The 67176-nt window shown below is 41.8% G+C and overlaps 1 protein-coding gene across 1 annotated transcript; it reads right to left on the bottom strand.

Moving 5' to 3' along the window:
- Positions 1–6626: 6626 nt before the first annotated feature.
- RRAS2 (RAS related 2) lies at positions 6627–51022 on the bottom strand. Its single transcript, XM_027737813.2, has 6 exons — positions 50704–51022; positions 18712–18799; positions 17880–17982; positions 16376–16484; positions 8536–8654; positions 6627–8079 (listed from the first exon to the last, which is right to left on the bottom strand). Exons 1-6 carry the CDS (start codon positions 50806–50808, stop codon positions 7992–7994), a joined length of 612 nt encoding a protein of 203 aa, XP_027593614.1. The 5' UTR covers positions 50809–51022; the 3' UTR covers positions 6627–7991.
- Between the last annotated feature and the right edge of the window lie 16154 nt (positions 51023–67176).

The raw sequence follows: 67176 nt of genomic DNA, 5'->3' as shown, positions 1-67176 counted from the left end.
CTTTACCCACCTGGTGGTCCATCCACCCAGTCCACAACATCCCAACTTTGATACAAAAATATGTGGGGAGAAAGCCTTGCTGAGTTGAGGTAAAAACCATACACTTCTCTCCCCTTCTCCACAAATTCAGTCACTTTATCACAGAAGGCAAACCTAGTGGTCAGGTTTGAGGGACTCCAGTAAATTTGTGCATTCATGTGGACCATTCCCAACCACTTCTCTTTCATATGCCCAGAAACATGTTCCTGGAGGACTTGCTGTGTGACTTGCCAGCCACAGATGGGAGGCTGACTCTCAGCAGTTCCCCACATTGCTCTCCAGGCCTCGCTTGAAGAGGAGTGCAACACTTGCTTTCCTCCAGTCACCAGGAATTTCCCTGATCTCCATTAAAGATGGCCATGAAAGATGTCCCAGCAGCCTTGTGAGGGCAGTAGCACGTTCTCTCACCATCTTGGATAGAGCCCATCAGCTCCTGTGGTTTTGGATGGGTTGAGCCCTCAGAAGCAACCCCTGCCTTGATAGCCCATCCACTACTCCTGACTCTTCTCCTCATTCTACCTTCTCACATGGACCTGGGACACCTGGTTGGTCAAGAGGCAGTTAAGGCTCTGGGTACTGTGTCTATTGTCCCTAAATAACCCAGCAACAGTTCCCCATTTTCCTTATCCAACGAGTCATACCTAACTCTGTCTGGAAAGACAAAGAGAGAAATTGTCTGGAATAGTCTGCGGAATAGTCTGGAGGAGTAAGTCAGATCCAGTCCTAGTAATATGAAGAAGTCAAATACTAGTTCTAAGGCATTGCTCTAGTACTACACATGGGAAACAGGTGTGTATTCCCTATTTGCAAATTCAGAGCCCTTCAAAGACATTACAAGTAATACTGCCGGGAAGAAATCATCACAGAACAGCTTCTGGCAGAAGTGGTGGAGCCCAGACCTTAGAACTTGGCAGTGACAGATGCCTTCCCAGACACCTTACAAAACCAACAAAACGTGGTATTAGACCCCGGCAGATGCCAACAGCATCATGAAGCTGGCTGTTGAAATGAGGAGCTGAATGATCTCAAGCTGGTTGTTCAAGAGTAAGATAAACAGGAGAGGTCTTTTAATTTAAAAAAAAAAAAGGCAAGAAGTTAAGATGACCTGTTTTTAAAAAGGCAGCTGGAGTAGAGAAGTGAGCAACTTCACTGCACAGCTTGCACACTGGGAATCCACAAGACAAAAAAAAAGTACCAAAACATTCTGAATTCACAACGTATGCCCTTCCATTTCCCAGAAACACAAGTGGTCGAATAGATACTTTGAAAGCAGTGTTAGGGAGGAACAGAAAGTTACAGCAAACACAGGGTGCTTTACAAAGCCTTGAAACTGCAGCCCTCAGAATCGCCAAAAATCAGCCTTTTGCACGAGAGGGACGGCTCTTTAACAAGCAGCATCAGCTCACAGAGCCAGTGTGGTACTCCATGCTTGCATTAAGGCACTTCATTATTCACAAATAATAAAAATCATCTCAAGACAGAACAGCAGAGCCTCATGAGGCAAGAGATAGGAAAGAATTCCTTTTACAGTCAGACAAGCAGACATTCTTCTGAGAGGCACTGAGAGACGGGCAGATTTCAGAGCATGCAGGAGGAATTCTGGAATATACGTGAACTTCTACTCTGTTTGAAAGTCATGGCAGGTGTTGCCTGAAACCTGCAGTAGAAAAAAGAAAAGCATTACAGTGCTGATTCACTTTCAAATGGCAGCACCACAGTCAAGCAACTTCCCCACTCCTCAGAGAAATGCCAGCACTGGTGCCTAGATGAGAGGGACTACATTTGTGTCATGCTAACAGCAATCATCATGTAGATGTATTATTTAGCTGAACATGAAGTGTTTATACGTAACTTTCTGACTGCAAATTGTACATGTTACTAGTGATATACAAATATTACTCATCTTTGCTTTGCCTCCTGTATTCCTAGCACAGCCAGCAACTAAAAAAGTTTGGCAAACTATAAAGAAATTAAGAACTTGTACAATATTTTAATTAACATGCATCTAATGTTTTAGACTGCAAGCATCCTTCCTGCTTTTCACATCAATTTCTTCACAACCATTATTTATAAATCATTGGTATTTTTTCCCCAGCTACTGACCATACAGATTTTACAGAGTTCATGCACAAAAATTCCTCTGAATTAGCCCTGACACATGGCCCCGTCTAATTATAGATCAACAGCTTTGTTATGGTTCTCGTCGTTCATTCCTAGCCTGCTTGTAAAAATAGGCACTTTAACTCTGTACAGGGATTTCGGTGAAAGCAACTAACTGCACGTAGGGCTGCCCCTGGTGCCATCTCGTGGTGGCCCGTAAGAGATCCCTGGACATTCAGAGGAGTACTTGTCCTGTGCTATTGCTCTTCAATTCAGTTTAAGTGACGTGAAATCTGTCTCTAGTATGTGTTAATTCATGCCTAGCACTAAGAGACAATGAACCAAGAGGTTTTATCACTGCCTCTACTTGCATTTTTAGTGCCTGTATTCCCCTTGGTAACTTCTCTCTCTCCAATACTTTCACACCAGAAGCATTTTTTAAAAATGTAGTAACTTATGAAGTCACTACAGAGTACTGAGTACCAAATATGGTGTATCTTACTGCAGCAGGATCCAGCTGAAAAAGTAGCTGAACAGGCTAGTATTTGCTTTCCAGCAACAAGGCAATGCATTTAGTTCTACATACTACCTGCTGGTTGGCTGAGGAACATGACTAATTATATTACATGCATTAACGTAATTTAGCTTTTGTGTAGATCTGTCCTTTATATTTAATCCACAGGAGTCTCTCAAACTCTCCAAAATAACTGCAGTCTTACAAGTCTCGTACAGCAAGCAGAAAGCAAGCCTAGCACATATTCACAATGTTTCTAAGTATTAAGCTCTCCTTGTAGTTTAATCCACTGCCTGTGGATTTAAAGTTCTGTCTTCTCAGCTACAGGCTACTCCAACTACTACCCATCCTCATTCCTGCACCTGAACTGTTACATGCCAGTGTTTCCATGTTCAGAGTTCTACAAGAACATTTGAGTATCAAGAATATTCTTAAGTTTTCTGGCCTTACACTACGTGCACACAACACTGGGATTAAGACCTTGAACATATCTCTACTCGTCCCCAGGCAAAACCTAGAACCTGCTTCAAGCTTGCAGTTTTAACTTGGCTTTACAGGAGAGCCAGGTAGGCAAGGCAGAAGAAGTCACATTTAGAGAGTGGTAAGCACTGCATTTATCACCTGGGATGCTCTGAGCAAGAGCCCACCTCGACAACTTTAAGCCCTTCAGCTTTTGGCAAAGACTGCTGCCCTGCTGTAGGTCAGTGCAGCAACATGGGAAACATGACCATGCCCCCACATTTCCAGCTTGATTCTTTTCCTAAATTCTATTTGACAGGGGGTTTTTTTACCATGGTTTTGGTACATGAGGATAACCAACTTCCAAAATCCATGCTTAAATCAAGGGAACAAATGCATTCCTGTTTAGCAGACTCCTGATCCTTTCAAGGCAACAAACTTCTAAATAATAAGTGCAGATAATTTTGGGCTTGTGGTGACTGACTTCAAAAATATTCTGTTTGGAATAAGCTCATCAAAGTTTTGTAACAGATTACATGGCAAGGCCAGTCAATGACAACTACAGCTATGCCATAGGTAAAATCTTGTCACATAAATGATGTCAGAAGAGCATTAGCTAATATTTTTGTTTGAATCCAGACTTGAATTTTATCAATGATGACTAACCACAAGGCCATGCATAAAGTCAGAGTTTTCCTTGGCATTAGTGGGAGTTAACGCCTTCCAAATATATTTTGCTCTGTTAACCCTTTCACAACAGCGCATCTCATGCTCCTGCACTGGGCCAGCCAGGCTCACTTTGAGCATTTATCTGATGGCCTCTTGCCTGAGAGCCAACATGCAGCACTTCTACAGCACCAACAACGCTTGTCTGTGCAAGGAGGGGGGAGACAGTAGCTTTACTTCTGCAGAAAGAGATGGGGCACGGCCAGGGTACGTTACATCTGTACCAGCAATAACGTGGCCAGCAGGACCAGGGAAGTGATTGTCCCTCCGTACTCAGCCCTGGTGTGGCTGCACCTCGAGTCCTGTTCTAGTCCCTCACTTCAAAAAGGACATTGAGGTGCTGGAGCGAGTCCAGAGAAGGGCAACAAAGCTGGTGAAGGGGCTGCAGCACAAGTCCTATGAGGAGCAGCTGAGGGAGCTGGGGGTGTTTAGCCTGGAAAAAAAGGAGGCTCAGGGGAGACCTCACAACACTCTCAACAACTACCTGAAAGGAGGATGGAGCCAGATGGGGGTTGGTCTCTTCTCCCAGGCAACCAGCGACAAGACAAGAGGAAACGGCCTCAAGCTGCACCAGGGCAAAACAACTTTTGGTAGAAAGATCATCCACCTCATGTACCCGCACAACCCTGCAGTTTTACCACACTGGGTTAGTTCTAACCCGCAGCAGAAAGAATGACCAGCAGCAGACAGCTCAGGCAGATGCCCAGTGCAACTGGCTCGAAACAGACTGAACAACTCGTTGCACTTTATTTATCTCCTTTCTGCACAAAGTCAAATTTATAATTATCAGCACTATCACTGGCTCTACTACCCCTGGTCAGGCCATGTCACAAAAAAAGAGCAGGTTTTAGAGGAGGTGATGTAATACTTCTGGAAATGCTCTTCTTCACTTGAATGGTAGTTCACATGTGAGTACTGATAGAGAAGAGTTGCCAGGTCAGAGAAAGCAAATACATTAACCACAACAAGCATAAGGAACTAGAGTACTCACATGGAAGTAATTCTTCCATAAAACTTGTCCAAATGCATAAATAAAGGCTTTTGCCTGTGAGTAGGACAATCCACCTCAGCCAGTGGAGTAGCAGCTTCAGCAGTGTGAGATTCCAGAAAGAGTCATTTTGTGCTTTGAAACACAGATCCCAACCGTTGTCTGTGTTTTAAGAAGAGCAGGAGGTCATTTCTGGGTACATTTTAAGCATTCCAGATTCCTGAACTGTAACTTGAAAGGATTTATGGATGTGGCCTTGAACTGAAGTAACTTCAAACATAAGTGACAAATCTTTAAGCACTGCTTCTGCCAGGTAAAGGCACAAGAAGCTCTCTCTTGGGTTGTCAGCTAAACTCTATCCTACAGCAATGTGGCAATGTTGTAAATTCATAACTAATCCAAGGCATGTGGACAGGGGCTACTACTTTTAGAAAGACTGACAAGATCCCCACTGTATTTTTCAAGCTCCACACTAGGGCCAGAAGTGTCATTTTTCACCATTACCTTCAGGTACAACAATCAGAAAAGCGAATCATTGAAATACCTAAGCTGTTTCGAACTCACGACCACCTAGATCACCATTACTGGCCAAAAATCTGTATTACTTTTCTAAATATTTGCTTCAAGTCTAAAGAGTAGGATCAAAATGCCTACATTTACATCTCCTTAGTGTGCCACATACAAATCAGTCTCAAAAAGAGACGACAACATTACAGAGAGAATTTTCTGTACGTTCTCTCCAACAGAAGCCTTAAAAAGCACATGCACGTCTTAGTTAATAAACTTAGAACAGACTTCCACAGCAGCTGCTGGTGGTTCCACTTTTGTTTAACTTGTTTGTGAAGCTCACCATGTTTACAATGTGGCTTAGCAGGAGTAGGTTGCTTAGCATCAACCACCTCAAAGCTCTGCAGGAGGAAAAGCAAAGGTGTGGGGCGCTACCACCTCCTCTATCAATTACAAGGTGCATGTTAAAAAAGACTTATCTATATAAATCTATTACTTAAAACCATTCTACCATGAGTGAACAGTTTAAAAAAAAAAAAAAAGGGAAAAAACTGATAAAACCTAAAGATATTTGCACCTCAGAAGTTCAGTCCCAACACGCATGCTTGTAATTTGTTGTCTTAACTCATTCTAACGCCACACATTCAGTGACTTAACTCCAGAGAGGCTTTACATAGTTGAGAAAACACGTGGTGTTTGCTACAGGCTGTAATTTCTTACATTTGACTTGAAAAATGCAATACATCTCCCAAATGTGCTCCCACTGTAACTTCTTTTTTGAATCTTCTACACACTCCTCCTAAGCAGCCTTTCATCAACCAATAAATCCATCGGAGGGGAGGAAGCTACCCACTCTCTCAAAACTGCATTACACAAGCTAATCTAAATTATATTAAAAAACCCTTAAATTCCTCTGCAATGCCTGGCACCAGCACTACTTCAAGGTTTAATTCTTTTCTGTTGTAAATGTAACAGAACTTGTTTAAGTCTTGTTTCCTCAGGAGACATGTACAGATTTATGGCAGAGCACCTGACAGTGAGCATAACCTGAATATACAAGAATTGTTGATTGGACCACTGACTACATACTCCAAGCCAAAACAAACATCAGCTTTTATCATCTGTCATGACTTAAATTGAAATGGCTTTTCTTTACTTCCAAGCTTGAAGAAAAGGTTGTGCAGACATGCATATCTATCCCCTAGCCGGGTTCCATCACGTCCCTCCCCCCCAAAAAAAAAAAATTCAGGTTTTGGAAGAGAGTCAGAAAGAGGCAGTGTGCTTACCCCCCAGTAATGGTTAGATCATCTTTAATTCTAGCACCTGAAGTTATACAAGGGTTTGCTTAATAATCAAGTTTCAAAGAACTGTTGGACACATTCAGTAAGGTGACAACTGTGCAATACCACTCAGTATTTCAATATCAGGGACCATACTCTTGAATTGTTTAAACACAATCCACAGAACTCAAAATTAAACAACCATCCACAGTTTAACTAAACAATCAGTTAAAAGTCTTACAGTTTAATAATTCACATAATGGTCAGTCTTTAGTAAGGGATACTGAAATTCATTAAAAGACAACACTAGATTTTACTCTATGGGTGTGCTGGGCAGGCACATAATTGGCCATTCTTGGGTATAACCGGAAAGGTAAGGAGTAGTTTACCACAGTTTGGCAAATCCCACATTTTGTCAGTTAAAAGTGAACTGTGAGAATTAAATACTCATCTTTACATATACACAAGTTATGCTGTGAAAGCATATTTGCTTACAAACATATAAAAATACTTGTTAACTAGTTTGATAAGAAAATAATGTATAAAAGTATATAGCAAAAACATTTAATCATCTCTGACAATGGAAAGATCAAATTCAATTTTATATCACATGAAACAAAAACAGCTACAATTTAGTTTTCCTTAATCCCTTACCCAGAAATACAAAGGAAGACACAATTTGTTTTCAAACATAATGTGAAATTTCTTAAGCTGAAATGCCTCAATCCAGAATGAGCTCAGGTATTTGGCCATATCCTAATAGTAGCAGTAATCATCCTGTAGCTGTTCTGGATTCATAAAATAAATACAGTAGACTGTTTTGGCCACCAAAATAAAACTGCAGCATAAACGAGAGATGAAAATTTTAGCTGACAATGAAATTCAGTGTAGGTTTCTTAAGGCTAGCTGAATACTCAAGTCTAATTTAACTGAGGGAAAAAAAAAAAAGCCAATCCACCCCCTTTTTAAAAAGTATTCTCTGTACTTCAATATAGGTCTCTGTAATAGCTAATGAAATGTCAGAAGTAAAAATAAATTAATTCACAAGAGACAACTTATGCATCACTTCAACACCTTGTCCTACACGGTTTTGTTTCATCTCCTTTGCGAATAAAACTCCACAAGGCGCAAGCTCTGAAGGGAGAGAAGGAAGGAACTGTGGTATTAGAGAAGCAGCCTTAGTGTTTTGGTTTGAAGTCTGCCCCAGGATGACCGAGTCTTCTTCAAGAACTATTCTGCCAGCTTCTTGGACTAAGGCTATTCTGGTGACCACTTTTAGGACATGCACATAATAAGGCTAGACCAATACCAGAAGTGATGTAAAATGATGGAAAGAAAAAAAATAATCTGGCAGTTGATAGCTTGGTTCTTGGGATTCTCAGAAAATAACACAATGGCAGCCTTTCTTGTCTTTTTCTTTCCGTGTTGGCTCTGGTGAAGGAGGGCACTCTTGTTCCTGAAATTTCCTGGAAACAGGTATTTCAAATTAAATTCACAGAATCATTTTCAGGTAAATAAACATAACTACTGTATTTAACACTTTCTTTTCACACTTTTTTAGGGAATGGACTTCCTTTTTACACACAAATTACTGATTAAATGAGTGATAGTTTTTGAATTCACCTTTTGGATTTTTTTTTTAAGAGAAGTTTTTACAGAGGGTCAATCTCCGATTTAGTTTATTACATTTACTGACTGGGTGATCAATAAAATCTGAGAGATTAAGGTGACAAAATTATCTTTCGCATATATATTAGATTCATGTAAACATTTTTCCCAATACACAGGAATATTTTATACTGGAGAGCATTGGTCAAAACTTACAGGTAACAGCAGGCAGATTTCCCACTGCATTTTGATACATTTCCTGTAGCTATCCGTTAATATAGGGACATTAATTATCTTGTCTCAAGTTATCATACCTTATAACTCTGACAAGTTCATGAAAAGCTTGGTCTACATTCAATCTGATTTTTGCTGAGGCTTCCATGTAGGTTACTTTAAGTTGCCGTGCTAGCTGCTGGCCTTCCTCTTGTGTCACCTGTAACAGACATCAAGCTTTAAGTTCAAGGGTTCTACAAGCACGTTTGTACCAGCAGACACTCCACACACATGTCAAGGATCCATTTCCCTGGAACAATAATGCTTATTTGGCCACAGCTTAGTTTCCACCCTGTCCACATAATACGACTGGGAAACAAATCAACATAACGCATCTTTTCAAGAGCAAGGGAAGACTTTTTTTTTTAAAGAAGTTTCTGCAACAGACAAAGGCTGACCCTCCAAGACATTTCGCTCACTCCAGCTGCCTCATCTTCAGTTTTGCACAAGATCGAGTTTTCCTTCACAGGCAGACAAGAGTTCCTTGCTTTTCCTTAAAGCAAGTACTTCAGTCAACATCTGCTGGATTACTAATAAATATGAATACCACTGCTAAATTTACTTTCTCATTGTCCCACCTAAATTAGAGAAATAAATAAAAAAAAAAGACTACTTTTAAAACAACAACTGCTGTTTAGCTTCTAAATCTTTATAAAAAGTCCTTTAAAAAAATCTATTTATGACATAGCAAAATACTAATACAGCCAGTTTTAAACATAGCTTAAATTATCAGAGCTCTAAAAATCCATGAAGCTTCCAGGTAATCCAGAAATATTAAAGAAATCCTGTCTACATATTGCCTCCTTGGGACAACAAAGGAAATAATAAGCATCATAAGAAGTTGGTATAAAATTTAAAGCGATGAAGCAGAAGACAGGAAGCGAGTGGACCATTGTAGAAAGGAGGAATAAGTCGGTCATAGGGCAAAACCAAAGGAGATCACTGTGTATTTTTGGATGAAGTGGAAAGCAGAGAGGTCAGAGAACAGAAGGCCACCCTGAGTGGCGCAAGGCACGTGAGGCTTCAACGGGAAGGTCACTCACAGGGCCGGGGAGGAAAGGGCAGCTTTTGGTGATAAAAGGAAGTACAACAGATCTTGCCAAGACAATGCCAAGTGGAAGAAATGTCAAAGATTACACTGCTTTCACAGAAAAACATTAAACCAGCACGTAGAGGACTGATATAAGAACAAAAATAATGAGGGTTTATTTTTAAATGAGTTTTGAAAGGGCACTCAGAGTATTCACTTATATTAAGAAGCTACTCAGAAATGGAAATAGAAGGGACTAGAAGAGCAATGGCAGCATTCACCACAGTGCAAGACCTAGAAGTACATTTTAGCTTGCAAAATAATTTCCTAACAGCTACACAATGGTTTGACAGCCTTCATGCTTCATCTCCACATGTCTGATTCCATCCCCACTGGTACTATATTCATACATTTCCTGCTGAACTGAGGGCTGCTCTCTCCAAACCCTTATGGAGCTCTACAAGGAGCCCCCAGCACCCTGTGCCATTAGCTGGAGTAATTCAGGATACATCTGCTTATCTCAAACACTCACAGAAACTATGTTTCTGTGTTATTATCATCTGCTGAAGCCAAAAAACAAACCCTCAAAACCAACTGAACCCTAAGATCAACTACACTGGAGCTGCCTTTTAAACTGCAGGACACATAAGGAGAACAACTGGAATTCTTCAATCCTCCACTGCTGTTTGAAAACTGAATCATAAGACTTGTGCTCCCCTAGTTAGAACAATTCCACTTCAACCCTCCACTCTAACCCCAGATGTTGAAATATCCCAATTCCAAAGCTTATGAAGGCTGCACTTTGACAAACATTCATAGTTGTTTTCTGGCACATCACTGACACTGTAGAATGTCCCAAAGTTTGCATCAGAGCTTCCAGAACCTTCTATATATCTCTGCCTCACTCAGACAAATAAGTTTAAGTATGGATATAACTGGTTTTGCAGAACTAACTCCTTTTACTTTTCTTCATCCCTGCATAGTTTATCGTAGCCCCAGAAAGCGAGAGGCTGAAGTCTAATAAAAATAAATAATTGGCAAGGAATGTACAGTCCTGAGGAGAAACTGAACTCAGTCTTTAAACATATGTGGTTACCAATTTCTTCACTGTTGTATCTAACGCACATAATAGGTACAAGTCAAACTGACACTGCAATAAAGTCAAGCTACACTTCCACAATATTCTGCATTTAAAATATTATAAATACATTAAAGTCCTTGCTGTATTTACTAGAATAGCAGTAACTGCTTAATTTGAAAACAATCTTTTTGTCAATCTTACAAGTATATTGTCAAGTAGCTTGTGGTCAATTTTTGTGACCTCAAAGTCAGTTTAAAAAAATATTTGGTTTGGAAACACTACAGAAATATTTGCAGTGCCCAAGCTGTAAATTAGAGGCCTGAAGATACCAGTTCCATCTTCAAAGCTGAGGGAAATGTAAGTACAAACAAAGAAATGCTTGAAAATAAAATCATGAATTTTAGTCTTTTTGTTGTCCCTTCTCAAGTACAACAATCCTGTAACATGACATGTTTTTCAGTAAGTGTGATGGGACAGCTTAATTAACATCACCAGTAAAATAAAAACTAAATCCTTTTTCCTCCAAGAGGGCTGTATGTTATTTTGACAGAAGTAAAGAGAACCACAGATTTTATGGTAGTAACTGTGTGTACATCTGTGTGTCTTGGTTCTGCAGTTTTAGCAAGCTTAAGGCTGAATACGAATGAGAATCACTCAATGCTTATCCTTTTTGCTATAACATATTTTATTGTTTGTTTTTTAGGTATCACTCACAATGTTCAGTCATTTAGTAAAAGTCTCTCAAATTAAAACCCATTACAGAAGATGTGAGCAAGTCAAACATGGAAAAGCCTATTCTTCACTTCTCTAAGTTATCATTCCTCTTTCTGAAACAGTTTCCTTTTGAGTATCTGCACAAGAATCCTGTGAACATATGGCCATCTCTCTTCACTATTATATCTGATATCTGTCAGAAATACGGAAATTAATTTCTGAAGTTTCTATGTTACCTCCACCTAAAGCAACTCTACAAGGCTGCCTAACCTAACACTGCATCTGTCTTTTGTTTGGGCACTTACACAAGACTAAGGGACACGTCATACCCCTGTCAGCAGGCAGCAGCTAAGTGTTTCCTCAAGTCTGAAAGGAATCCATCCCTACCACCTTGTGTTCACCCTACCGTGTTCTCGGCACAGAAACATTGCCCATTCCTGCTCCATTGCTCCTGAAGAGTGTATTTGCCATCCTGATTTTCTGCCTCACCAGCCCACCCACGGGCGCTGTTGGTTCATGCTTACAGTGGGCTGCCGTAACATTTTCCTGCAGGGGTAGCTCACTATCCACTAATTCCGGTTTGCCCACATTCTCCTAACAAAGGTCACTCTGGCACATGCAAAACTGTGGTTATGAAGCACTGACACACACTCAGACTCCCTGCTGTGTTCGGATACTAAATCAGATGCCCAGCTGCTCATTATCTATAAAGCTCAAATCACACAAGCCATGGGACGACCCGAAGGTCTGATCCATCTGTGAGCACAGAGGTGTCGCTATGCACGACCTAAGGTCCCACCACTGGCAAGAAGGTATCGTCACACTTTCATATAAGAAAACAATAGATAAGAGAAAGGCCAAAACAAAATGTTTTGAATAGGCTACCACCCAGGTCCCTGTACTGGTCCACTCCCTGAAATAAGCCACCTCAGGCCAAGCTATTTGTGAAGCAGTGAGTTTGCAAACCCAACACATTAAACTGCCGGTTTGCCAGCACTTAGGCTGCTGCCAGTCAAGGTCAAGGCATGAGGCTGCTTGCCTGGGATCACCACATTTGCTCATCATCTCTCCACGCATAAACTGAAGACCCATGGACCTCTCTTTAAAACCTTGCTTTAAAAGAATCTAGCAGCAGAGATGATCTCAGCACTGGGTCACTGTGTTAGTTCAGTCATGATGCAAAAGCAAGAACTAACATTTAATGAAACCCAAGCACTTTCCTGTTGCAACTTGGATTTTTCTTGAAACCCTGCCATCTGGGGAATGATCAGACTTGACCCAGTTTAAGCTAGCAGTTATCTAAAAAATAAATATATATCCTGCACTGACAAGTCTACTCCTCCAACAGTAGTGGTTATTATTAAAACATCTGGTGCTCTACTGAATTATCTTACTGTAGAAACATCCAGTGTCAAGTTGTACAGAATTAACCCATTTAAGAGAAAGACTGCTACACAGTGTGAGCAATGAGAGATGGTGTTTCAATTCTGGTTTCACAGTCAGCAATCTGTGACTGACTGGGGAATTTGGAAACACTAGCAGCTTCATTCCTTATCATACATTCTATAGAATTATGTTTGCTTGTCCTCTAATGACTCATTTTTCTTTGTCACCCTAACCTGTGGACATTGAGAGACAAAAATCACAAGAAGGATGCTTAACTCCATTTATCTATGCAGTTATTACCATAATTAAATCACTATTTCAAACTTATTCTTTCACGTCTCTTCTTCCAAAAACACTTGTGAGTTTGCCTATGGTATATAAGAGCCACCACTATTTTGGACTATATCTTTGGTAAGCCCCAACAATTCATCAAGATCACACAATTGTTTGTGCACTTCTGCTGTACAACCCAGTTCATGTATTTCCTGAGAAACAGCTGCCACCACACAAGGATGATTAGTTACGCCTCATTAGCTTCCAGATTTATGGTGTCACAAAGACAGTACTCTGTTCAACCTCAACACACAGTTACTTGGATAAAGGTGTGGTCAGACCCTTGAGACATTCAGAACTATTGTATATGTTTAACTCTTCTGGGCTCTGGGAAGATCTGTTGGTTCTATTGAGTATCATCTGCCAATCCAAACACACATTAAATTACTTTCTTGAACTTAGTTTTAGTCTCTCTGAGGTAGCATGTGTTTCACTAGTCTACCTCCTGTCTTCCACAGAGAGCAGGCAGATGCTCAGTACAAGCAGTTTTGATACCCAGTTTCCTGAATTTCTAAAAATGCTACTTAAATTCTGAAGCTGAAAAATGTACATCTAGGATTAAATGAGTTCAGAGAGAAGGACAGCATCCTGTAGAATCAGATGAGTAAAAGGAGCACAGTGTAACGCCAGCCTGGCTGAACAGGTTTTTGATGTAACCCAAGTGAGGCCTCAAAGACCACCAGACTGAAAACGCAAAGGACTAGTCTTTCTCCTGGTTTTGCCTACAAGTTGCAGCCTGGGGACATCCCACACTTCCCACTCACCCCAGAACTCCTAGGCAAGCCTTTGCTCCAAGACCTCCCATCGCAGCTGCCTGCACAGCAAAGAGAAGTATGACCTTGCTTGTCAAGCTGAAGTTTCACCTTACTTGGGGAGACACGGTGGCAGGACTAATTTTCAGTCAGATCAGCGAGCTGGTCCCACTCACTGACTGGATTCCTGCGTCGAGAGTTCACATGATGGAGCAGAAACAACCCCACAGATGAAATGGAGACTCTGGCTGCATTTAACATTCAGCTGATAACATCTAACTGCTTGGTGCTGCCAAAAGGCGAGGTCTCACTTTCTTACCCCCACCCCAACTCCTCCCTGCTTTGCTGCAAGCCACAGTCCCACCCCTTCCCATGCTTACAGCGCTGGCACTCAATTCTTTCTGCAAGCTGATTTAGCTCACATAGGTCCCAGGAAGTCATTCCTGCTCATCTGTTTTACTCCCCTTCCAGAGAGATGATTCAACTCAAAGCGCTTCAAGTGAGAGCTAAGGCCAGCAAAGGAAGGAATGGGAATGTGAAGTCAAGAGGGAGGGGAGCCTCTCCCTTTTGGAGAACAATTATGTCAGCTCAGCATCCCCAAACCATTCCTTCACACTGACTTCAGCCCAGCTGAAACACACCAAGTGATGGGGAAGGGGCAGAGAAGAGTTAAGAACATATAAGGAGTTGTTCCAGTGAGTGATAGCCCCAAAAGCTATGCTCATCAGCATCTAATCAATTAAGGTAATTATTATAGCCATAAAAAGCAAAAGGAGATTTTGGTGACATACGCTTTTGTGTTCAGATATAAGCAGCAAAACTGCAAAGTTAAGCAATTTGAAAACAGCTGCTTAGAGCTTGAATGTGTACCAGCCCACTGCCAACTGAAAAATCAGCAGGAACCAGGGAGAGAGGGATAGTAGAACAGGTGATGGGCACCTTTCTGCCTTCAAGGGAGAAACAGAAGTGGTTTAAAAACATTAGGAGGGTGGAAGACAGAGAACAAAGTTTGTAACTGTTTCTAGAAAGGGATCTACAGGATTACCAACTACATTTGCAGGTATCCTCTGAGAACTGGGGCTGACAGCAATGATGTTATTTCCCTCCCAAAGCATCTGTTCTTCAGCAATTACAATTAGCAGATAGTTCAGTTTCACCTACATGGTCTCCATGCCAACGTTTGTGCATGAGATAAAGTACATATGTTTCAGGACTTGGGTTAAATCTGGGAATTTTGATGGGGGCATGATGGTAACTGAAGAATGAAAGTTTCACTTCTGCCTCAGGGACAGGCTGATAGTTCAGTGCACGTGTGAGTACGTGAAGTTACTTCTGATGAATTTGTGAGCTACTTCTGCGAAAACTTTTTTCAAGTCAGTATCTTTCAGCATAGGTTTTAATTTCATCATGATGTTTCCACACCGGTTTTGGGATAAAGAGGCTGTGACAGTCAAGGAGCTATACTCAAAAGGAATTTTTTTTGTGCTAAATGTTTTATGTAGTATTCAAGAAATTCGTTCAACAATGTACTAACTCACTGAACTCGTTAACATTATTTGATGTAAGTCTATTTTGTAACTGCTTTTCGACAGAGAAAAGATTTTATTCAGCAAAGAACAAGAATCTGTGTGAGCACTTGTGGGCAGAAACTAAGCCACGTCCAGGTATACAACTCTAAGAATATCTGATTGTTTGAAACTATGTTTTCCTTGTGTAACTTTTAAAATAATTACAGCAATTTTAGTAATATTTAGTTTGCTCTCAGGAAAAAAAAAATCATGCTGTTTGCTAACAAGCTTTAGATGTCATCTTACTGTCTCAGGAGAAAATATTAAGCTTCTCAAATAAACTGCTGAAGAAAATAGAAGTTTGACATCTGTTCCTTTCCTGCTGCTATAGTAAGATTATTTTCATTTCAGCTCAAATTCGTTTGATCCATTAAAAATCAATAGCAAATAGAGAACACACATTTAAAGATCCTTCTTTAAATAATTCTAAACTAAATCTTTTCAGCTGTCTTACAACTAGAGGTGAGGATGAAATCTACTAGTTTCAAAACTTTAATTTGAAGGCACATAAGTACAAGAAGTAACTGCGTTGCTGTACTTCCAACTTTTAAAGCATTAAGTCAGTTACACAGAAGACAAGTGGCCAAAGAGAAAACAGTGAACAGCTACTACTTTATCCATAACAGCAGTGAAAGGTAAAAGCAAGGGCACTGAAGTCCAAGGATTGCTGGAGCTAGTGCTGGAACACATTCTGCTTGGCACAGCGCGGTGGTGAGTAACAGAACGGAGGAATTAGACACGTTCATGCCTGAGTAATCAAGTCATGACAGAAAACTCTCAACTCCGTGAATATATTTGGTCTCAACATAACCCCACTGAGTCAGAGAGAAGATGTGCTGTATGTAGAATGCCATCATGCTTTTAAGATTCTTCAAGTACAAAACCCGAGTGTAATTTCTTGCATTGGAGTTAGTTTGTATGATATGACTTTTTTCATTTGTTTGTTCCCATTCTGGCTTTGGGAGGAAAACTGTAGAGTTTCTGGAAAAAAGTGAGTAGTAATAGCAAATGAATTACCTGTCTTTGGTGGTCCAAATCTGCTTTATTGCCAACTAGAATCATAGGAAACTCATCACGATCTTTCACTCTAAGGATTTGTCTCTGAAACTTATAAATTTCTTCAAAACTGTAAAAGAATAAAAGTAGAGCATCAGTGTACTAATTCACAGATTCCCAGGTTCTGCAAAAGTTCAGAAATGATGAGTCACCTATTTGGACTTGCCCTGCCATGACACACAAGCACAGACAGCTGCAGGCACTCCAGGGTCTGCTGTCACAGCATGACCAGTTAGAGAACCATTCAACACTCAAACTAAAAAAATCCTCAAGTTAAAAGCCTGCTATGCACTGGGCTTAGGTGTGGCTGCAGGGTGAGCAGAACGCTTACTGTGCCCCTCTACCCAGAGACCAGAGAATCAAGCAACCACAGTCCATTCTACAAATACTGACTTCGGAGTTCAACTCTAGCTAGAATATTCAAACTACAGCCTAGAGACCCTGCTGAGCGATATTTCAGCTGGAAACATCCATAGCTACTTCTAGGAATTTGGGGGGATCAAAGATGGAAAGTTTTATTTCTTCAAAAACAGAAAAATGGCAGGGCTAAATGATCAGAAAGCTTTCTGGTTATCGACTAAGTTATACCAGGTACTGATGCTGTTCAAGCAGTAATGAATACTCCAGAAGTGTTTAAGGAAAGGGCAGCAAAGCAGAAAGCTTCTTCCAGGACAGTATATTAAACAAGCTAATTTTGGCCTAAACAAGGATTTTTGGAGACTAAAGAAAGAAATCACTGCTTTCAAGTGAACACTGTGAAAGCTACATAGCTACATAAGGAGCTTCAGCACAGATGCTTGCAGACAATCACATCCCTTTGGAGCCTTCCCAGGCACTATATTTAATGCCAGGCATATGATCTGAAGACATTTACACTTAGATTTGCCAATTAAAATTTAAAAGCAAGATGATCATCAGTAAGAAAGTCGCATTAAAAAAAATGAGGTAGCCAGACACTTCATCCAAAGGTGAATTAGAAGGAAGGTGTGCCACTAAGCATAGCTCCCCATAAACTTCTAAGAAGATAGGTTTCATTTCCACTCTGCAGCCATTCAGTCAATTCATGGGAGCAAGCAGAGTGAGCACTGCCTGCAGAGGAGTGCAGAGACATACCCTAAACTGGATACACCCATCCAGAAACCCAGAGCCAGGTACTTGATTTTGCACATGGCAAGGGGATGAATACCACAAATACCAGTCAATCCCAGAAAACTTTATATTCTGGACTGTAATAAAGTTCTTGAATAGAGCTGTCATTTTTTTGTGCTTGTTTCCAAATCCACTGTTGAAAGAGAGACACTTTCAATAAGTGATTGGTTCAAAACTGGCTGTCATAAGTGCTGAAAGACTGTCACACCTAGCACCTAAGAGTGAATGCATACTTAATGCTTCTATTTATTTCAATTAGGGATAATTTGAGAATAATTATGAATTGTTTGTCTTAACAACTTGACATCAGGCTTACCTTCCTCTATCTGTGACTGAGAAAACAAGCAGAAAACCCTCCCCTGTCCTCATGTACTGTTCACGCATCGCTCCAAATTCTTCTTGTCCTGCTGTATCCAGAACTGAACATAAGAAAAATATGGATTACTACATTTCATGTTCTTATAGACTGAGAAGAAAAAAAACCTCCTAATAAGCCATTATTTAGAACCCCTCCTGTACATCATAGTTAAACAGAAACCGCTTTTCATAGATACTCTGGATTTTTTGCTAATATTCCCAACAAGTTTTTGCACTGATTGAACAATTCAAGACGTACCAAACACACTGAACAACAAAAAATTTGAGGACTTCTGCTAATTCATGACCAGCTGAAACATCTGAAAACTGCTTAAAGACACAGCAGATGAGGTTTGGGATGGTTGTTGGTTTGTCCTTAAAGAAATCACTGACAAGGGAGAACTGAAACTTTTAAAGCAAAGCGCTCATATTGCACTTGGGAGACACAGCACACAACAGCCCAGAGATGTGTTTTTTCACTCCACCATGTCACCCAGGTAACTACCAGGCGTTATATAAACTCTCCTAGTTTTGTGGGCACTATGGCTTCAAACAATATCAAATTCAAAGAGTGATCCTTACACATAGGGCAGAAGCACTTCAAACCCTGGGTGTCTCATCAATAAAACAAAGCCAGGCAGCTTTTATCAGCCACACACTTACATAAAAAAAAAAAACAAAACACGTGCTGAGCAGTTGTTGAGTTGTAATTTCATTTGATGCCTGCAGATATAAACACAGGCATCAATAGCTCCAGGTTGTTTAGACTGAACTTTAGTTGGGCTACTTACTGTCCAAGCGTGCAGCTCTCTCGTCTATCACACATTGCTTGGTGTAGGAGTCTTCAATCGTTGGGTCATAATCCGTAACAAAGTAGGACTGCAGAAAAGAAAACAAGTTTGTGTGTTAGACAAGCACATAAAAGGACACTTACCAAGGAAGATGCTAAAACTCTACGCTTGACAGCTTAGGGAAAATTTGCGTGTTTATTCGCGTACAACCATTTGACACTTTATCCAAAGATAGCTGGTAATGACTTTCCTATTCCTAGTAAACGCTCGTAAATCATAGAAATTACTAGCAGAGTCACTGAGTTTACTGGATTCCCACAGGATTTCTAGCATTTTCTAGACATTAGTGGTAGCTCCTGGAATTTCTCCGCAGGAATCCCTAGAAACTTAGTTACGAGAAACCTTAGAGCCCCTAGAAACTGAAAGTCTCTCGTAACTAAGTTTCTCTGAACTTCTGGTAGGGTTTAGAAGTTCTTTGGAATTCTCAAAAGTTTCCAGGATTTCTTCCCCCTGTTTCCAGAGACAGTAATTTCTAGGAAGTGCCAGGATTTTCCCAGCTGTTTCTAGACCTCTCTAGCAGTCTTATAACAATTTTTAGCAACAGCTCCACGCAGCACAAGTGACACCTAGTTTGTTAGCTGAATAAAGTTTGTTGGATCATTCTTGTTCCCAGGATTTCTCTCCTGGTTTCAAATGACTTTAAGTCCACAAAGCCTCCAGAAAGACAACCCCTGAAAGCAGAATAAGGCACAAAATGCCTGTGTTACCCACTGCCTAAGCACAAGGCTCCACCAGATACTGCCAACCTGTTGCTTATCACCCAAACTGCAGAGCAAAGCGCATTCTGGTACATCTCTCTAGAGACTGAGTGACCTGGTATCAAATACTAGGGTAACAATGCCATCTGAAGACAAGTTTAGATTTCAAAGGATGAATTTTTAGCTTGCATGCAGTCATAGTTAAGTTATCTTCACCTAAAACTAAAGCACATTGGCGTAACAAATCTGAACCCTGATCAAATTCCTTCCCCTCTGTGCTCCCAGCAGGCACTAAGGATGTGCACTACCCCGACTGTGCAGAACTGAAGGAGTACTACTTACAAACATTATTCAGTTCTGTAAGCCAGTAAGGAATTAGGAATGTTTTGAAACTACATGATGGTTTGTAGGAACAAAAAAAAGAGGACTTTGTTCTTGCATTAAGAAGATAGCATCAAACCCAAGCTGCATTTCCTTATTCATGTCAAAATTCATAGTTCTCACTGAAGCATCTTTCCCATTGCACAAATTTGAAGATACCAACAAGACACCACTCTGTTCCTCCAAACTTACCAAAGTCAAGTTAACAGATGTCATGGTAGGGAAAACAAAAAGGGGGAAAAATAAGGAAGAACTGAAATCACAGCACCAGCCCACCAACCTTCTCCAGAACATCACTGTCAGTGCAGAATACAATTAACTCTGTTCTTTGCAGATGGTTTATTAACGTGGCTGTCTTTGTTCTTGTCCACTTTCAGTTTGGAGCTGCCCATGAGGGCTGACTGCAGTACGCTGTCCTGACTGCACCCTGTTGACCCCAACATTTGGACATGTCCACACTAAGGTTTCCAGTTTAACAGCATGGACCTGGGTTCCCCAGCAGAGCTCATCAACTGAGTTGCAGCTGCCTTACTGGGACAAACACATCACCAGTTGTAGCACACTCGGCCAGCTGTGTATACTATATATAACCTATGCTCACGTACCACAACCCTCATGCAGTTGGCCACAGGAAGAGTATGTACAGGTTGCTGTTCATCTATTCATTTAGATCTGGTACCACGCTGAAAAACTGCTGACCCCCACAGCAGAGACACTGAACAGCTCCTTTGCATTTTAGGTAGACACCAGTAAACTGTCCTCTCAGGATACACCTACACAGCAGTCTCAGTCGCTTTGCACCCAGACTAAGCAATCTCCCACAACACCACCCACACAAAACCAACCAACCAAACAAAAAAACCCAAACAACCCTCTACCCTGCCAAAAAAAATTCAAACAAGCCAACAGGCATGGGATCCTAAACACACCACCCAAACTTCAGGACTCCCAGGAAAAGTGCCTATCTGTAGACAGCAGAACATCTCATCACAGAATAAGCCACCAGAAGATGCTCTTCCAACTACAAGTCATCCCTTTACCTTGCTTCCGTGAAGACTGAAAGAGGAAAAAAGCTCAGCCTTCAAAACTGTTCTTTTCTTTTGCCTGTATTCTTGGCTCAAAGCATGCTACCAAGGAGCTTAAGAACAGACTTTCTGAGGAATGAATTTACGCAAACTATAAATTAGGTCTCAATTCTGTGGCCTTTAACAATCTTCGAAAGATGGATGAGAAACTTATGTGAATATATAGTTGTATAAATAAAATTATTTACAGAATCTGACTGTAGAAGGGACGATCATAAGGAAGGGAACTTAAGTCCTATGTTTGATTAAGAAAACAGAAAGCAATATTTATAAAAAAGTATTAGGTGACTAAAACATGGTGTCACTCTCAGTACATCTGGAAATTCAGGGTTCTGATTTGGAAGATAAAGCATGTACTCTGAAGTTACTCCCTGTCCCCCTTCGGCTTCAGCTTTCATTTCTCTATCATGCAGAATTCAAAGTTACTATCTGAACCTTTACATCTATAAAACAGTAAAGTATGCCAGGTTTTAAATAACAGGGAGAATTTGGAATCAATTTTTTTTTACTCTCACAAACCAGTATTAGTAGAACATCTAAAGCAGCAAGTTTATATCCAACAAGAGCAATGTTTTTCACTAAGAGAGTTCAGAAAAAGAAAACCATAATAATCTCAGCGGAATGCTTCTTATTTTCCTCATTATCTGTCCAAGGGCCAAGAACTACAGCATATTCTGTAATCTCCAGGGCATTTCTATGATTTCCTCCGCCCCTTTTAGTTTGCTGGGTTTTTTTTTTAAATAAAAAAACCCAAATCACTACACACAAAGCAAGAATGCCAGACTAGGTACAGAGACATGGAATGTGGTTCCTCCCTCAAAAAAGGAAACAAGATTAAGTTGCCCTGATCCAGCATCAGCCACATCTCAAATTCAGAATGAGCAGATGCCAGAGCTCCCCCATTTAACAACTGCTCTTACAAGCATTTTCTTCCCTCCCATGGAGCTGCATTGCCAAATCTGCTGTCACAGTCACTACAGGAGAGGTTTGCAACGCAATTAGTGTTGTGGTTTACCTCCAGGCACTGGACAAGACTCATATGCCTGAAACAGCTGCTAGTTTTGAAAGAGTTGCATTGGGACCATGTGCCACAGGACACATGACAACCACAGCTTGCAGGCCTTGTGCAGTCAGGGTTGATTTACAAAAGTTAGATGTAGCAGACACAGTATTTATCAATTTGAGCAGAATGGACCTTACTGCTGCTGTTCAAGCCGTGTTTAAAAAATTAAGGAATGGTAGAGCATATCCCGAAACATTCCATGAGGCCATACATTTACTCCTGACTGCCACCCTGCAGCAGTGGCAAGGTGCCTGCACACCCAACAAGCCCAACACCAGCATAAGTAGCTTTGAAGAGGTCAAGGAGTTTGTGGCAGAACCGCTTAAAAGACTAACGGGAGCACAATTCCAGCAGACACAAACCACTGACAACCTACTGGTTTTAAACTGACGCCAAGTCTAGACAAACTAGAGGAGCAAGCACACACCAGAGTGTTGGATTACTCGGGCCTGCCTACTGCTGTCTCCTCTATGAAGGCTGTGTGTGCAAGTCTTAACACCTCAGAGCATTGCCCTGCTAAACTACAGCAATACTGGAAGGCTGCAGCAGGTGTCTGGGATGGCAGCTGGTACAGAACACACCACACCACCCTTACAGACCAGGTTGTCAGATCTACTCTTCTAGGAGCAGTTGAGTCTCTATACGAGACGGAGGAGCCACGACTCATTCAGCTGGCTCCACTGCAGTTGGCCACTGCCTGCAGGAAATAATTAGAAGTAGCTAAATTTCTTCAAAGAAGATAGTAACTTGAACACACTCCTCTGTTACACCACTCCCTTAATCACTAGCAAAAATCAAGGCTCTTTCCACCCATCTCCTAGAAGGGAAACGAGAAGTCAAACCCAGTAGTCTCATCAACCATTCAATTTACCCAAAATATTACGCAACAGGTTTTCTAGGTTTTCTCTTTCTATGACTGCTGAGGCAATCAAGTCCAGAGATGGGAAAGCCTGCTGCCAAGGACACAAGTCCTTTTGCAGAGGGAAAAAAAACCAGAACAAAACTCCATCCCTACACTACCTACATCACTTATAGCTGGGCAACCCATCACCAAAATCCCTTCCTATACACACATTTGTCATCTTAAAATGCTTTTCACACAATCTCCTGGCCTTTGCAGGAGTTTCTACTTGCAGTGCATAGAAGCAATGACACTACTGTACAGATTACCGCTCTAGCAGTCTTTCTCCATTTAAGGCAATAGCAATCTCTAAATCATTGTTTCAATCACTCAAGTCTTTTGGTAAGGAGAACATGTGAAAACCTGCTCTCAGTTTATCATCTTCCCCCTTTTTATGCTGCCTTTAATGCACATAGAGAAATTCCCCCATTAGCTGGACTTGCTTACGAGCTCAAGTCCTGCTCCATACATTAAGAAAAACAACTAAGTAAAGACACCCCAGTGCTGATTTACAGCTCTTATGCACCTTTTCTTATTTACTCTTCATAAAGTAATCAACAGTCCACAAACCAAAAAGCCACAGGACTACTTTCTTTTGCACTTTTATGTTTTAAGGGGGGAGAGAAGTAGGATGCCATCAATGGGAGGCTGCTCTAAGCTGCAGTCCAGAGGTTGGCTGCATAACATTCTTCCCTTTATCTTTACACAAAGCTTGAAGGACACACAATGAAGGACAGCCTAGCAGTGAAAGCTAAAGGAGTGGTACGTGCCAAAATATATATTCATCCTTGCTCTCTCTATAATCTCCAACTGTATTTACTAAACACACAAATAATGTTTCAAAGAGCCACTGGTTGCTTATTTAAATTTTTTCCACATGTTTAAGGTTTTGATTCCAACCCAGTGAAGGCAAGGAAATAGAAGGGTTTCCACCCTCCAGCTGAAGTTACAGACCAGCTCTGGATTTAAATAAGCATCTACAATTTGAGCATTGCAAATAGCCCAGAAATCCTTCCTACCTATAATTTGTATGCTAGAACTTAAAACAAACATGTTGGTCAATGCTACACACCAAAGCTTCAACTTTAGACTTGAGTACATTCCCAAATAACCGAAATATAGGATCCCAAGACATCTCCTAGGCCGTGCTACTTGACAGTGTTTCTTTTGGCGGTCTCTCCTGTGACTACCTTTTGCAATATCATCTCTTCTCTAGGTTTTACCTCATTTCCCCTGCACTTCGCCAAGAACATGTCTGCACTTGACCCACTCACCCAAGCTGAAGCTCAATTCACTATCTGCAGTGGCACATCTTCACCATGGGTGTAGAACAAATAACAGTATCAGCTACAGCCCTATCACACACCACGCTGATAACATCAGAAATACTTAACCCAGAAAAAGACAAGAACCCGACCAAGTTCCCTTCATTTAAGTGGCTATTGCTGGCTATCATTCCAATTGATGAAGTCAGCGCTATAGTTTAAGACCAGAACTCTTGTGCTCTGGCCAGTTAGTAGGGCCATAAATGAACATCTTTTTGGTTGGGGTACTTGGCTACACTGCAACAGCTTTCTCAGCCATGAATTAAGATCTGACTGCATATATCAGTTTGCAATCTTCACCGTTTTGCCACCCATGAAATCTTCAGCCTCTGCCTTCAACCCTTCCACCCAGGAGGAGTGGCACAGCAGCCAAGTCTATACTAATGTGACCCGTGTCACACTGTGCCCTCCCCTCCAGGCTGCAGAGGAGGTGACTGTTTCTAGGAGTTTTAATCTACATTCCTGTCCCAAAGGAGCAAACAAGACAGGTTCTATGTCACCACAGACACGTTCCTAGAGGAAGGGTGGCAGTAACCTGCCACCTTGCTTAAGCACTACACTGGCCCTGGTCCAGAGCTAACCTGCCCAGCAGAAGGGGTAATTAGGCAAAGCAGTGGCTCAGGCCTCAGCACCTCAAAAGATTAAAAGAACCACCTCCTTTCACAGCACAAAAGAGGTTCTTTAAATCATTTCTTCAGAATATTTGAGTTGGCTGGCTAGAAAACAAGGAAAACACACAGGAAAAAACTTTAATGGACTTCTGGAAGCAAACATAAACCCAGACTGCATTCCAGAACAAGGGAACAGACACAGCAAAACACACAAATTTAGCATTTTGCAGAGCCCCATGTACTTGGGTCACAGAAAAAAATAAACAAACTAAGAGTACACCACTGATCAGAGAGCCTCTGACAAGCCTGTTCCAATACTTAACACACACCTCTCCAAGGGCAGGTGGTTCACTAGGACTCGATATTTCTAGACAGGTCTAACTGGTTGGTGCTGGGGGAGCAGGAGGTGGATGCTGTTGGGGTTGATGACTGGAAGTGCCACCTCTGCAAAGGTTTTGTGCAGTGCCCAAGCCAGTACCAGAAGAAGACTGCAGGAGCTACCCACAGCAACACAGCACGATTTCAAGCAGAAGCACTCAAGATGGCATTTAGGTTGCTTTCCTGCCATAAACAGTCACACTTTATAGAATGAGATGAAGTATTTTGGCGTTGAACATTGAGGAGAATAGCAGACCAAATGTCTAGAATTATGCTGATAAAGACCAGACTGAAGAAATAATGATTAAACCACTGGCTCATACTACAGAAGGCCAGGTGTATCATGCTCCAATCATCCCACATTCCTACAAATCTTAAAGAGTTTTTTTTCTTTTAATTATACAAACAGTAAGAATATCCATTCCTTTCTTCCAAAAAATATAAATTGAAAGATAGTCAGCTTGCAAGTAACCAGTGATGCTTCCCTCCATTTACACTACTTCCCACTGTTCTAATGTATACTGCTAGTGTTGTTATGGCTATCCAGGGAAACAGATGTCATTTGTCACTACAATTACTGCCATTATCCAGTGATGTGAAGCACTTAATTTCATGAACAGTGAAAACTGAGACACAAAGAGAGAAGAGCATTAAACTGAAGAAAGTTATAGTGAAAGACAGATGACATGAGCCATGTACATTTGGAAATTCATACACAGGTTGAAAAGTGTTTATTTGTTTCTGAAGAACTAGCAATACATATACATGTAATACTGAACTTGATGATTAAGTACATGCTTAATCAAATCTTAATGGTTCTGTTAAAGAACAAAAGCATAATAGAAAATGCAAAGTTCTTGAATAATCCATGGCAGAGTGTATCCATTAAATTGCCCCCCTGCCAGCATACAGTTCAAAGACAGAAGAGATAGTAGAATACAAAAATAAACACCTGCCTCGGTTAAGTATAGGTAAGTCTTCTCCTTAGCTTTTGACAATCCTTGCATTGCATGAAAAAGTTGTGCTTGGTCTGGAAACACTAAAAGTGTGAGTTAGGCAGATTATATGGCCACATACTCTTCTGTCTCTCCCTCTCCCCTTCCCTGTCCTTCCACAGACACTGATCATGGAGTGAGCACATCAGAAAAAGAAAACTACCAAGAAAACTGTGTTCAGTGTATGGGCACATTTAATGCATTTAGCTAAATATAACACAGCTCTTTTCTTTATGGACTTTGTTTTGTGCACTACTCAAAGTACCTAAAAACAAAACTTCCCCATCCCTCACAGGTGTGGGGAAACACGAGCTAGAACGGGGGGAGCAAGAGGAGAAAAGATATGGAGGGTAAAGTGTCTTCAAGCTGAAGACTAACACAGATATCTAATTCTGTCTATGCACCTGTAATTTTTACATTTCCTAAATGAACACTTGAATTCTGTATCCATAAATGCACTCATTTCCAATGCTGTTTCTCCAGACAGCCATATGCTAGGAAGTTTCAGATTTCGTCCCTGGTTCAGCAGGACTGACTTGTGTTACAGATTTAAGAGCCCTGCTGGTTCTGGATCATCAACTTATTCTGCAGGAGTAAGTCTGCAGTGGACCAAGACTCCTCAATATGAAAGACTAAAATCAAGCTGACTTTTGTGCACTGACAGGGAACATTCACCAACTCTTACATCTTTCAACATGCCTAAAAAACTGTCTGCTAAGTTTTGCCATTCCCCTAATTGCTACTTAAAATAAAGAAGCTTTACCTCACTTAGGGTGCAGAAGCACAGGAAACAATTTCTCTTTCTCTCCCTCAAAACTGGGACCCCAGGCATGGCTGGCAAAACAACTTGGGTTTTATAGATTGAAATCTGGAGAGTGTGACTCCTAAACAGACAATTACAAGATTCAGTGAAAAAAAAACAAACCCTAAGAATAAACCCAGAGAGAGCCGACTCGCTTGGGGAAAAGAAAGTATGTTTGAAACAACTAAGGCAGCCTCTCAGTGCGTGTTCAAATCATAGAGGTTTAAAGAATACTCATTAAATCTACTTTGCTGAAAAGTTACATGCCTTTTTGCTAACATCCTGCCAAGCTTAAACACACCATTAGGGTAACCCTTTTAAAGAGATAATACACATCAATTTGATGACCTTAAATGTCTTTTCCAATCTAAAGGATTCTGTGATTCCAATTATGGGCAGAGTGGGTACTGGTTACATGCACATAACATGAATACTGATGAGAGTAGGTTTTCTTTTAATATATATTTTGCAATGCATGTGAACACCTTTTAAAATATTAACTTCCTAAAAAACCATCAGATTGACACTTTTTTAAAACAGCTTTCACCTTTTAAACTGAATCTGTACTTTTGCTTACGTCTCCTTTCAGTTCCTAGCTTACAGCTCTCCCCATGGTACAGCAATTCAGTATTAGCAGCTCACCCAGCCTGTGAACATTTCCCTCCAATTAATAATTCTCAAATGTCTCAAAAATCAAACCACACCAAACGCCAAGTACACTCACACAGAGACCTGTTTTAGGCAATACACGCACTAAACTTTGACCTCTTGAATACTTCCTGGTGGTGCAGTTTTCATGACTCAAGATCAGAGAATGTACACTTTCACTGTCTGTGAAGACTTCTTTGTAATGCCTTGAATTAATGTCTTTTAATGCCAGTAAGCACCTACAAAATTCTTTGAAGGCGGCTATGCAATTTCTCAAGTCGAAACACGTCTGACTGTAAAACATTCTATACTGCAAGCATAGATGAGTCTTGATTTAATTTAATTTCATTTTTACTTCACAGTAAGTATGTGCAGGAACTATGAACACACCAAGTACTTCATCCTCCTGATCTTAGCCACTTGTAATTCAAGGAATGTTTAAAATATTTGTGACATGTTATCTTTTCATCCATAAGGCTTTATCAGGTTTAGGCAGTTTTCAACCTAGCAGTTCACACAAGCTCTTCACAACGAAGTCAAGTTTTTATCTCAAGAAGCTAGTGATATTTTTGAAAAAGCACATGTCCGATTTTAGGACTTTGTATTACCAGCTAATGGGGACTTTAGCTGTAGGAGAAAAGAAGGTAAGGTTGCTCAAAAAAATCTCCTGGTGAGGCAGAAGTTATAGAACACCTTTTCTCCTACACATGAAATCATGAGGGTGCCTCAAGATATACAGTGTAACGCAAGAGATTTTGGTTTATAAACTTTAGTACCTTAACAGGAGAAGATGACTTACAGTTAATTAAAATAGCTCTTCAGTAACTTAGACCTAACTTATAACAGTCAGCAACAGCCTTCAGGTGAGCAGCTCTGAGGAGATCCATATTTAGGGCATTTACAGGCTACTAAGAAAGAAGCCACTTCATAACTCCTTGAGTAACACACAAAAACCTGAAATGCACATCAAGAAAGCTCATTCCGTGGCAAAAAAACCTCTTGAGGAGAGTGCAAGTATTCACATCAACTCAGAACCTTTTAAACAGGTTCAAGTCGCAAACAAATTGCGTGTTAATTAGACTTTTCAGATTGTCTAGCTTAGGTTATGGACATTTGGAGTCATACAATTACATTAATGTAGTAACAAGTTCTTCTAGCCCAACAAGCCAGTAAAACAAAGCTGCACTCCAGCAACTCTTAACTCTTATTTCACATTTTAAGTAGCTGAAAATGTTTGATCTCTGGGACTCCACAGCAAGCTCAGATCAAAAAGTTAATATCTTAAGTTAATATCTTTCCTATTCTGAAAGTAGGAACTAAAGATCCGTTCTAGATAGTAAGAGCATTTTCCTACCCTTCTATTACATCTCAGATCTCTACAAAGCCAGGTGCCGCTGTCAGTTGTGTAGGTTTGTAACAGCTCGGAAACAGATGTGGGCTTGGACCACAGTTCATCAGAAAGAGTCAGGTAGGAAGCTTGAGGAAGGCAAATTCTCAACATTCTTCATCTTAAAACATTTTTTTCACATGGTGATACAGTCAGGTTAACTGGCCCATTACACCCAGAGCCCACGGTTTTCTAGAATGAGTCAAGTTAGGATTAAATATTTCTATGCTAGGATTTTACTGTACGTTTAAACTACAGCAACTTCCTGCTAATGGAAGAGGAAGGTTTTATCATCGCCAGTTCTGGCATTCCACAATTACTCCCTGCTGCCTTCAGGACTATCAAGAGACCAGACAGTTCAAATTACCAGCCAAAAATTAAAGAAATCTCTCTCCTAAATACTAGCCATACAAACTACTTTTATATGTCCAGGCACTTCAATAAAGTTCATATCACTAGAAGATGCCTTTTCACCCAACTCTAATATATATAACTTTTTTAATATATAATTTGTGCACATATATATATATCTACATATATCTATATATAAAGTGCTAAACAGGGACTGAACTGAAAGAGTGAAAGCTTACATAAGTTTTAATCATACCACTTATTCTGCTAAAAAGAAAAAGAGACATAGAATCTATTAGCACATAGGCAATCAAAAGTTGAGATGACTCCTTCAGAGACAGTAACAGATCTTATTTCCACTGCCAGATTATAGTAGGCATCGATAGCAATGCACTAGTTCCTGTCCTATAGGGGGTTTTTTCAATTACCAGTAAATTCCATGGAATTTCTGAACACCAGCTTGGACAATATCCAACTTAAAAACATTCAATTTCATTAGCAAAGTCTGGAGTGCTTTATTTTTCCAAGATTTGTTGACTGATCATTAGAGGCTAATTATTTAGGAAAAGGCTATAAAATAGCACTTGTATCTAATAAGAACTATTGCGTCAAGAAGATAAGCACAGTTCTAATAGCTTTATTTGCCCAAATTACATATTTATTCAACTCCAACCTTTTGGCCTTAGATTAGACTGTCTAGACTAAATTTGCAGACTACAGACAATTACTATTATCTTTAAGTTTTGAAAGTGTCATAAGCAGAAGCATCAGGAACGCTGAAACGACAGCTGTGTTATTTAGCCATCTATTTTCATTAGCAAGGCTAATAATTACTAGCCTTCCCCGTAAATCCTCACCCAACTAAGTAAAACATATAGCAGTTATCCCGGAGCATGACAATTTCAAATGATAATTAAATAATTGGTTGCCAACCCACAAAATAATGGACTTCTTGAAAGTGTGTTAATCATTCAGGAGTGCCAGCATCTCAAGCTGCACGATGCACATATTATAATGGTAAAATGTGCAGCAAAACCAATTAAAATGAAAACATACTGGGTAACTTCCCCTTCGAAAAGGGTGTCTGAACAGCTTGTAGGTGGCAAGCTATCAACAAGAAGTTCACACTAAGAAACTACAACAGCAATAACATACTAAACGCACACTTCTAACACGGCAGTTTCTTAAGTTTTCCACACACCACAATGACAGGGCATGAAAGCCACAGCAAACCAGTCTGACCAACTCAAGCACAGAAGTCCCACGCTGCAGTCCCACACGCCGTGGCAGCTCAGCAGCCAGGAGTACCCAGGTATTTTCGCACATCCATATCAGTCACCACACTCTATTCTAAGATGAAAATGTGCTTTCCACCTCCTGAAACTATTTCTCAGAAGTTTGTGACTAAGCAGTAAAACCTCTGAAAGAAGGAGAATTTGTACTGGTCAGTAAGTGGGTTTTTTTCCATGTGATCTGTACTTTCAGATTTGGCTGCTCTGAGCAGGGCCAGCACACAGGCTTCCACAGGGACCAGGAAGGAGAACAGAGCACCTACATGCCACTCACTCCCAAGTGCAGCAACAAGCTCTGTAACCTTAATGTCCCCTCCACACAGTGAAGTTTTTCAAGAGATTCACATTTCAGCATCAGATTTTTAACCCAGACACATCAAGGAGAAGCACTCATAACCTTAATTTGGGATTTAGAGCCAAACAACGAAAAGCTTGAGAGTATTTTTTACCTTGTGTCTAACCTAAGGTGTCAGGTTAACCCACCTAATTGTGAGAGTGAAAAGGAAGGAAGGGGATCTCTTCCAAGGTATTGCAGGCTGCGTCAGCCTTTCCACGCTAGGGACAGTGTGTTCAGACCTTCCTGGCACACAAGCAGCCCCTTTGTTTTGTTCAACTGTTCGGGCGCAGTGTTTGACAGATCTGATTCTGACAGATGGGAAGAAAAAGAGCCCAGACTTGGTCCTTGTCAACTGAACTTAGCAGAGCAATGTGGTGAGTTACTTTATCCGTGGAGCAAGATTGAGAAATCCTAGCCCATCTCAGCACAGAGTTACTAAACACAGATATTTCAGTGGTGCAGGCTGACCTGAAATCATGGGGAGGCACGATGGTCATCAGAAAGAAAGCACAAGCATTTTAAACAGAGGCTGTTCTCACAAATGTGGATGCTATCGCTTCGTAAGTAATGGTTCAAATAAATACCACTGTTTTCAAAATTCCAGGTTTCTGTAAGAACAAATATCAGAAGTCAAATACATGGAGTGCAAAGAACCTGCAGTGTGGACTTGTTTAACTGAAACGAAGCTTCAGCTGGACAAAACGCTTTGAAAAAAGTAATACTGGGTATTTTCCATCACAGATACCAGCAGAGTACAATGCTTTCCTTTCCAGATTAATCAGTGCTTGCAGGGAAGTTAAATCTTAATGTTCTTGAAGAATGTCTTCATAGACTCTCTCGCACTACCACCAGCAGCAGATTTCAAGATCAAAGGTTATTACTCCTTCCCATCTGACAACAGTGTAATTCAGCCTGGTTTTCTCATCAAGGGGTACAGCGCATCAGGACTGTTTACAATAGGATATGTAGCACTTCATTTCTGACTTTTCAGAAGCAAAGCCATGTATATTGGAACTCCTACATTACAGACAGACAGCTGCAGTTCCTAGAAGAAATACATGAGATAACAGAGAATGTTTTATCCTAAACAGAAATAAAACCAAGAAATACCAAACAATCAGACTCATGGTTGGGAATGCTTAGAAATTACTGCTCTGTTTTTTGCATCAGTGTCCCACGAGTCAACCCAAATGTACTGTCCTGCGGTATCTCCAGCACCTGCGTTTTATTTCCCTTTGAGGTCCATGCCCACGCCTGTGCTACACTGACATCCACAGCTCATGGTACAAGGTTGCTCACAATCAGTGAACTTGCTTTTAAATCAGCAAATCTGCAAACTACTACATGAAGTTTATGTGCAACCTAACATTTTCTGTGTGCCTCCCCCAGAATCCATACTCACGCTTAGCTGAAGAGTATCAAATTGGGCAGTACCTATTTTACCCAAATTATTTTTACAGCCTGCATGAAGTCACATCAACATCAGAATTGCACAACAACCAAGAGGAAGATGCCCGGATGGCCCTCCCTTTTGCACCACCAAGCAAGTGGCTACACACAGGCACACCCCAGCAGCGTGGCAGTCATGAAGCCAAGTCATTCACAACAGGAATATTTACTAGGGAGATTGACAGAAGCAAGTTCTTGAGTGGCATTATCCTCTCATTTAATCAAGACTTGAAAAGCACAATGTGACCAATATGGTTGCAACTCACATATGAGGAAATGTGCACACAGTCAAATTCCAGGAACCAGAAACTACCAAGTGGTTTTACAGTTGCTAATCCTGACGTGTAAGTAAGATTTCATTGCACAAAACTGGTAATAAGCACTATCTTGCTAAAATTAGCTTGTTAGTTTATCTACAGGGAATAGGAAGAGATCCTAAGGCCCTAGTAAGCACAATTAAATGCTCTTAAGCAGAGCCAGAATTTTCAGCCTCAGCAACTTCAGACTTTAAAGTCAAAAAGAGTGTCAAATGGAAATACATTTATGTTCTCAAATTTTAATAAAAATGCTTTTATCTTCAGTAGTCAGTCAACATATTTAAGCAAGCAACAATTTCCAACTAAAAAAAGCATATTTACCAGCAAAACATTTGGTTGTACTAAAACCAACCACAGTGTTTCTTCCCCTTCGCCTCTGCACCTGCGGGTGTAGTACCACTCTTAGTCAGCATCACCCCAAATCACAGGGCAGGGAAACACGTAGGAAACTCAGAGGGAGTTTATTAATTTTTTTTGAATTATCATAGACATCACATGGAAAAGAAAATGTTAGAGACAACTAACATTACTTAACGTCTACGGCATTAACAAAGTTAATGTTAAGAATGTTCATGAAAAGACTGGACATGGCACTTAATGCCATGGTCTAGTTGACAAGGTAGTCATCAGTCAAAGGTTGGGCTTGATGATCTCTGAGGTCTTTTCCAACCTAAGTGATTTTCTGATTCCGTTAGATGAATATTTCACACGACCTTTGAGATGGAAGACCTAAGCAGTTAGGTCTTAATCATGGCTTTTGTACTTTCAGAGACCGTATTATCTTAATAGCAAGGATTGTTTTACCCCAGTGAGAATATAATTACTCCCAAACCATGCGCTGCTGTAACTAAAGCAAGAAAACCAAATGCATCTGCGGTGAGGGAGCATCCTCGTCCGATTAAAACCCAGAGACACAGCACGCCAAAGATGCACGTTAGCAGACTTCTTCTCATGCCAAGACCTACTTCATACTACACGGTGCCACAAACTAGTTTTATGTGCAAATACCTACTTTCACATTTCAAAAAGCCACATCTATGACGAACCACATCAAGAAACTGCAAGCAAACATTCAGCTGAGGTGCTACATAATCAGACACCACACGCAGTCAACAAGTGTTTTTACAGTATGGCCATTTATGGTAGCAGTAAAGAAAGCAAATGAAAGATTGGAGCAGTCTTACATCAAGTATCATCACTTCCCATGGTGGAGCTGATTCTAAGTAACAGATAAAACCCCACGATTTGTATTAAACATCACATCCACAGGCAATCCCTCATTGTTTAGGGAATTCACAGCTTGATCTAGAAGTATTTTCTAAAGTCACACAGACCTTAGGATCACTGCAAAGCAAGGTTTAGTATTTTATTCTCCAATATCCTACTTAGCACTGTGTTAGAGCGGGTTCCAGAATAGTTCTCTACCCACCATTTGTGAGGGAAGTTCCTCCATGGGGAAGGAGACCTTAAATTGAGACCAAACACTTACTCTCATTCAGAAGCACAAACTGCTGACAGTAAACAGTGCCTAATTTCCTTGAAGAGCTGGATGCTCAGGCAGAACCTGAGCTCTCCATTGAAGACCTTTTCTCATGAAACAATGGGTATCGTAATTTGTTGTTTGAAGCACAAAAGCTCCATATACTAACCCAGCCACACATGCTGTGATAGCACGGCCCTGAGACAGCCATTCTCCACTTGTGGTTCTGTCATCTAAAGCTTGTAAATACACCTTTGCTTAAGTAATTGGCAAGCAAATTAATACAGCAAACAGGGCTTTAACAGCTAAGTGCTCTTCCTTCAGTATAGCAGCAAACTCTCTGGAAACTATTCAATGCATCTACAGAACTTGAGACCATCACAAGCATGCAGACCTCCACTGGATCTAAAAAAATGCATCCTTTTTGCACTCTTCCCTTGCTCCTTACCTGACCCACATATTAAGAACCTCAGGGGGACCATCTGCACTGCAGGTACACAAACCTGCAGGTACACAAATGTATTGTTACTATGGCCTTTGCTGGTATCCCAAAGCTTAGTAGACTCACCATCAACAGAAAGAAAAAACCTTTGGTTGAGGGATCTTACTCTTTCACATGCTTTGCTCTAGGGAAATGCCCCAGCCCAGCTAGAAGCTAGCAGAAGCACAACCGGTCTACATACAACGGATCTCAGCTCAACTCAGTTAAACAAAGTATTTTTCTCATCCTTTTGCAAAACTGTAACTTTCTGTGCTTATTTAAACACATTTAAGCTGAGTTTTCTGTTGCCACTTCTTAGGAGGAGCACAGCTAACTCTTCAGAGCCACCCATATATTCCACGCAAACCTTCAAGGACAGCTCTTTACCACAGTTCACTTGAAGAGAAAAAATTCTTCTCTCCCTCTCCTGCTACTCCTGCTCTGAATAAAACATAATCTAGTATTTTAGCAGGCTTTCAAGTTTTAAAGGAAAATAAGGAAGGCACACCACTAAAAATGTAAAGAATTTGTTTTTCTCCTACACCATACTCATGTTGACCAGTTTATCCTCCCCTCCTCAAGATGACTAGCAGGCTTTTTGATTTTTAGCTTGTTAAAAGTGTGAACTTAAAAACTAAGGGTTCAAATTCAAATACTTCAGTTCAGTAGCAGCATATAGTCAAGATCAGCTCCGGGGGTTTCCAGCAAGGTGATTTCCCTTCTGTCCCCTGTGTGCACTCATTCTTACAAGGAATTTACATAAATTCTCAAATAAACTTGTTTTCTAAACTTGCAAGCTGCTGCCAGCCTGCACAGAGCAGCCAGATCACATGATTTTTTTACTTCATTTGCATTAGAAGATACATGCCGACTTCTCTATATATTATTCTTTTGCAGACATCAGTTGAGGAGAAAGGGATCATTATCTGGAAAACAGAGGTACACATCAGATGAATATAGGTCATGAAAAGCACTGGTAAACATATTGTCTAAACCACATACAAGGATGATCAAAGTGAAGAAGGACAAGGACTGATGAAAAAGAACTCAATCATGCTAGTTTTATTTCTCCACTTCAGACAAGTTGGTTCCACTCCCTGTTGCTATTTCTCTCTGCTTTTATGATTACTAACTTGTAACAAATCTCTAATGAAGTAAGTTACATTCTTCAGGACAAATCCTGTAAAGAGCCACAAAAGCAACTCAGTAATTTGTTCATTACGAAGATGTTTTGCCCATAAAAACCCAGAGTTTGAATTCCACAAACAACACAGAAGGTACTAGATTTCTATACAGGCTAGTACCAACTTACAAGGAAGATCCTTTTTGTTTATCATAACATGCCAAATTAAACTTACATGCCACAATCAGCTGCACTATGCTAGTTTACAGTCTTTCAACTTGACAGGTCCCGTAAGACTTTCCAGGAGAGAAGTCATTACTCCGGAAATGTAACCTTGCTGCTCTTACTTGCTTTCTCATCCCCTCCAAAGCAATCCAGCCATTCCCCCCTTCATTTCTGGAGGCCATAATCCTTCAGAGGCTGATTCTACAGTGCAGAAGGCACAGCACCAGAAGAACTACCTATCCCATGCAAAGAGCAAGAAGAAAAAAAGGCAACCCAGGAGTTTCTATAGCATGAAATACAGCAATTATAAAATCCACAAACAAAAACATTAGAAGCAAACAAAATTCCAAGTTGTTCTCTCTCCAAGTAAGTTCACATTGACAGGAACTGAGCAGCTAACAAATAAGTAACCTGACCCCAATTCAGAATACATACAGAAGGAACTCATACCAAACTAGCCAAATTCACTACATGCCAAGTCCTCCACTACTGTTACTAACTCTGTAACTCTACTCTGGTAACCTGTTACTAACAGGTTAGCAGCACTTGAAAAAGTGGCTTTACCATACATCTAGTAGGGAATACAATTTAAAACATCTTGCCCCGAAGGAAAGAACATACTCCATCACCTAAACACACTCATTTTCATTATAAAATTAATCTACAGAGAAACATCTAAATTCAAACTGCAGTGTGCAAAATTCTTCCCTGACAGGTCTGACAGGCATATGTAATAACGTATCATCTCAAATAAATAGGGAACATCATTATTTGATTGCTTTCTTGAGCAAAGGACTCCTGCAAATGTTTAATTTAAATCTATAAAGAGGTAAGTAAAGTAATGGCCAGTCTTCGCGAGCGAAGATTTTGGGAAAGGTCATTAACCCTTCCAGCCTGCGCAGTGGATTTTTAGGTGAGACACAGCGTGCGCTGAACTGAGCCCACCCTTTAGTCCTGAGGTTCATCTGCCGGGGCCGAGCAAAGCTTGGACAGTGGCAGTGAGGTCCCCAGGATGTAGGTTTGTTTAGAGTGACCTTCTCTTAGGTGGATTGCCTTCCACGGCTGACGAGCTCCACCTGCCCAGGGGGCCGGGAATCGAACCCGGGTCGCAGAGGTGAGAGTCAGACACTCTAACCACTAGACCACCAAGAGGTAGCAGTACAGTAAATGCCATCTTAAGATGTGAGTGGTGTGCAAAGACCTTCAATTTGTTTACTTTCAGAAGGCAGCTTTAGAATGCACAGGGTTTGATCAGAAGGGTTTTTGTTGGTTTTTGTTGTTTTTTTTTTCTTTTAAAAAAAACCCCTACTGCTATTTCCGCTCCCGTATTCTACCAAGTAGAGATCTTGCGGTTAAGGCATTCAGTGAAGAGAAAACAGAGCGTGGAATGCACAGGCAGCCAGCCTTCTGCACCAAAACCACAGGAAAGCACATTAGTTTCTCTCATTTTTATAGATTAGAAACAGGTTCTTCAACTTCATCATACTTAGAATAATGGACTATTCAGAGTTCCAGTAATCATAGGTGAAGTCTCCGGACAGGCAGTACATCAGTTTGACAAGCAGAAAACCTTCAGAATACCTTATGTTCTTGTTGGTTAACTCGTATGTAGCCAAGTGTGAACGTACCTCTAACACAGGATTAGCACCACACAGCTCTGCCAGCTTTTAACATGCAGCAAAGCTGGTGTTATTTACACGGACCGGGTGGATGCTACCAACTAAAGGCAAGTAGTTTCTCTCTTAAGCTTTCTTCCAGCATTAGAAAGTATTTTAATCTAAATCATAAGTCTTCTAAGTCTCATTTCCTGGGCATGTGTTAAACTCAACCTTTCATAATGACCAAAACTCAAAACTGCTTAGAGGGACCATATGTGTTACAAACTTGCAGAACAGAATCAAGACCCAGTAAGGCACTGCTGGTTTTTTGCTTGAAGTTTTTTCATTGGTTTTGGTTTGTTTTTTGTTGTTTTTTTTTTTTTTTTAAGAAAGTAAGCAGACTTACAACAAAGCTCTCCTCAAATATGTTTTGGCATTGACAGCCTACATGCTTCGGGTTTAGGAAATGACCGGCAGATCCCGAAGACTCAAAAGCAAATCAGGGGCTATCTTCCCATGACTCGCTATGATAGCCCACTGCCAGGAGAGCAGGCAGCCATTCATTTGCAACAGCACACACTCAGAAACACTACACTTCCACAGCAACTGTGGAAGCTGACAGTCAGTGTTCCAACTCAAGAGATTTTTATTCAGCAGTAACAGTACTACCACACACATGGGGTTTTGCTTAGGAGAATCAAGTAGCATGAGCCCCTTTGCCTACATACATCATTGAGGAGAGACCAGAGGCATCATAACCCATTCATGGAAGAAGCTATAGAAAGATGATAAATACCTGGGTGAACAGTGTTAGGCCATCACAGTAGCATCTCATAGTAACTCCTAGCACAGGGGAAAAGCTGAGATACTCTTAAATTTCTCAACCTACTCATTTACCATGGGATTACTCATGTACAAAACAGCTACCTAGAGTACATGCACCGCAGGGAATTTTTTAAGTTTTTAACATAAGCTGTTCAGCTGTTAGAAAACCCAGTCTCAATTATCTAGTCTGAAGCAAGTGGCTGCAGTTTAAATTATTCATCTTCTGAAATCACCCTGAACAAATTCTTCCAGATCACCACCTTCCCTCACGCAGACAGGCAGCCAGTGTCTTTTTCAGGAGATCAACTCACGAGATGGAGGGCTTTTGTTTATTTTCTCTCACAATATTTGTAAATTGAAGAAAGACATAGAAGACGATGGATTTTTTTTTTAATAGTTTAAGACCTAAAATTGTACCTTGAAATTCTAAAACTGTTAAACCTTGAGCAAAATCCCCAACTCAGTTGGATTTTAAAACCCCTGATCACAATTCCACTAAATAGACACTCAGATCAGCACAGATCAGATTATTTTCAAATTCCGCTCTAAATGAACAATTTTATTATCAGTTTCCTTTTTTGGGAGAAGACCTCTGGTGTCTGAGTTGAAATATTCAAGTTCTCCCACAAAACAAGTCAAAGCAGCTAAGGAGGAGGAGAAGCCACTATTAAAAATGTGTGGAATGTAACCTACTTGGCAGAAGGCAGATAATATTGGGACAAGGAAGTCAACTACTTCAGATCTGAGGCTTTTTTCTCCATATAGTCCCACCAACAAAGATATTGGGCAATTTTAAATTTACAAATATTAGTGAATTTTAATCAACTTTTGTAGAATACACATGACTAAAAATAGTTTAACAGACAAAAATAATTTATCAAATCCTTCAATTACCTGATACACACTATATCCATTCTAATGGGTGCAAAAACTTCTAGACAACAAAAGGAAAAAGTGTCTTCAGATACCTCAAAAGCTGAGATTTCAAGTATCTTTTTTAAAATCAAAGAAGTTGAGCTATATGCATCAACATATTTGGGTGTACTGCTCCAGTAAGATAGAAACAAAGCAGGAACTGTACGAGCCAAAACAATTTCTCTAGTTAGTAGATTTAGGTCACAGATACAGGAATTCAGAAATGTTGAAAACCTGAAGCATCCTTGATAAAACTACAGCACTCAATTTAAAACGTCTCTTTGCACTAAGTAATGCTCTCAGAACAAATACCCGGGGATCAAAGAGCGGATCCACTGACAGGCAGTGACCTCACTTCCAGCCTCAATGGTCTCAGAGATGCACAGGCACCCGCAGCAGCTGGGCCAGACAGAAGACCACAACAGCTTGAAGACTCAGTTGCCCTAACTTCCAGCTGAACCTGAAAGAAATGAAACCTCTGGCTCCATTAGTTGATCTGACACAGTCTAAACTCTGTAGGACTTCAGCGGAACACCCTCTTATCAGATAACAGGACTCACTTATCAGGATTACACACAGGAGGCATTTCGCAACTCTTCTTGCACCCCATGCAATAAGAGCAACCACTCTTGAGTCTCAGTCTCCATCTTGAGCAGAGCTGGAAGAGGCTAACTTCCCCCCATTGCACAAGGCTTCACCCAGTTGTACGCACATCATCATCTTCAGTGGTTAATCTGCTGCCTGTCCCATCCCTCCCTCACTCTCTCTGCCTGCAGAAGGGTCTCACTAACTGCTAATGTTGGTTCACATCAGCTACAGAGAATTTTACCTGGATGTTTGTACAGCAACCTTTCTACAGCATCACCCCCGAGGCTGAAGCAATATGACAGAGCAAGTTACAAATCACACAACTGCTAGAAACAGAAGCATCTCAAATTACTTTACTGCTGAAGACCTGTTTTTATCTAACATTTAATCCTAAAATCATGCTCAAGAAGTTTCACTGAGCAGCTCGATTCCCTTCTGGTGGTTTCTTGATGATTCTGGAGTGCCCCCAGTTGATTAAACCTCCCATAATCCAGGCACGGTATTGCACCTTAAACGTTTAGTTACTGTAGCAATCAAACAAGATAAGAGCTTCAAGGTTTAGTACTTCTTCAGTTGGTAGCATCACTCGTACAACATAAAATTTTGCCCTAACTGCTAGAGAAGTAACTAATTCATAAGAGCTAGAAGCACAAGCCTCCAAACCAAAGGTAAGTAGTCAACAGCACTGTTGGTTGATAACAACAACCTAAAAGCCAGCATTAAAAGTAGCAAGGCAGGATATTCAAAGTGGTTGGTCCACTGGATGCCACAGGCAGAACACTTCATTTCTAGAAACAAAAAGAAATTCCACCACACACCCCCCTCTTAGGCTTACAGAGACAGAAATAAGATTATCTGCACAGTTTAAAACTTTTCATTTAAATACTCACAGATGGTAAGACAAAGATCATTGGCTTAACTTGGCTGATGTGCTAAGAAAGGTCTTGGTCTCACAGGTTTACTTTCAAACTTGAGGGTCTGGAAAATGTTTATCATGGATACAACCATCAAATAAAGTCTTCAGAATTCACTGCAACACTAAAGGCGTGCTACTGAGCACACGAGGATATTGCCTCCATAAGACCCCAAAAGCAGGATCTCAAGTTGGTAATGAATTTCCAGCAGGGTGAGAACTTGCTCCATGGGGAGGGCGAACATCAGTTAAAGGGAAGTCAAAGTATAGGAAATCAAAGTGATACAGCACCTACATGTGCATCTTGGAAATCTCACTCAGGTCACGTAGTCAAAGGTTCAGGTACTATTGTTTTGGGTCTGAGGGGAGGCAGGAGAACTCGATGCAAAGGTAAGGATACTATGCTTCTGGAGGACTTCAAAGACAGACTGCTAGGAAAAAAATCCCGAGCAGTAACTGAAATTGCAAAATACACTCGTAATTGCATTCTTAGTAATACTGGGTCATGAAAAGCCAGAATCCATTTAAATACATCACCATTACTTTATTTGGTTTTGCTAAGGAAGGCCTCTTAGTGTGAGCTAGTAGAGGAAAACACTGTATGCTTTTTTAGCAGAGTTGGTATCACATACACAAGTATATTATCAACAACTACTTTTTACACGTGATTACAAAACACCTTCATAAAAGGAGAGAAACACAGAAATATTATTATGAACACACAATTTAGAAACACCCTACCTCAGGCAGCACATATTACTGTAATCCCACTTATTTTTCTTATATAGAACAAGTCTAATAACAGAATAAATTTAGCAGATCACTCTTCTACCCAAAGATGCCAGATTTTTCACGTAGATTTATCAGCAGCATCCTACCATTTCATGGTCTACTTACCACAAATGAAGTAAAATATTCAGATTTGCTTGCAGGTTTATGGATTAATGTTTTCTTAAATGAGGAATGCTGAAGATGCTCTGTAATATGAGCTGAGCATGTTAGTTTTGTCAGAAAAACTCAACACAGTAACTGCAGTGATATTAAAATTTCTTTTCCTAGCAAAATGTAACTAGTGACTCAACATATTACAATATCACTACAGTTACAGAATGCTCTGAAGAGGACTGGAAAAATAATTTGCTTTTAAGTTGTGTAGAAGCTCAAGTTTACTTTCCGGCTTAGAAGACTTGAGGAAAGTGACACAGTTGATAGTTATTAATGTGCGTACCTACAGTTAATCTGCTGAGAAATAATGCTTCTCATAGGACCTCTGAATAAAGATATTTGCAGAGTACTTTTGCTTATGAATGTTACACTAATTTTTTTCTTCAACTGTAGTATTTTTATGTGTCAGTGCTAACATCTGGTTAATTATTAAGGCACGCTGGTGCTAGCAGCTAGTACTTTACGCTATCTTTAATAGTGCCCTTCTGCATACATTCCTGCTGCCTGAACTCACTCCTATCTGGATTCACCAAAAACTACAGTTCGCTTTCTGGTCGCAGCTGAGAAGCTGGTGCAGGTCTGGTTAAATGAGCCCGACTGCCAGATGAAGCTGTTTGCAAAGCTGCACAGTGAACCAGACAGGGTAACTGATCCCGGGTAAAAACATTCCCTGGTTATTTTTAACTCCGATGGCTTGTGGAGTTTCAGCAAACTAGAGGGAGTAAATAGCTATAGTGGCAAACTGCTGTGGCAGCACGGGGACCTTTTCAACATTTTTTCCTTACTGGTAGTACTAGCTTATCAAATTAAACCTTCAATTACAACAAAGCCCTGTTTCTTCAGGCTTGCAGAGTAAAAATATTTCCCTGGCTTTGTGCCTCCCCACTGTCAGTACCTTCTAAAAAGCAAGCGACCAACTTGCCCTCACTTTCAAGGCCCTTCAGTTCCTCCACCTGCACCACCACACCACTCCTATTGCTTCAGCACAGCCCTTGTGGTCACAAATGCAGCTCTCACTTGCCAATTGCAGTTCTGGAGAGCTCCACGCAAGCCTCTTCCAGAGGTTTCTCCTTTTTAGTCCTTTATGGGATTTCGTGTGAGTACATTTGTACATTACAAAAATTCACAAAATTAACTCCATCATCCAACAGGATATCCAAGTTTATGGCACTTCTCCACCTAACTAGAGAAGTGCACACAGTCCCCCCCAGTAACCCTCATCCAGGGTTTGAGGCTCTGTGTGTGCTTAAGGGCAGCTTAAGTGCAAGTTCTCCAGCTTTTCCCATTCCAGCAGCAGATTAGAACCCCTGACCTCGCTGTAATGACAGCCCTTGCACACAATGCTTGATTAGTCGCAAGATCAACCACTTAAACGTAAATACATGACCTTCTTTAACTTAACCCAGAACAGCCCATGCACTGCAATCCAGCCAGCCCTCTTAAAAACAGCCTAATAAAAGCAAGCAATCCATAAAAAAGTAATTTCAACTTCATGGAAGTTCCACCTAGAAGCACCACTGCACATCGGGCACTTTAGAGGCTGGGATGTGACCAGCTTAAGTATACGTATGGTGTGTCATTGGAGGAGAAAAAGTAAGAAAAGCAAACAGACTAGGTAAACATCCCTTGTCTGCTATCTACTACAAGTAATTAAGTTATAAAGAGAGGAGAGAAATATTTTGTTTTGTATTACCTGTTCCCACGAAGTGCCCTACAGGCTATCCAAAACCTAAGCTGCAACCACACTTAAGCCGTGAGACAGAACATAAAAAGTAGCAAAGAACAGAAGATAAAAAGATACAAGAAAAAAAAGTTGTTCACAGTCACAGATCATACCTTAGTAATGAAGGATACAGTTCAAGACAAACAGAAAGGGCCTCTCACTCACTGCTCAGATAGAAATAATTCATCTGGGAACTAACTCTAGAAATTTGTAGTAGCAGGCTACCATTGCTGTCCCACAGAATTTCAAAACCAAACTCCACCAACTTGATAAGGCAAGCCACTTGCAGGCAAACATTGCCTAATGGCATCATTTGCAATTAAACTTTTCAATCTAGTTCCCATTCACTCTTACTCCTTACAGTAAGAGTTTGTCTTGGATGTTCAAAGTTGCATCCAGAAATCTTTGGAAGTTATATGGAGAGGAACAAGGAAAAGTTCTAAAGAAGAATAAAAAAGGAAAGTATCAATTATAGGTGTGATTTCAGTTTTAATGATGCTTTTACACATTTGTTGAACTCAAACACATTCACAGAAGTGATGCATTTATCTGGTTGTTAGATGTTCCTTTAACAGTTGCCTTATGAACATAACTGAAGACAAGAATACCAAACCCATGGAGTTAAAGCCACCTGAACTGTCTGAACCAACAGAGAAGTTCTCCACTCGTGTCACGCCAGTGTAGACCTGAAGAGTGACTCATTTGGGAAGGTCTGCAGAAAACCCAGCTTCCTACCAGCTAGCCAGAAGACTGCTATGCTACACTTCACGAAGCTGGTATTTATCTTCGGATTTATCAAGGAGCTCAGTCACAACATTTTCAGTGCTGGGAATGCTTTCGGTAAGTGCGAACAGGTTGCACAAGGTATACAAATACGAGTCATTCGGGTCCTTCAAAACTCTCCGGAATATAAGGGCTCTACTTATGAGAGCCACCCTCTACCACCACTACTGAACACTGGAATTCAGAGCTCCAGCCAAAACCAGAAGCAGGAGCCTCTCCCTCTAGTACGGGAAGGAGGAACAGGGCTACAGGCCAGCGGCTGCCTATTCATCCCTCAGAGTGCAAAGGGCATGCCGGCCAGTAATCTGGGAAGCTGTGCCAGTACTCCTTGTGCAAGTGGCAGTAGAAGACAACCTGATAACCAAAAGGTACGTCAATATTTACTTGCTATATAAGCAACCGCTGCCAGGAGTGAACACACAGAAAGGTGCTTTCTGACTGCGACGCGCGTTAGGTTATCCCAAAGGAATTTCAACTTTGGGAAAGAACTGTAAATTGCTCAAAACCAGAATGAGTATCTCAAAACTGCCACACTGCTACAAATTTATGCCAGCTTTTGAACCCAGCTCAGTCCTACCCTGTATGTGCCATTTAGCACATGGCATCCGTGCTGAGTAGCTTAGGATGTATTATGCCACTGCTGGCTATACTGGAACACTCACAGGTAACTTAAGGTTTCCTTCTTGCCTGCAAGGCAAGCCTGAAGTCATCTACCACATTCCCAAGCTGTAAATCTACAACTCATCGGAGCGAGTCCAACCTTTTACGTGGTAGCAGTGCTCCAGGAAACAAGAAGCTGAACGGTTCAAGTTTCACAAGAAGGGCAACAAGCAGCCCTTATTATTCCAAGTGACTGCATCACAAGTGCTTTGTTTTGATTAGGATTTTTATTTCCCACCTTTAACCCCAACAGATGTCAACAATCAGTTGCTCGCTCTCCCGGACTGTATTTTGTCACCTTGAGTTACACTGCACGACTTACGGTAAGAAGGCCCCACGCTTTATCACAATATAAGCATACCAGTCCCAGCATAGCCCTGCGTGAATCTGCAGCCTGGAATTCGTGGCATCTGACTCCTTTGATTTCCTTACGCGCTTACTTGAAGAGCATTTTTTTGGACGGTCAGCGAGGGTTAGTCAGAACACCCAGAAACTCTGGAGGGATTTGCACATCCCGAGTCCAGCATACAGAAGTGGTACACTAAGACATCAGGGTCTGTCAAACATCCAGCACGCTGGCTCCAGCACCAGCTGCATGTTCAGTTGTTGCTTTTCAATCTACTTTACTACTCTATTTTAGAGCTTGAAATTCATATTTAGAGCATAAAATTCAGAACAAGCTATTTTGTTGCCCAACAGCTATTTCAGAGATAAAAGACCCTTTGAGATAACCCACCTTTAGCTTTATTTCTAGCTAAGGAGAACTAACAGTCTTGTGAAAGTAGTAGCTTGGAAAAGTAAAGGAAAAAGAGGAAAAAAAGCCTGAACAACTGCTTGCCATCCATCTGCAAGTCATATGCTTGCTTTCAGACAAGTGTCTGATATTAACATTCAAGAGTCAAAAATCTACATCCAACTCATTTTACTCACTAGTTAGTGGAAACTAACTAGTTCAGCTCCAATCAGAGCTTGGAGCACAGTTTAAGAGCAGTAGGAAAAATACTTTCTTTTACAAATTTGGCAGTAAGATTTGAGCTTGTAAATACAGCATGAAATCAGTAAACAAACAAAAAAAACCCAAACACTGAACCTCTACATGCCTTTTGTATCACATTAACTGTTTTAGCAGTTTCAAACATGTTCATGCATTACCACAGGTAACATCAGGCTGACTGACAAACTAAGTTGAACTCAGTCACACTTAATTATGTCCAGTCAATACCATCTCAAGGATCTAGGGACATTTATTAACTAATACATTCATGGGGGCCACTAGAGTCTGCTCAGTATGTAAAACTATACATGTCACTGTCACAAAACAAAAGCTATACTTTTATGAAGAGGAAAAAACCGTAGGACAAATAATTTTATCAATTCTGATCAGAAACATCCACTATTTTGCAGAGCAGATTTGAAAGAATAAAACATTGGAGACTTTCTTGCTGTATACTGCTAAAACTAGCTATACGTTGTTCAGATTTGAAAAAAAAAAAAAGCATGAAGTAAATGGCAACTGCGGGATAAAAAAAAATTCAGAGGGTGATTAGGTAGTTGCTAGGCTGTATTCCCTTTGAGCAAGGAAACCTGAATATTACAAAGGACTGAGTTACAGGGGAATGTGGGGTATTTTGTGACAGACCTCTGCATGACAGCTGGAGAAAAGCTATTGTGGCAACAGCTGTGTGCTCTGCACAGCTCATACTCCCAAATACCTCAGCCTGCTAAGAGGCCAGTTAACTGACTGCAATGCATTTTAAAAGTTTTCTGCCTCTTGGGATGTAAGGATGATGGATTATTTGTGTATGTTTTCAATAAGAGAAGGAATGCTTGGTTCTACCACTTAAGAGTTTTACAAAATGCTGCGGTGAATGCTGAGCTATCCTTCACTGCTGCTTTCCTAGAGTTTATGGCTTCAACATCCCATCAACTCTCCTCCTCAATTAAAACATCTTCACTTCCTGTCTTAACAGTGCACAGACTCAACAGCAGTAAGTTCATCTATCATATCCTGATTTAAAGGAAATGACCTGATATTTCCAGGATGAAATCCTGGCCCACCAACAGCAATATTGAGCTGTGTTTATCTCCCTAGAGGAAGAATTTTGAGGAACACACTATAGTCATCTAACCACCGAAAGCTTTGATCTGCTAATTTGTACTCTAAAGTTCCTCCAAATTGCTAGATGAACATCTGAGAAGTGAACCCAGGACCACAAGCAGCTGTACACAAGTGACCAACTACACCTCGTGCACCCACTCCTCCTGCACTACTAATTAGCACAGTGATGCTGGACCCAGTAAGTGAAAGAGCTTTCATTGTATGAGATGGGTTTGCTCACTCAGCCTCCTTATAAAAACGTTGTTGTTTCAGCTCAGACTGAGCACAACAATCATGGGGAACTGATACTCTCACACAGGAGCGCTTCACATGCTGATCCCTACCATAACCTCAGCCATTACTACTCCTGTAGGAAAGAATGCTCTCTGCTTCCCCACCAACACCTAAACAAGGCAGGAAAGGATGAGCTGTGCAGGATCCCAGAAAGCTGGCAAAAGAAAGCAGATTCATTAGTTCTTCTTACATCCTCCACTCCTCATGTTTTCACTTGTTTTATCTGAAATCAAGGAAGACTTTTCCCATTTTCAAATATGAATCCCCTGTTGTCTTTCAAAGATACAACGTAAATCACAGCACATGCTTCCCCATGATATCCTGTCACCACAATAGTCTTATTTACCAGAAAATAATCAGTAGCACTGAAGTAAAAGCAAGAACAACTGTACTTGAGTACTGATTTACTGAAAATTAAATAAAGAATTATAGGAGAGCAAAGTCAAGCGTAGAAATATTTGCCATTATCAGTAAGGAGAAAACACTTTCCTTTTTAAGCTTCAAAACTGAGTTGCTGACAGCCATATTTTAAACACAAGGAATAAAAAAGCAAAATAGAATTTAAATCTTTCACTGACATCACGATCTGTCATGTGGCAAGAGCTAGTACTGATCCATGTTTTAGTGAAGGCCACACTACACGTTTGTCACTTAATCCTAAGAAATTCCAAAAATGAAGCACGTGACTTGCTTGTAATCAATTTTAAAACAACTTGGAGCAGTTTCTGTGCAGCCTTAAAAGACAAACAATGTATCTGGCAATACACTTCCCATACAGAAACTACCTAAGTGCTTGCACGGGCTTTGCACACGCTTGATAACATCACAGCTTTAAGAGCTCAGGAAGACACTGAGGGATATAAATAATACAGCAAGCCTCATCTCTCATTGTCCGTAACCACATGGCAAGCGTGGAAACAACACGAAACTCTTCTCTAAGGTACCCGAGGTACTGTTCTGGAGGTACTGGCTCAGCTATTTCTCTTTGGGTCTGGTATTTTTTAAGGTTGAATGTTCTGCTAAACTTCACTTTGCGGTGGCAAGATTTTATCTCAAGATAAAGCTGCGGAGAGGGCAGGAGATGAAGATAAATTAATGCAAACTGACAATAAGTTGTTTTGAAATCTCACCCTAAACGTGTCAGCTTAACACCACAGTGCTGTTCCCTCAACTGTCTCACCTAAAAATCCACTGCGCAGGCTGGAAGGGTTAATGACCTTTCCCAAAATCTTCGCTCGCGAAGACTGGCCATTATTATTTCAAAGTGAACTATTTCTTTTCCTGCTGTTATTTGAAGAGATACTTATATGTGACAAAGCAGACACAGGTTCCTCTTTTGCATAGATTTGCTGGAAGACAAGTGTCAGTCACAGCACTTGACCCAAAACTTTTATTTACATTTTATATAAGCTCAAATTTTAAAGAATTAATTTCTACCAGTGCTCAATTATTGAAGCTATCCAGTACCCAGCAGAACCTTACTGCTCTTAATATAAATGGATGTGCCCAGACATCAAGTGTGAAGTTCACTTTTTTCCTCCTTCTGCCTTTAATAGAAATTACAGCATTTTTGTTGTGAAGTTAGTTATCCAAAAGCCTTTGATTCTGCCAAGGAATCCAGAAATCCATTCAGCAACATTTCCTGAGACAGCAGCATCTCAGAACTGAAGCCACGTCCAGCTGCACGCATTACTGTTACAGCCAGCTTAGATGTTCACAGCAAGATACAGGCAACACCAGCTAAGGCAGCAGGATCATGTTCGAGTGAACGGCACCCTAAACCAAGTTCAGACAACCTAGGTACTCAATTATCTCCATACACAAGCAATGAAGAATTCAATCCACACACTGAGAGGACTGCAGTTATTCCAGCCTCATCACCTTCAAACAGACCAACAACTCAGTATTCCACCGGTATCTGATCAGCCATCTATGCATCTGAGAAAAGGCACTGTACAACACATTTCAATCTCAAATACACCATTCAAACTAACTTCTAAAGAGCTAATTCTCCCAAAGTGTCTGTTCTGATCCTGGATTTTATAAACATTCAGTTATCCAGTACTTACCCAAAATTTCAAAGCGCTGTTTCTTGTGTAGTTAGTTAGTCTATTCTGCAGAGCTTAAATTCTAATCAGAGTACTACAACTAATGAACACATGGACATATGTGTTAGTGACAAAAATCTGAAATAAAGAAATAGTCTATTTGCTATCAGATCACCTGTTGTAACAAAATATTAGGTGAGAACACCATTGCCCCAAGCATTAAAAGACAACTTTGCCCCGCTGTCAAGCAGCGTATCTTAGGGGTTGGTAGAGCATTATGGCCTCTCCTCAGTGGAATAAAAGAAAACAAACAAAAAGCCACACTCTCCAGATTTGCTGATCTGCCGTCAGCTACACCAACAAGCAGAACGCAAGTGGTTGTCTCCTCCTCCCACCATAAACAGGCAGAGGTAGAAACGCGAAGCAACAGGGCAGAGGATGAAAATAAATAAAGGGGCTACGGCTGAATTAGTGGTGAAACAGTAAAAAGGGCTCTTCCTCGTGAGACTGAGACGCACGCTTTGCAGCACCTATTCTGTCATGTTTTTTACTGAAAGCGAATAAAAGAAAAAGTTCAATTGTCTAGAAGTTGAAGGATCAACAGCAGCTCAGAGAGGCGGTGGAGGGTGGCTGCTCACAGCTAGCACAGTGTGCCCATTGCAAACCCTCCTCCTCTCTCGCGGGGAGCCGCAGGAGCTTCCTGGCCCCTCGCCGGGCCGGCACAAGGTGCTCAGCCCGGGGCAGCTATTTCGGAGCCGGACGCCGAGTGTCACCGCTCCCCGGCCGCGGCTGCCGACCGCGCCTGCCGCTTCCCGGGCGGAGCGCGGGGCCAGACCCCGCCCGCGACACCGGAGCCGCCGGTCCCAGCGCCGCGGCGGCCCCGGCGCTGAGCGCGCCCGGCCCCGGCGAACCCCACCCCGGCGGCGGCGCCCGGCGGGCCGGGGGCGGCGTCCGCCCCTTCCCGCCCTCCAGAACCTTCCCGGGGGCTCGCACCACCTCGGCCACCGCCGCCGCCCCGGGCCCCTCAAGGTCACGCCGCCGCCGCCTCCCCACCCCTGGCTTCCCGCTGCCCCGCCGGCAGCATCCCGCGGCGCCGCCAGGAGCTGCCGCCCCGCCGCGCCGGCTCCAGCTCCGGCCCCCCCGCGCTGCGCGCCGGGCAGCGCCCAGGCCCCGCCGGGCGGAGCGGTTTCCCCCCGGCGCCGCGGCCCCTCACCTGGATGAACTGGATGGTGAGCGCCGACTTGCCCACGCCGCCGCCGCCCACCACCACCAGCCGGTACTTCTCCTGCCCCGGGCCGTCCCTGCAGCCCGCGGCCATGGGGGAGCCGAGCGCAGCCGATCGCGGCAGCGCCGCCGCCGCCGCGGGGTCCGGCGCCTGCCTCTCTCCCCGCCGCTCTCCTTCTCCTCCTCCTGGGGCTGAGCAGCCGCAGGCCCCGCCGCCCCGAGCAGCGGCAGCAGCAGAGGAGTAGCGGCCGCCCCGCCGAGCGGAGCAGCGGCAGCGCCGAGCCGAGCGGAGCAGAGCGCACAGCACCGCCCGCCCCCGCAGCCACGGCGCCGCGCCACTAATGGCCGCCGGGGGCGGGGCCCGCTCATCGCCATGCTAATGAGGCCCGGGGTATGCATGAGGGGGCGGGGCCAGCCCGGTGCCGCCGTGCGAACGGCCGGGGGCGGGTCATCGCCATGCTAATGAGCTCTTGCATATGCATGAGGGGGCCCGGCCCCGCCTCTGCGTTGGCACCGCGCGGGATGTGCCAGCCCCGGGTGTCGCCCCTGCCCCGCTCTCCCGCCCCCAGACACGGCGCGGCGGAGGTAATTAGCGGTGTCCTCCTGGGCTTTGCTGGGGCGCCCGTCTGAGTGCCTCATCAACATTAATGAGCCGCTCTGGGTACCCACGGGGTGGGGAGGGAGGTCTCAGTGACCCTGCGTGCAGATGCCGAGCCAAGGCACAGGGGGGTTTAAAGCCAAAGCGTCGCTAATGTCGCTTCCCACCCAGAGGGAAAAAAAATCATAGAGACTATATTCTTTCACCGCTCTCCATCAGGTTTTCTTGTGTCCATGCCCACATGAATAGGTTTCCCACTCATTTAGGCCATTCAGATCAAGGCCACCCTCTCCTCCAAGTGTCACCCACCGCTGGGTGTCACAGCCCCATATTCATCCTTTTTAGTACCCGGTCAGAGCACTCTGTTTGCAGTGTGTGATAAATTCACCCTGGTCCTTTGCATCTCCACCACCTCGGCTGGAGGCAGGCTGCTGCTTCCAGTGGTAACCTGCCTCTTCGGGTAATAACTTACTGCCCAGTGTGTTTCTGGACATCCAAAACACTAGGCAGATGGCCATACTACAAAGAAGCAGAACTTTTACTGTTAGACCTACTTTGAGGTAATCCTCCTTCCCTTCCTCTCCCCTTTTCTTAAGGGTATATCACAATGAGATCGTGTATGCATCGTTTTACATACTTGCATACACACACATACGTCCTTTTGCCAACAAAGAAGACAGATAGCTGTTATCATGTTCCCAAATGGCATAACCACATCAACAACTTCTTAAGGCAGACACGCTCCTCCTACCTAGGAAAAAAAAAAATAAAAAGACCAAAACAAGTAGTGGCCATGCATGAAATCTTTGCTGAAGGGACTTGCCCTGTACAACACTGGAGCTGTGTGGGGAGGCCAGGACAGCAACCCAGGCAACCTCCTGCTTATTCACCCAGAAAACGCAGACTTTCTGCATTTGACACACATTTTGGCTCATCATGGAGGGGAGGGTCCCACAGGCAGGATCCTCCTTCCCACCACAGACCCAGTTGGAGAGCACTGACTGCTTGGCACAGTGACTAACAGAGATCCACAGAGAAGTAACAGGTTGTGGAGCTAATTAAGAACTAACATCATACCGTATATATACGTGGGGGCAAGTCAATGATGCTTAATTCCACCATTTCCCAATTTGTCATGCTGATCTTTGCAATGCTTTCACCAGATTTCTCTGCTTAAAACCCAAAAGCTTTAAATGCAAGAACAACATAAGGAATAACATCCTTCAGCACCCGTTCTGTCTCACTGGAGGGGAAGACTGTTAAACGCATAGGAAACAAATTGATACTTTGTGAGTTAATAGTGTAATTGTATGAGAAGGAGACCCTTTGTCCCTGGGATTCACAACATTATTTTGGAAGAGGAATGCCAGCACTCAGTCTCCACTGGCTTTGTATTCTCCTGTAGTGATAAGCTGTTTTTTCACATCCGTTTCCTTATTGCCCTGCCTGATCAGAAATAAGGAACAACTCACACAGGAGAGAATACATAGCCTAATATTTTCCAGTTCGGAAAAAAAGATAAGTGAGAGGGAGATAAACCAGAGGTCTGTAAATTCCTAAGCAGCGCAGGGAAGTTGAACAGAGAAAGTCTCAAAATAGAAGAACTCAGGGACACCCAGTGATACTATGAAGAAAGGAGTTTAAACAAACAAACAAACAAAAAGATACTATTTTCCACAGACACAATCAATGGAACTGTGGAAGTCGCTGCCACAAGGGGCTTTGGAAAACGAAACTGCATCTGAGTAACAAAAGGTTAGACAAAGTCACAGAGCATAAAACAACCACTAAGCACAGCGATCAGGAACACAGTTTTGACTCGGGAAGTTTCTAAGCACGGGCAGCCCGAAGGCAGGTTTCTTCCCACGTGTCCCGATTCTGATGTTCTCTCGCCTACAAATCAATTACTGGTCGCTGTCAGGATCAGGGACTCGTGTGAGTATTAAGCCATCAAGATAAGTCTCGTAATTCTTCATTGTGTTCTCTAGTTTAAGAAAAATCAAAAGTACAGACTATGATGAAGCTGCTGCTAGTTTATCAAGTATTTAGTGTTTTTTATTAAAAATACAGCTACAATCTCATTAGTACAGTAATCAGTAAACTCCAGTGCCAGGAATGGCAGTGACATGAAAAGCAGACTTTAAGTGAATTTTAAGAACACTGATCTCTATGCAACCTATTGGAAAAGGATATCTGATTTCTTGGTTTAAAGTTACATAGAAAACCAAACATTTTATTTCCCCTTATCTATTTTTTTAGGTTTCAGTTTCATTATACATAATTTTAAATAACTATTCTCACTGATGTAGCTACCCAATCTTGTGAATTTTGCAAGAAAATCTTGTTCTTTAAACAACACTGATAGATATGTCAAAGGATTAAAACAATTAACACAATCATCCGTTATGTTCAAAAGATTCTATTAAAAAAATATTACTGTTATTTCCTTGCATTTGTAAATTTTTAAATTGAGTTTCATAAGTAGAGTGGCAAAGCACAAGGTAGTGATCACAGAAAAAACAGATGGATGGCAATTAACGAGCTGCGGTGTTTTTTGTAGTTTTATAGGTACATCCGAAGATCCCAATAAGAAATTTTTTCTCTTTGTTGTATAAACACAGGTAGAGGAAGAAAGCCTCAAGTATAAAGATATGATGGTCTAAAACCTTGAGTGTTCAAACATCTCTGCATAACAGTAATTTTATACATGGAAATGGTTGGCTTGTACTTCCTGTGCTGTCAGTGGACAGAAACTGGGCCCTGCAGAGGAGGGTACCAGGGCAGCCAGAGCAGATCCAGCCCTGGAAGTGACAGTCTCTACTCCCTGCACTCTGAGCCCTGGCAGAGTCAGCATCTTGTCTTCCCTCCCTTGCTATGAGCCCTGGTTTCAGGAGACAAGGATTATTCATGTAAGTAAAGACATGGAGATGAGGATACTACACCCTCCAGGATTCATTTCAAGATCAGCTAAACTGGGAAAGACTGAGTGGTGAGGCACTTCACCTTGCAGATAAAGACAAGAAACTTGTGACTGATAGGAGGCCACAGGGGAAGATGTTTCAAAAGGGGGGTTGTATGGTCCGTGCAGGCAGGAAAATAATTTTTGCAGCACCAGTTTTCATATCCCTACAGAGGTAGAAAATGCAGGGTTTCATAACAGAGAAGAAAAACTTCAAATACCAAGACCTGAGATGATGAAGCCATAACCAAAGTTTTGATGAAGCAGCTGGGAAAGAAAACAGAGCTTTTAGAACCGTTACATAGAAAGAAGCTGCGTCATTTCAGGTCTAGCCTGAATATGCATATTTAAAAAGAGACAAAATCAAGAATGACATCCAGATGGCAAGCTTAAAAGAAAGAGCACCATAGTGCTTTATATAATGACAGGGGGAAAAAAAGACTTCAGGAAGTGCTTGGAGGAAAGATCCAGAACTTTATTTTACATTGGCAGCCTGGCAAAGATGTGGGTTTGGAAGGTTAGAAGACGTGTATGCAGTAAGTGACATATTGAAAGCTAAAAAGCGCTCTGTGAGAACATAAAGGCTTAATTAAAAGAAAACTTGTTCACAGGCTTATCACAGAAAAAAAGTTACAAAAATCTTCAGGACATGAGTCAGCGCGGTACGTAACTTTAACCCTGAGTTATTCCACTAATTTAGGATTATATGTGTACCTATCATTGGCACTTGTTTATTGACCTTGCTCAAACAGGCCTTAAACATCACCCCTCCTACCTACCATGTGGAGAGTGTCACCTAAAGGAGATCCATGTGCTGCAATTCCCACCAAGAACTCCACTGCTGACCACAAGAATGTGCGAGGAAAGTGGCTTTCTCAAAGCCATAAGACAAGAAGAGAAAAGTTATAAACAATTATAGAAGAAAAGTTATAAACAATTTGGTTTTCCTTGGAATAAGAATGTAAGACCTAATTCAGAAGAAAACAGGCAATAATTTTTCCTGTCTGTTAAAAAAATCTGAACTACCTGATGAGCAATGAGCACCCAGAAACTAGGAGAAAAGCTGTTTCTCCTCAGACACACTTATTAGTTTCTATCTGAGTAAAAAGCAAAACTATTTTCAGCCAAGTAGCTACAGCTTTTTATAAATCTTCATCTATTTTTGCATCTACCTATTCCAGTAGAGTAGTCTGTAGTAAACACTTCAAAATATGTCATTTTCTCTGAGGTTTGAAACTGATCTACAAAGGAAAAGTACTGATTATTTTTTTTAGCTGTAATTTGTAAGATGGGCTTGTCAGGGTTTTTTTAATTATTATGATTACTTTAGCAATTCAGATGTGTTTATACCCGGTAATAATTACAGAACAATAAAATCCCCAGAGAAAACAGTAAAATAAACCTTGTAGGAATAGGATTTTAAGACAAGATTGTTTAAGTTCGTGATGTTATATACTTTCCCTAACATTTACATAATTACACTGAGCAATTAACATATGGGCCAACTTATGGGGGGTCTTTTAGAGAATGCACCAACATCACTTCTTTAGTGAGCAGCTCAGGTTTTGCATACCCAGGCATTCAGGCTGTTCTTTACCAAATCGAGCAATCCTGTCTTGATTGATTTGATATATATGATTTCATGTCATGTTATGCATTTATCTATTTTACATATATATTTATTTATCTATCTATTTATTTCATTATATTGCTAGGATAAAAAAGAGGCAAGAAAGAAACCCAAACTAGTACCTTCTAGGCCTTTCCCATAGACCTTAAAAATGTGAAATCAAGCCCAAAAGAAGACTTTTCCATGAATCACCTCTAAAATATTACTTGAAAGGAGGCTCTTGCTCTGTTGGAGACTGTACCTTTCCTGGTCTCTTCCAAGATGAAGTCAGTGACTAGGGGAATAAACACTGGCCATGATATACCACAGAAGCAAGCTCAGGGCAGATGGCATTCCATCCAGGGCAGAGTGGCCATGTCCATGTTGCACTGGGGAGTGCAATGCCTTCAACCCCTCGCACTGCAAACTTCTTTACATGTTGTGTGGTCACCACTGACTCATCTTCCTCACAGGAGCATTCCCCAGAGCCTCGTGAGCTCCCTTGGTCACTGTCTGTGCTCCTTGCAGAGAGCTGCCCAAGACCACCATAGGGGTCTCCATAGCATCTTCTGAGAGCTGTCTCTGGGCCAGAGGGATAGGGCAAGGCCAGACCTGTCTGGCTAGGGATCTCCCAACATCCCAGGGGAAGTTGTGCTATGGCGCCTGTGCCTTGATGGATAACTGCATCCACCATTTCCCAATGCAAGGGCAGGTTGAGTGCTGTCTCTCAGGAGCAGGCAGCTGCCATGTGGCACCACAACATGCCCCCAATGAGAGTGCAGAGCCCTGCAGTTCCTGACTTGCTGCAGCGAACCCGTGGGTGGCAAGTTCAGAGTTGAGTGCTGAGGTAACACCTGCAGCTCTCTGTCCCCGTGCTCGTCTCGGTGCACATCCCCAAAGGCAGCACGTGCCACCTGCCTGAAGGCAGTTTGGGGTATTTGTGACCTGCCAGGTTCACACTCACACTCCAGAGAGCTGCCCCTCTCTCCTGTCACACTGCAGGAGGGCCCCCTCCAACCTGATGGTGCTCAGCAGCCAAGTTCTCTGCACCTCACAATGTGGGGGGCTTCAGAGGGGAATGAACCGGCCGTGCTGTGAAAGGCAATCCCACAAGCCACAGCTGGATTTCCTTGGCCAGAAAATGAACTACTTTAACCAGTGCACACAACCAGTCCATGTACCACAGTACGACTGGAGCCTCTGCCCCCACAAGACCCAGAAACTGGGTTTTTTTCCTTCACTGCCAAAAGGTTAAACACTGCTTGTTTCCATTCACCTCATACAGGATGTAGGAAACTTCTTATTACCCCCTAACACTCATAAGCCTGTTTGCTTTCTTACATTTATGATGTTTCCTCAGCTACAAGAGGCGGCATAATAAAAAAGTTGTTCTTGTGTAGGAAACACCTGGATATCCAAGCCAGCCTCTGAATCTCAGCCTTGGGAACAGCCAGATTTTCACACAACTTTCTGTCATTCATGATCCTGCTACCCCAAAATGAAGAGGGGCAGTTAGCTTTTATCACCTGTCCCGAGAAACCTGTGCTACTCACCTCATAAAAACCTGAGGGTTTGTGGGCACATCTTAGTAGGCTTCTGCCAAGAGACCACATTTCCACTTCTCACTAAAGCCCCCACACCAGTACTGTTCTAGATGCTCTTAAGTGATAGTTAAGTTTGATTAGAGAAAGAAAGAGTGAGAAATTACTCAGGTAGGTTGTACTACATCATCTGAACCTGACAACATTTGCTGTAAAGTACATGGTTAGCAGTCTCAGAGGCATTGGTGGTTACCTTCAGCACTTTATAGAAAACAGGTGAGAAGTCCAGGAGTCTGAACAGGATAAATATGCTAAAAAGGGAGACAAGGAAGAGTAGAAAATTATGTATCAGTCGTTCTAATCTCATTTTCTGGGGAAAAAAACTATTTAAACAAATAATTAAACTATTTTTAAATACCTGGAAGAAAACAAGGAGGCAACTGACAACCAATATGTTCTTCTCCAAGAACAAATTGTGTAAAATCAAAATATTTTTCTTCTATGATCCATTAACAGGCACTTGAGTGGGAGGAAGCAGTGTGCATCCTATATCTTGATTTTAGTAAAGCTTCTGATGCTGTCTTTCATGATTATGTTTGTTCAGCCTGGAAAAGAGAAGGATTTGGAATGACCTAATTGCAGCCTTCCAGTACCTGAAGAGAGCCTACAAGAAAGCTGGAGCAGGACTTTTTACAAGCACATGTAGTGACAGCACAAGGGGTGATGGCTTCAAACTGAAAGAGAGTAGGTTTAGATCGGATATTTGGAAAAAATTCTTTACTGATGGCTTCAAATTGAAAGAGAGTAGGTTTAGATTGGATATTTGTAAAAAAATCTTTACTCACCACTGAGAGTAGTGAGGCACTGAAACAGGTGAAGCTGTGGATGCCCCCATACCTGGCAGTGTTTTAAGGCTGGGTTGGCTGGAGTTCTGAACAACCTGATATTAGTGGAAGGTATACCTGCCCATGACAGGGGGTTGGAACTAGATGATCCTTAAGATCCCTTCCAACCCCAGCTATTCTATGACTCCATGGTTCTCTGTGTTTATAACTAGGCTGGTCCTCTGTATTATGTTAGATGGCAGCGCTAAAGCTGGAGCAGGGCAGTGGCATAACTGGGCTTGGTGATTTTCAGTGGTTCATTGACAAAATTGAGGATAGCATCACACAGCTATCCAGAAGATCTGACATGATCTAGTATTATTAAATATTTAGTAATAACCTAGATTATGAAACAAGAAAGCACATGTCCTACATTTTCAGAAGCTGCTTGCTAGGGGAGAAAGCAAGACTTGTGAATAACCACAAGAATTAAAGAAAAGTTCTAAAAAGAGAGAATGCAATTCAGAAACAATACAAATATTGTTCTGTATGTAGACAAGAACTTGTTGGTTATTTGATTGCAGTTAATAGATAAGAAATGGAAAAAAATTACTTTCCCCTTCCCTGGTGCTTTCCCTCGCTTCTTGGAATTGTACAACACCTGAGCTTGAACTCCCTCCTTTTACTTATATACCTTCAGAAATATCCTTGCTTGCATTTTATTTCTCTTGCTAACTTACAGTGTAATTTCCACGATAAAGGCTCGTATTACCATTTTAGTACGACTCTTCAATATGATGACCTACATTTCCTTTTCTGCATATTTCCTTCTTATGCTGAGATCAAAGGAGAGCTAATGATTGAGGCACGCTGGTCTTGCTGAAATTCCTGCCCTCCTTTCGCACTGAGGTGGTGTGAGCTTGTGCTTCATAGCATTTATTTAGCAAACTGCCTACTCTGCTGTTTCCTATAAACTCACTTTTTGTAAGGCCACTCACTTCCAGCCTCATTTCTACTTCTCTTTACCCTTCATGACCCATTCCCACGGATTAATGTTCTGATGCGATTTTTCTAGAATTCATTGTCCCAGTATTTCTGTACCTCAGCTGGATGCAGAGAGCTGTCTGGTTAATTCTGAGAACTCTAAATCCACACAGGAGCAAAATGCAGTAGGAATCATTTACTGAAATGCATGACCTTGAAATAGCATAGTTCCATAGCACAGATGGAGTTTACCAGATGTCTGAGACTATGAAATTATGAGATTTAAAAGAGTCAGTACTTAGGAATTGTTTAAAAAACCTGAGATTACTGCAAAGGATAGAGATACTGGAAGTATATTTAAACAAGCACATTTATATGTGGATCCATTACTTTGGTTCCCAAACTAGTTTACCCACCCTGCCTCTACAGTGTGTGCTCACCTGTCCAATGCAGGTACATTCTGAGGACATTGGAAGGTTTTCTCTTCATTGATATGAAATGTGGGGTTCTTCCTTGAGCCATCAGAATTGGTCTGGTGGTGATAAACCCTCTGCTGTTGGTTGTCCAATGTTTGGCTCTTCAAGATGTCATGTTCTGATCTCCTGGTGATGACTGAAATGACTGAAAATCCACAAAATGTGGCATCACCATTTGGACAGAAGAGCTGTTCTTCAAAACAGTCACATCATCTTTTAAATTTCCTGTGCTAAAAATAGGGCAGTAAGGATTCTTCACCTAGTAATGTCTTAAAAGAGTGCTGTTGTTAGCAATGGGTTTTGCCCTGTCTGTAGAGTTTCACGGATACATTAACATTATTCTTTCTCAGTCTAAAAGCTGCCTGGGGACATGAATTTCTTTTAAGGAGACACTTTTCCCGTCCCCATTCTCTTTTTCATGCATTCTATCACCAAAATGCCACATTTCTTTGTACCTTCAAGATGCCCCTACAGTTGAAGCTTCCCTTACCATTTGGGTCAGCTCAGGTACTGACCGTAGTTGACTATGGAACATAACAGGGCATCTCCACTGCTAGGGAATAAAGGACAGGTTAGTCTGTCTGTGTTTTCAAATGTCACAGTTTGCTGAAATCACTGCTATTGCTTAGGGAAACTGTTTTCTCAGCTTACGACACTGTCATTTCATCACATAAAGGTTAGTTGTGGGTGAACGGTAGAAGGTTCAGCAGTTTATTTTCTTTGGAAATGGGAACTGACATACTGATGTAAAAAACCTGTAAAATGTATCTTTTTTTTCTTCCGTCTACCATTTCTGCTATTTTTATTTCCCATTCCTTGTTGGCAAACTCTCTCTCTACTGATATCCTCTGACGGTGTTTTTCTAAGATTCCTCCACCAAGTCCTGCAGTGTAGTGGTCTCATCACGCCCCCTGTACATCTCAACATATGATGAACAATGAAATCAATCCCCTTTCTGTGCTCTTCCCACCATCAACAGGCCAAGGAGCCCCTTCTCATGATAGGAGGCATTGTGAGGTACTGTTGAATGCCAGCTTAAAGACCTGCAAGAGTGCTTCTCCAAAACTCAACAGATATACAATGCACAAATAAAATTGCTGCCTTCTGGCTTGCCCCAATTTAGGTATGGGGAAATAGGAATGGAAAAATAATTGCTGGAGGAGAGAAAATAACCTGTTTCAGAGGCTCAGCAACTCCTCTTCCTCTCCTTTTCTTCCTACCCCAATCTACATACCTCAAGGAAACCATATACATATACCATATAGATATAGCAAAATGCCCTATATTCAGAATATCTTCTATCTGTTTCAGAGGCACTTGAGGTTTTGGTTCAAAGATGATGCTAGCAGATTTTGCCAAATCCCTCACATTTTGACCTGTGAGGCCTACTACCAAGTAGAAGTAAAGCACTTGTTCAAATATTTGAAATTTGGCTGTACTGAGATGTCAGCTGAGGAATTAACATTTAATTTTCATATTTGTACAAGTTGTTTATTACCACCAATTTAAAGAACCAGTATTAGTGGATCACACCAGTGGATTCTGCACCAACATGTTGTAAGACCCAGTTTCTGTCACATGGAAATTACCATCTAAACAGACAGAAGAAATATTATTATCCCATTCGCAGACAGGGCATTCAAGCACAAACACGCTAAGGAATATGCCTGAGGATACCCAGAAAGACTACATCAGTCAATTGAGCCATATTGGGGTATAAACAACACAAGCCCTTCACTTATTTCTTCTCCAGACACTCTTTATCTTCCTTTAAATCAGCCTATTAATTCACCACCAGGAACACCACAGGTGAAGAAGCTGTTGAAATAGATTTTCTTTTTGTTGTCTTTTTTTATGCATATGAGAACAAAGGACTGAAGTCAATATGAATCAATGACATCAATATGTCTGCTGTAGGAAGTAATTACCTTTAAACATATATTTTAAAATAAATTATATTATGCTTGTTTATGCTCTTATGTCACTGAAAATCAGAATCTATCTGAAATATGAAAATGTATCTAACGATTGAAGAACGGGGAAATTCAGGTAAAAGCAAACAAGCCAGCTTGATAACAAGTGCATGGTAAACAGACATTTCACTGAGAAGGAGACTTTTCAGATATTTCCATGACATGTTGTTGCCACTTGAAATGTGGTGCCTTCTGGTGCTGTCTCAGAATATCTGGCAGAACATGTTGTATGTAATCAGATACTATTTGTTCAATGTACAATTTTTTTAAATTCTGTCTTCTCTGATAAGCATCGTGCAAGACAAATGTTCTACTTGCCAAATAATTTTCTTCAGAAAAATTGAACAAACACATCTTTAGGATTTTCTGTTGCTAGCAACTCCGACTCCCATCTTTAGAAGTCCTTAATGCCATAAAGCAAAATCTTTAAGATGCTTTGGCTCACTGTCAAATCTTCTATTAAAGGAAAAGATACTTTAAAAATATTTTAAAATAGTAGTAGTCACATAAAATAATAATGCAAAAAACTATCATAATAATTAAACTTACCGTTAAATCTAACTTTATCTTTCTATTACACAGAATAAACAGTCACATTGAGGGGCTTACATTGTGAAATGTGGGCATTCACCACTCACTGAACTTAATCCTGTGCTTAAAACAGCACTTGCCTCTACTACTTCATAGTAAATGAATGCTAATGAGTAATATTACAGCTAACTCTTACCCAACTAAATAATTTCTTGGTTCCCCAGGTAGAACCTGTGTGTGGACATTTTCCAAAAGCACTGTCAAGGCTAAGGTCTGATTTTAACCAGCAACATTTTAAAAATCACAGGACAAAGAGAAAAGTGGTGAAAACAAAAATCAGCAGAGACAATGTTAAATAACACCTCCAGTCTTGCTTGACAAGTGCATTGGCAAGATATCCGACCCCGAGGTTAGCACATCTTCCCTGGCTACGGCAGAGCTCGAGCAGGAAACCAGCCACTTTTTCTCACATTATCACATCGATGGGAACCATGCAGGGAAGCACAGAAAGTGACCTGCAGTTTTCCTGGATCTGGCATCAGGTCTAGTGTGTTAGATTTGTGCTTCTTCAAAACAGCGTATGAGATGCAAGAAAATATTTGCCCACTTGGCTCCCTGCAAATGAAAACATTTAAGTTCTCGCCAGAGCACTGCCTGCTAACAAGGAATGCAGTGAAACAGGAGTGGATCAGGAGATTAAATTCAACCGTGCTGAGATCCCTACAGCTACAGCATGCACTGCTGTACCATTTTGGATAACCTGCATTTTGTTTCCCTGGACCAAAAATCCCTGCTGAGGTTTGAACCTACACCTTCCTGCAAGTTGTTTTTCCACCTGCCACATCACACCCCAGCCATCCTCTTCAGTACGAGACCTTTTGCACAAGCTTTTTGCTTCTGAGCATGTTTCTGCTTGACTCATTCCTTGTCCTATTCCAGGTGACACTGTGGATCCTGCTGTCCAGGCCTCCTCCCAGTGCTGAGCTGGGCTGTGGGCAAAGGTAGAACAGGAAGCCTTACATGGAGGCCATGGCAGCTGCTCAGGACTGAGCAGAGCCAGAGTGAACTGGCTCTGAACAGCCTTTGCTTGGGAAAGAATATAAAGGCATTGAGTTTCTCAAAGTCTTTGTGGCCTTTGTGAGTGGAAGGCACTGGGCCGAGGAGATGAGCTTGAACGAGTGGGTGAACTAGCAGTGAGATGCAGAATTTCAAAATTAAATGTGCTGGCACTACGGCTGCACTGTGTGGTGGCTGCCTCTTGGAGCCTTGTGACCTCTGAGTCCTGCCAGCCAGTGGCCAAGCAGGCTGTGGGGGACAAATCCAACGCAGGCAAAGTCATGGTTAAAGACCCTGTAGACAGACTCCAAACCTTCTCAGTTTGGATCGCAGGAGTCAGAGGTATCACTGAAGCATCCAAGACACCGCTTTCCAGAGGTTCCCTATCTGATAATCTGATTATGCCATCCAGGGCCTATCCCAGAATAGCTTCATCTACATAACTTGCAAGGACTGCAGAGGTCAGTGCAGACTCAGGCACTGCCTCAGCAGACCCACTAGCACACACTTACAGACATCCTGGCAGGCTGCAGCAGGAGGCCTCATGATATGTGTTTGCCCCTCCTCCAGCATCAGGTTCAAAGGAGATGCTGAAACCTTCTTTCCAAGCAGGATCATTCACAGCATGATGAGGAGACTCTCTGCTGTCGGGTGGTGAAGCCATACCCACACAACAGCAGGGAACAGGGCTAGTTTAACCACATGCTACGAGATGCTATGAGTAAATGGAATGTGCTTTTTTTTGTTGACTACAATATGGCAGGTCCTGATTGACAGACTAGACACAAATGTGCAAACTGCACAGGCTGCACAAATCAGTGCAGCCCTGATGGCTGCTGTGTCCTACACAGCTTCTGCAAGGAACTGGTTGAGTCTTTCCATCTGGCCCAGAGCAAGAACTATTTCTTCAGCAGCTTTATGCTCATCTTCTGCAGTCTGTGGATAAGTGGAGAAGCCAGATGCCCCTGTGTCTGATCATGCCTTCATTAATGGGGTCAACTGAGCAGGGTAAGGTGGAGTTCAATGCCTTTTCTATCCCATTCTGTTTTCTAGAGGAAGAGTTTAGGTGTGCCTGCTTTACCCTCACTCCCCATGGGACCTCAATCCCTGCTTCTTCTGAGCAAGTATGGTTTCTCTGACTGTGTCTGTCCTGGCCCTCTATGTCTTTTTTGACCTTTTGAACCTGGAATGCATCTGTGACTGCTGCCTCCACAACCCTCAGGAAACATCACAGGCTGAGGGCTACGTGTTTTGCTAGAGAAAAATGCAGCTGACAAGTGGCTGTGCCATGCAGTTCAGGAAAGGGGGGAGGGTGAGGAGAGATTTGCTTACTGTCTGCTTCCTGGGAGGCAGTGGAGAAAGTGGCAGAAGGAATAAGCCTGTGTAAGCAGCTGATATGGATGGGGGAGTAAGACTTGATGAAGGCTAGAAAGGCAAGCGGAGGAACCAGCTGGTTGGATCATGTAGGACGAAAAAAAGCACCCTTCACCAAGGAAATCTTTTTTCCTTCCTGTCCACAGTGATAGAAGACCTTCTGTCCTGTCCCATTTTCTCCCTTTTTTATACCTAGAGAAGCTGGCCATTTCCCCTTTTACTAAGGCTTTTGGCCAACCCCTTTATTCAGTGGCTGTGCCTTCTGAACTTCGTGAAAGGTCACCTGCACCCTCGATGTTATTAAGCCCCTCCTTTCGTGGAGAGACTCCCACATGGTCACTATGTGGTATGGAACCTGCTGCAATTTTGTGTCCTTCAGCCCACACCTAAAGAGAACTTTGAAGAGAGGAGGACACAGCAGATATTACTCTTCATTGTGCTCCATTAACAGGCCTACCTGACACTTCTTGGGAGCACAGCCAGCAGAACCAGAAACTCTCCTGGCAGAAAATACAACTTGTACTCCATGACAATTGCTTAAAAAAGGAAATTCGTAGAAAAGCATCCCACTTACTCAGGCTGGAATGAATAGTAGTGGTACAGGCTGATACAGGCTGGGGTTTGGAGTGGGCTGAAGAGGTTTCCTGGATTATTCTTCTCTGGAGCACTCTGTGAGGATCCAAAGGATAACTTCTCTTTGTGGCTCTCCTGCATGGGCTGTCCAGAGCACAGACATCTAAGGGAGTGTCTGATTTAGCAGTGTACTCTCCCTGTGTTCAAGGTGTCTGTACCATTTCGGAGGATGTGCAACAGCTACCATGTCACCACCCTGCATGATTCTTTCCTCAGGTCTTCAAGGACATGGACATCTAGAACTTTTTCTCATTACCAGCTAGCAACCTCCTGATAGTACTGCAGTGCCATTTTCTTCAAGCTCTAGGTCTATGCTGGCTCCCCTGGAAGAAGAAAAGTACTGATGTTACGAAACAACAGTAGCAGAAGTTATAGCAAGCAAAGCAGGGAAAAGATTAGGCAGGCTAACTATTACAGAAGATGAAGTAGTGAGTTTCAGAGGTTCAGGGCCTGACAGTCAGCTGGAAACAGGAGGGACTTGGTATATTTTGGGCTTTGGTGCATCCTGAAAAGGACCCCAGAGTGTCACAGAATCTCCTAGAGAACTTCAGTCCACTCTAGAGAATTTTTTGACTGTGTGGCCCAGGTGCTGCTTTGAACACTTTAGGAATGGACACACAGTAAGATCCACCTGAAAGTGGTTTGGTTTCCTCTAGAAAGGCCCAAGTCTGCATGCACCAACCCTGCCCTGTGGTCCACACCAACAGGCAATATATGGGGACAACTTGGGGCACCACTCCAGGCCACACCCTCACCCAAGGCAACCTGCATCTGTACCCGCAGCTGATGGCCAGCATTGCACAAAGCACACACAGAACTGCTCCTGGTGTGAGGGAATTACAGACCAAGGACAAGACAGTGGTACAGCTTTGAGATACAACTGAACAGCAGAGTCCTTATCACAGTTTGGCACCAGATCAGATCACAAGCACAGTCAAACCAAGTATTGCCAGGAGTGTTATCTGTCCCCAAAGGGACTGGGAGCAGGAGAGCCCGTGGTTGCAGCTGCAGCCCTGTCTGGCTGCTGTCAGGGAGCCTCCTACACAGCAGCACAGTGCCCAAGGCAGGAGGAAGCAAACCCAGCTTGCTCCTCAAGAGGGACATAGAAATCACATCACCAGAAGTCGTTCAATAACACGGTCAAAAGGCATAGGCTGTTCTTTTTGTTTAGATTTACCTGATATTAGTGAAATGATAGACGTTCTCATTAGTACTGGCACTAATATTTTTCACAGTTAGGCTCAAAGTGATTAAAAGGGTTTGTGTTCCAAGTATTTTCATTAAGCCATGCCTTCAGGTTTGCTGAAAATGCTTCTCACTCTGATGAAAACAAGATTTCACACTACATTTTTGACTAAACTTCTTTGCAATTCCCACTCTCAGAAAAGTAAAGTCATTTCTCATTTCATTGTAGGAAGTAATAAAAACAAACCTGTCATTCATCTATGCCCTACAGGCTTTTCAACTCTTCTTTTGGCACTTGCCTTAGTATTAGAGAACCTTTATACATAATTGGGCAATGAAGTGTTAATGCTTTCCGGCGGGGAGAGTAAAGGATAGGCTTTTTTTCCCAGAAAGAAGCAGAACAATGTCTAATGTTGACCAAACTTCACTTTTGTTTTTGACCTCTTAGTGTGGTGCTGTATCAGAGCATGCATTCATCCTCCCCACTTTTTTCTTTCATGTCAGCCTGTATTTAATAACAAGAGGCATAGTGCAAAGACCACCTTTTCTCGCCATGTGGGAATGGGTTGGACACAGTTATAGATACTACATCCACAAGCAGCATGATTATATTATTTTTCTGCTTCAATATATAAAAAAGCTGCCCTAGGGATAACAGGCAGGTCTAAGCAATGTACACATAACATATGGGCTCCTGCTGTGTATTTTTGACACCCCTT

This window comes from Pipra filicauda, unplaced genomic scaffold (genome assembly GCF_003945595.2).
Source record: "Pipra filicauda isolate LSUMZ 115617 unplaced genomic scaffold, ASM394559v2 scaffold26_size5592650_pilon, whole genome shotgun sequence".
NCBI lineage: Eukaryota > Metazoa > Chordata > Aves > Passeriformes > Pipridae > Pipra > Pipra filicauda.
This window is presented reverse-complemented; position numbering and strand designations above follow the sequence as displayed.

Coding starts and splice junctions, on each gene's coding strand:
- RRAS2 (XM_027737813.2), bottom strand. CDS start 50,808: ATGGCCGCGGGCTGCAGGGACGGCCCGGGGCAGGAGAAGTACCGGCTG. Junction 17,983..18,711: donor GAGAGCTGCACGCTTGGACA/GTAAGTAGCCCA, acceptor TCTTATGTTCAG/TTCTGGATACAGCAGGACAA. Junction 16,485..17,879: donor TCAGTCACAGATAGAGGAAG/GTAAGCCTGATG, acceptor ATTCTTTTACAG/TTTTGAAGAAATTTATAAGT.